This window comes from Ammodytes marinus, assembly GCF_949987685.1.
Source record: "Ammodytes marinus genome assembly, chromosome: 8".
Taxonomy (NCBI): domain Eukaryota; kingdom Metazoa; phylum Chordata; class Actinopteri; order Uranoscopiformes; family Ammodytidae; genus Ammodytes; species Ammodytes marinus.
In genome coordinates, this window is record NC_137212.1 from 17452176 (window position 1) to 17523657 (window position 71482).

General features: G+C 40.3%; 6 protein-coding genes across 8 annotated transcripts in view; 3 read left to right on the plus strand and 3 right to left on the minus strand.

The window, feature by feature from the left end:
• The window catches only part of loxl5a (lysyl oxidase-like 5a), a gene marked incomplete at both ends in the record, with an annotated part of 3692 nt that extends 162 nt beyond the window's left edge, over positions 1–3530 (minus strand). The window contains 5 exons of the mRNA XM_080032819.1: positions 91–186; positions 337–493; positions 1058–1195; positions 1845–1953; positions 2543–3530. Coding sequence (XP_079888945.1) covers positions 91–186; positions 337–493; positions 1058–1195; positions 1845–1953; positions 2543–3530 — 1488 coding nt within the window. The remainder of the gene's footprint in view (positions 1–90; positions 187–336; positions 494–1057; positions 1196–1844; positions 1954–2542) is intronic.
• A 4072-nt stretch (positions 3531–7602) lies between these two features.
• Positions 7603–11385, minus strand: mibp (muscle-specific beta 1 integrin binding protein). 2 transcript variants are annotated; one of them, XM_080032477.1, is made up of 8 exons: positions 11224–11385; positions 10378–10468; positions 9753–9801; positions 9324–9498; positions 8678–8749; positions 8460–8566; positions 8224–8309; positions 7603–7965 (listed from the first exon to the last, which is right to left on the minus strand). In XM_080032477.1, the coding sequence occupies exons 1-7, from the start codon at positions 11247–11249 to the stop codon at positions 8224–8226; spliced, it is 606 nt and encodes a 201-aa protein (XP_079888603.1). In that variant the 5' UTR covers positions 11250–11385; the 3' UTR covers positions 7603–7965. The 2 variants fall into 2 exon arrangements, with proteins under 2 accessions (XP_079888603.1, XP_079888604.1); XM_080032478.1 differs by lacking the exon at positions 9753–9801 and having other exon boundaries at positions 11224–11274.
• A 6301-nt stretch (positions 11386–17686) lies between these two features.
• Positions 17687–23260, minus strand: atcaya (ATCAY kinesin light chain interacting caytaxin a; the record flags this gene model as incomplete). Its single annotated transcript, XM_080033414.1, has 9 exons — positions 17687–17726; positions 17921–18019; positions 18216–18302; positions 18672–18803; positions 19054–19156; positions 19309–19482; positions 20305–20556; positions 20666–20724; positions 23184–23260. The coding sequence occupies 9 exons, from the start codon at positions 23258–23260 to the stop codon at positions 17687–17689; spliced, it is 1023 nt and encodes a 340-aa protein (XP_079889540.1).
• A 3393-nt stretch (positions 23261–26653) lies between these two features.
• zfr2 (zinc finger RNA binding protein 2) lies at positions 26654–44615 on the plus strand. Of its 2 annotated transcripts, none has more exons than XM_080032211.1 (19): positions 26654–26739; positions 28854–29112; positions 29353–29467; positions 30112–30333; positions 30604–30932; positions 31245–31433; positions 32579–32813; positions 33196–33392; positions 33475–33594; positions 33759–33904; positions 34854–34980; positions 35110–35318; positions 35567–35735; positions 38575–38749; positions 41387–41475; positions 41787–41882; positions 42011–42140; positions 42349–42446; positions 42991–44615. In XM_080032211.1, exons 1-19 carry the CDS (start codon positions 26687–26689, stop codon positions 43162–43164), a joined length of 3132 nt encoding a protein of 1043 aa, XP_079888337.1. In that variant the 5' UTR covers positions 26654–26686; the 3' UTR covers positions 43165–44615. The 2 variants fall into 2 exon arrangements, with proteins under 2 accessions (XP_079888337.1, XP_079888338.1); XM_080032212.1 differs by having other exon boundaries at positions 42011–42122.
• A 692-nt stretch (positions 44616–45307) lies between these two features.
• On the plus strand, positions 45308–53719 carry matk (megakaryocyte-associated tyrosine kinase; the record flags this gene model as incomplete). The annotated part of the gene is made up of 12 exons (XM_080033345.1): positions 45308–45347; positions 46028–46141; positions 46239–46354; positions 46733–46952; positions 48188–48281; positions 48436–48501; positions 48633–48732; positions 48902–48986; positions 49820–49893; positions 50032–50227; positions 52026–52112; positions 53492–53719. The coding sequence occupies exons 1-12, from the start codon at positions 45339–45341 to the stop codon at positions 53717–53719; spliced, it is 1389 nt and encodes a 462-aa protein (XP_079889471.1). The 5' UTR covers positions 45308–45338.
• A 10490-nt stretch (positions 53720–64209) lies between these two features.
• rx1 (retinal homeobox gene 1) lies at positions 64210–68383 on the plus strand (the record flags this gene model as incomplete). Its single annotated transcript, XM_080031983.1, has 3 exons — positions 64210–64522; positions 66643–66884; positions 67871–68383. 3 exons carry the CDS (start codon positions 64210–64212, stop codon positions 68381–68383), a joined length of 1068 nt encoding a protein of 355 aa, XP_079888109.1.
• Between the last annotated feature and the right edge of the window lie 3099 nt (positions 68384–71482).

Below are 71482 nucleotides of genomic sequence, written 5' to 3' on the forward strand. Positions count from 1 at the left end.
TTCCAGTCTCATTGAAACACTGCTCTTGCATCTCAATTTAATGTTTTTTTGTCTTGTCTTTTCTTTCGTAAAGCATTTCTACATTCCCACCTTGAGTATGTAGTTTCCAGGTGGTACATCGGTGATGTCAATCCACTGGCAGTCGATGTTGGCGTGATATGTATCATAGCAACCAGGACCGAGACCCTTTTGGAAAAATTAAAAACGTATATGACTTTACTATTGGCTTAAGGAAAGAGTTTATCTATATTTAAAACATCAGAAATACAGTAGTGATTCAAACAAATACAAATGTTTTGAACTATGGAAAAATAAATGAATCTGTAAATGACCGACCTGTGTGTGAGCAGTGCAGGCGAAGCGTCGTCGCACTCCCGGGTCACAGGAAGTGTCCTCCAGACAGAAACTGGCCTTGTGTCCCTCTGCCACCTTTTGTCCAGTGGAGACGTCTAGCAGGTCATAATTACTGAAGGCCTCCATGCTGTGGTAATGCCTGGAGGAAACACACATAGAGAAAGACATGCAGACAATTGTGTTGTGAAAATCACATATAGTGTCCAACACATGACAAGTTATTCTCATGGAAATATATTGCATCCCACCAGACCACCATCACTTTCTATTCCTATAAAAAAAAGCTGTGAAGTCACTTATTTTCTACTTTGTAAAAAATTTAAAAAATGTAATGGGTCTGGATCAACTGTAACTACAGTTTACAAGGGCTGCTTGGGACGATCAAAAAGAGCATCTGTTCCTTTTTTCAGTAAAGAATTGGCCTATATAAATGTTTTATTATTTGCTGATCAGGCTGGGTTTATGAGGCAGTTTTGTTTTGCTAAAATGGTTAATTACTGCATTTATTTATACACTGTACATAAAGCCCTTTTTAGTCGTAATAGATGATGCATTATGCTTGTCATATTTCTCATGGTGGTGTTATAAATGTTTGATTTCTTTGCACTTCTTGTTATTCCAACACTCCTATTTTCTTAATGTTGTGCACATTCAGAATTGCCTGTTCTATTGCACTGGTCTTGTATAATAGAACAGGACTTACTGGTGACAGCTGTGCCATTCCCACTCATGTCTGGGCTTCATCGGGAGGAAGTCTGCTGTCCCTTGGTTCTTCACTCGCTGTGGGAAGCGCAGCAGGACTCTGTAGTCCAGGTCCCTCACACTCGGATGATATGCAGACCTGAAGGAAGGCAGGGAAGAGAATGAGCCAAGTTTACCTTCACAATGAGCAGCAATGACAGAAGTAATTCTGTTTATTTTTCTTTAGTTTGTGATCACATCATCCTCCACAATTACTCTTCCTTACTGACCAGTTTATAGTGATTTTACTGTTGTGACACAAGTTTTTTCTTTTGGGCTGGCCTCTGTAGGTTTTTGTGGTAACCTCAGGAATCCTTTGCCTTTCATTTCAGAGCCTCTTTTGACTTGGCAAAGAAAGTGGCTGCTCAGATCAGAGGAGAGAATCTCAGGCTGTTGCCAGGTGTGTGTCCAGCAGCCTCATAACTTCCAAATGGGACTGAGGCCAACCACACATCCCTCTGTGGCAGCCTCAAAGGAATCTGAAATCACCCTCATTATTTCTTTATTTATTCAGATGTGTATGCCCCATTGATTTTTCTGTCTGAAGGTATAACATTTTATCATGCAGCAGCGAGCATGTGAATAACAAAGAGTCAGTCATGGACAAAGGGCATGTCAAGAATCATAAAAAGGTTAATTTAGACTGACACAGGAACTTATTTTATATTCAAAACTGAACTCATTTAGTCAGTTGGTTTTGACTTGACTGACCAGTTTAATATTGTGTGATGTCAAACAAACAAGTGCACCTGGAAAGACAGTTTTCTTCAGCAGCACAGCGAAGTGCATACATCTGCACTCTCTGGATGTAAGAAGCAGCCTGGATGTAGTAAGGGTCAGGAACCAAGTCTGGGAGACCTGCAGGAATAAAATCAATCCGCAGCATTTAGTTAATGCCAATATGCATTAGCTTATCCAGAAATGCAGGGCCATTTACTTTTCGTTTGAGAGTTGGAGAAGTCAGGATTTTGGTGTCTTTAGTCTCTCTTCTACAAAAGAGGTCAAATCTTTTAACTAATGTTGTGGCCAAAGCTAAATTAATGTGGTGATTTGAATATGCATGCATACACCAAAGATTATCTTCATTATGTCACTTGTTTCTGTACAACAACTACATCTTCTATTTTTCTTAAAGATATACAATATATATGATGCTGGACACATTTGAATTAATTGGCTATGAATTGATGTTATCAACTATGAAAGCATCATGATAAACATGTATTTCCCTCTAGAGTCATGGTATTTAATGTCTCATAATGGAGACATTCGTTTTTGCACAAGGGGGCATTCATTCACACTCAATAAAAATGCATTGAAATGGGATCTAGAAAAAAGGGGGTTTAAGTAAAATGTAAAAATGAGCTCTGGGCATCCATGCTTCAGCATTGTTCCGCTCATTGTTTAACCAAAAACGAGCTGTGACTGTAAGGTCTGCCAGCCTCACCATTGTGGAAGAACCTGGTGCCATAGCCTGGTGGGGGACGCACAGTGATCCTGTTTCTGCGGTCTGCGTGGTAAACATCATAGAAAACTGAGTTCCTGTGATGAATACTGTGCGGGTCCTGCGGGTCACTCGTTTCAACAGTCCGTGTTTCCTCCGTCCTTGGAGCAGGAACGTTTATTTCTACGGCGTTACTGGACAAGGCGGTGGGATTCTGTGTGGGGTGCGTGATTCTGGTCAGTGCGTGCGCTCTGTGTGCACTGCGAGACTCTCCTAAACTTGTGTGTTGCGGGATGCGACGTGCATTCTCTCTTTCTCCTGCTACGGTGAGCCTTCTAGATGGGCCAGGTGGCCCGGCAACCGACTCTGAGCTCTCAGATCTTAATCTGCCTGCCCGGCTCAGCGTAAAGCCCGGTGGTCTTGTAGGCGACGCAGTTGCCTGTTGAGCACCAGCGTCATCCCCAGGTGTACTCCGTCCTCCTCGTGGGACTCCGTTGCCCGAGAACTCCTGTATGGAAGCGGTAGTGCTGCCGTTAGACGGCGCCTGTTGTAAACGATATCCAGCTGCCACAGCATCCCCTGTGGTTGCAAGACGCGGTGGGGACTGACTGTGTGTCCCGGGTCGTCGCGAGGCAAGTAAATATTGGCCCGCGTCAGCACCTAAAACATGATTTATGTCGTTTTGTTCATAATGCACCAAGGCTGCGCCCTGGAGATCTCCAGACCTGGTTCTGGCGGGTCTACTAAGCGCAGCAGGAGGGTGAATTCGGTTAAAACTGTTTTTAGTAGTCAACAAGAGCTGAGTGCGTCTTCTCTGCACAGGTGAGCGATATTTAGTCCCCGTACTCAGTAAACTGTAGACCTGGCCGTTGTTCTCCCACTGGAACCGGTTTCTCCACGGTCCGACACTTGCGCGTAAATGTTGCTGGCCGGCACTAAAACACACCAGCAAGTCTAGAAGGCAAAATAATACCAGCTCGAAGTTAATCATGGCTCAGAGTGATGGTGCATCTATCTGAAGCGCTCCAATGCTGAGACATTAAGGACGAACTTATGAGTTTCACAAGGATGATGAGGGGCTGGTGTTATACTCTCGACTCTGTCACGCAGTTGCGCACAGCATCACCGCAAAGAGAGAAAGTTTGGGTTGAGATGTCTTCGAGAGTTTGTAAAGTGAGTTAATCTCATAGAATTTTTTTTTATCCAACCAGGTCTCAGTTTAACCATTTCAGCGCCGTTAACTGAGGGAGCCAAATAATCAAAACAATGGTCTGGGTTTCACCTGAAACGTATTGAGTTCAATATCATAATTCCAGTTATAATATACCTTATAGGCCTACATTTGATCTGTGCAAGTTATAATTGCATTAAGATTAAACTGACTCTAGGTTATCCTATAACAGACTGAAAGTGCATCACTGACCACATGTGAAACAGTGAGCAGTGAGGGTATTTAAACTGTTGACCGAGGCTAAGTACACTTATTCACCACATGATGGCAGTCGACCCCACTGTCATTTCAGGATTTGTAATTTCAAAACAGACATGAAACTGGTCTCAGTTGTACTGTAGAAAAGATATTGTTGATAAAACAAAAACATTAACAAATTATAAGGATGCTGTTCCATCGGTTGTTCATACTTACAGTTGGATGTCAGAGTCATGGGCTGTTCAATGTCTTTCAAGCTTCTGATTTTTGAAATTTAAAGACTCATTATTTGCAGGTTTTGGAAAGAGAATTTAATTCTATTGAGTATCAAAAGTCTTATAATATTATTTTCTGCTGCTTGATTCTACAAACCTTCAAGGATAGTTGTGGTATGGATTCCTGCATAACACCAGACAAAAGCAATACAAACTACATGTTTGTGGTGAACACATCATGATGAGGTGGTGGTGTGGCAGGAAGTAGGTGAGAGGACTTTATTGTTTCCCATTCATCCCCACCCACAGCTATTCTGGCTGCTGGGACGTGTGGACAGACTGGTAGCCAGTCCCGAGTGCATGGTGACAAAGACAGCCAGCACACACACACACACACACGGATAAGAGGCTGTCTGAGTGTATAAAACATACCCATATCTGCCCCCTTCCCCAAAACTACAAGGACCTCCCTCTAAAAATACCCACACACCCTGCCAAGCACTCGGAGCCTTTTAACAATCTGTGCCAGTATAATTCAATGAGTGATTGTGAGAAACAGGGTGTGTGTGTGTGTGTGTGTGCGTTTTGTGGAGCATAATCACAGGGTCGAGGTCTAGTTGGTTCAGGCAGGCTGTAACCGGATGGGTGTCATTCCTCCAGCATGTAGGGTGACCTCTCAGTGTAAGCAACAGCAAACCTGTTGACATGTATGATTTAAAACCTTCCTTTTTCCTCCTGGGACTTATGTCTCTCATGCGATATCTGACACCATCAATGAACTCTGGCAGTGGTTAGTAGTAGAACGATTTTATTAGATGTGTTCAAAATGTCAATATATAACCTTGATCCCGATTTACTGTATATTATGAATATCCATTGTTATAAATGAAATAACCCAGCAGTATATTTACTGTATGTTATATGTAAGTATGTACGTGCATATACAGTATATTGTATATAGTTATATAACTACAGACATGGGGTTACATTTGATACTCAAAGAACTTAATGTATGTAACAAATACTTATGTTTGTGTACCTTCTAATTGAGTATACAGGCACTTTATTACACCTTAAAATGATCAGCAATATAGCAATGCTATTATTAGGGGGACCCCAAATAGTCGAATATTCGACCATTCGATCAAAGGAGCTTGATTTGACTGCCAATCTTAGTCGAATAGTCACAAGGATCGTTCTAAAAAATATTGTGTTGGAAGTCAAAATACTGCATTCAAAAGTTTACTTAAGTAAAAGTACAAACGTATTAGCAACACAACTGTCAGGATGTTATTGTAATATACAGGATATTATTTACGATGAGGTTCAAAGCAGTGTAGAAGTATAAAGTATAACATAAAATGGAATAACTTAAAGTTTTACTTGAGTAAATGTATGTTGTTGTTCTCCACTAAGTCTGAATGTTAACATGTGGATAGTAAGAAGCATATATTTGAAATCTCAATTAACACTTAGTTAACTTAGTATGTTAGTTTCACAATTTCTTCGGGCAGCTCTGATATTTCTCCTGCATGTTAACCTTATGGGATGAACATCATCCAACTTAGGCCTCTATTCTACAAAACGGCATTAAAGATGTGACCCCCATCACATGCAACTGCACAACGCTGCACTGCATTCTACTGTATGTGCGTACGTGTGCTTACACTTTTAGTCTCCTCTGTGATCATGAGATCATGTACACAGAAAATAGCCCGCATCCTGGTACCCGTGTGTACCTGATTGGATATAACTGACTTTAGGCTGTTGATGGATGTGTGTCGGTCACATGAGTCACCTGAGCTGTGAGTAATGAGGTCAGGTTTGTCCAGGAGAAATGTCTAGACTGGATTTGTTTTCACTGTAAAGTAGCTCGGGACAATACTGCCACTGTTTCAGTTCAAATGTGCATTGGTTGACTTGACATGCATGTCCTCGTAAACACCACATAGAAAAAAACTTTTTTGAGTATTATTTTCTGTCTATCATAAGAATGTCTTTAGATCTAAAACACAACATGAAATATTATCCTTTTTGTTCCTCTATAGTGTTTCCTTGTCTGTCATCACACACACTGTTGTCATTTTTAGCACCGGGAGTCCAGGCCAGTGTGCTTTACACCACGTCCACCTGCTACAGCGTCACAACAATCACAAGACACGCACATGACAAGTAACATACCTACAGCTGATTTCAGTAGGAACTGAAATAAGCTCCAAATGGTACGTCTAATGCAAGAAATATTTGTTGTCATTGTGATTTGTAAATGAGGAGCCCTAAAACACAATTCCCTACTGGACCTGATATTTTAAGGCTATGGCACAACAGGCTGAAAGCTCACACTCGTCGACCAGTGACAAGAAAAGGTATTCCCTTAAGGGGAAAATATCTTGCCTATTTATATGTTTGGAAACATATTGATATCAGCACGTGCCTGGGGCCCCATGAGGTGTAAATCTAGTGCTAATGGCCTAAATCTTGTGGTTAGTCTATGACCTACTCAGGCATCTACTAGAAGCAAGTGAGGGCAGCTATTTCAAACTAGTGTTAGAAAAGCAAACCCAGAGGGGCAGATATAGGAGCCTTGTCTGTTTTCTAAAATAGATGCTAGCAATTGGCTCAAACAGGATGTAGCTAATAAGATAATATCAATTAAATTCTAATTCAGGAATTGAGATAATGACCTTAAAGTAATTAAACAGTATTGCCCGTAAGATAATGTTGAGTAGGACCAGTTGAAACTGAGCTAAATGAAATCTAGGGTGGCCCAGTTTCTTAGTCTTTAGTCCTTAATAAAACAGGCTTGTACCCATTTAACATTAGAAATGTCTAAAGATCACTCCTCAGAAGTTGAATATGTTGAGTATGATTTCTTTATGAACAAGTGTATGGCAAAATTTCATCATAGAAACCACACAATACAGGTAAAAACACACTGCCAAAGAGTGTTATAAAATGTGTATTTACTGTACATGTAAAATGTATCAGATCAGGAGTACCTAAACTCTAAATTGGAGAATGGTTGGTTTCTTTTTTTAATAACTTTTAGTTATATCCATGTACATGGCCTGCAGCTTCTCTGAGGGAGTTTTAGGGAGAACCTATAACCGCACAGTAAATAGAATATTTGTACTAAGAAAATATTTCAACCCGTCAATGTACAGTAAGTGAACTGTAGTGCTAAACCTGAATCCGAATTCATGATGCTATTTTCGACACCTGGAACACAATGAACATGTAGCAAGGACAGTGCGATAAGGCATTGAAAGCCTTGGCTGGGTCAATAAAGCCGGTGTCTACAGATATTCAACCAATACCAATCATGGTTGTTGGGTTATCCACATTACCAATACAGAAAAATAATTTTTTTAGTAATTAAGATCAGGTAAAGGAGTCATGTAGCGCCTTACTGTACATTAATAAACTACTTGAATTAATGTATATTCAAAATATAAAAAACATTCATAAGAAAAAATGCAAAGAGATTCCCGATGTGCTGTTTTTCAACAGCAACCAATGGATTTATTTGTAGGAGGATGCCACATAAGGTCCAGTGCAAGTCAGTGGTTTGGCATAAAAGTAACGTACTAATGGATCCATTCCAACAATCAATTCACAAAAGCAAAAGCAAAAATATAAATAAAAATAAAAATAAAAAGACATTGGTAAGTTACAATTACTTTCATTTACAAACAAAGAATAAAATAAGAAAAATCTTCGTAAAAAAAGAATCCATGGGACTATTTACAAAATCTGTACAGGGCTGGTGAGGAATCCTCCTGCTGCAAGAATGACAAAAACCTACTGTTAGAGACTGTACACTGACTTCAGCATCCTTTTACATTTTAAGAATTGTGCCAACGGGGTTCTAACACATTTTTGAAAGTATGCATTTTGTTTAAAAGAAAAAAGAAAAAAGCAGGACATTTTAGCTGCAGATTTATTAAACAAAGGATATACTATTCCTTAATTGTGTAGAAACAACTAAATGTATTTTTTGTCATAACGGCACATTTAAGAAATATCTTGGGTCTTCTTACCTATAAACGATTGAGGAGGGTGTTCTGAATGTCCTCATACACCTGGTTGTAGATCTCTGCTTTAGATTTCAAACCATCAAGGTATGCTGCAACACACAGAGTTGACCAGTTAACCAGATGTTAAGAAATAAAACCACATGATATTCCCATAATAAACATGAACAATTATTAAACATTCTTTAATGTGACATATTCCCAGGCATAAAACTGGATAAAGTATCCCAGCTGCGACATACCAATATCCAAGCCGCAGTCCTCCATTGCGCTCCTGTGCTTCAGGTACATTGGCCAAACATGGCCATCAAAAAGGCCTGGGGGGTCTGGGACCGTGTACTGCCTTGTACTGAAAATAAAAACACACTGTTAGAGAACATGCAATTGACATCAAATGATTTGGAGGGGGGGACTTATGCTCAAAAAAGTTAAACAATATAAAAGTAATATTTTTCCTCACCTCCTCCGTCTCTTGCACTCTTCATAGGGAACAGAGATGTAATAGCTCTTGTCGAAAACATCCAGGAGAGGCCTAAAGGGGGACACACATGGGCATGAATAATGATACACGGCTTCAACCAAACATACATATAGGACCATCGTTATGCAACACCTAATATGCCCCCTTATCTACATCCATGCAGCGTGCTTGACATTAATCCCTAGCACACAGAGTACTGTACACGTGGCAGTCAACTTTAAGGACAAGTCAGAGAGCCCACTTCTGCGGAAACCCTTATCTCTATCAGCAGGACCCGCCCAGTTAAGGACTGTGTGACCCTACTGAAATAGCACCGCCCCATCCAATGTTTGTTGTCATCGATTTCTTAGAATTTGCAAGAAACAATATGGCGCCTTTCTGTTCACTGTAGATTTTGCGCTACATTTGTAGCCCGACTAAAAAATAAAACATACAGTATAACCTTCCACAGAAGGAAATTGTAGTTTGAACAAATGGACACAAACGCTTATTACAAAATGAACCACATTTCGTAGAACAGGTTTATATGTCAGACAACATGACACACAGATCAGTTGTTTGAGACATTGGCATAGAAAAGGTAGAAACTTCCACACAAGTAGGTTTTCAAGGAAAATCAACTCACGGGTAGTTGTAGAGCAGGAAGCCCTCCACAATCAGGATGTGGATCTGCTCTTCCGGATTAGACACTTCAGATGCAGAAGACAGAGTAACGCCGTGGGACCGGGCAAACTTCACTGGGTTCTCCATCCAGCCTTTTACTGTGTTGGTCATGGCCTCCATGTCCATGGCTGTGATCACTGTAGAGCAAGATTGAAAGAAAGAAAGGAAGGAAGACGAAGGAAAGGGTAGACAATTGAATTAGAATAGATATAAATCCGGGATATGAATAACTGGAAATGTGTATTGTTCTCCGTGTTACTGGAGGTGATTATCAGCTCTATGTGTGCATGTTTAATGGCTATAGATGTGTGGATTTTACATTTTGGAGGATGGGGGTGTATGAAACTAAAAAAGGTTAACAATGAGTCATTGGCAGTCTGTGAAGTCTTACCATCCCATTGTCTAAAGCCGTCATCCCCGACTTCTATCTGATCAGGTTTCTGAAATAACAGTCACCAATAAAACATTGCTGCAACCTCACCGCTCTGAACACTTGCACTTCCCACTAACATGCCAGACTAGTTATGCCATACGAGTAAACACAGAAGAATGAGTGAAAGGCGCACACAGCAAAAGGTATACACAAAAGAAAGCAAGTGTTTTCAAAACTAAACAGCTTATTGAAATAAGGGGTGTTGGTGTCAAACTATACAACTATAAAGTGTGAAGGGGTTAATAGAGATAAAGGAGCAATGGACGCATGTGGCCATGTTAAGTTCAGGAGGAAGTAATATCAATCTTGTCTATCAATACATAGAGAAGATTAAGAAAATTAAGCAATACAAGGGAGAAAGTCATGACTGGAGCAGTAAGAAGATACAGTCAAGTAAATAAACTATGCTGCATAGACATTTACACCATTTTCATATCTACTATGTAGAAAAGTGTATGGGGCGGGGTTAATGCTAGCAGACACTAGTTTGCTTACAATGCAATGCTCAGGCAGTGTTCATAGGTTGGGAAAGTAGACAAAATGATAATAACTAAATCTAATTTGTACATTAGCTAAAACTCACCTTGAAAAAGTCATCTTGGTGCACAACACAGCAGTTGGGCAAGGTCTTGATCAGTTTATTTGTCAGGGTGGTTTTGCCACCATTAGTAACTCTATTTAAAAGGAAAGAAGAAATAAAATTCATATTAATAATGTATTGCCAGCTACTATTATGGTTTGCAACAACTGATTTATATAATAAAAAAAGCTTTCCTCCAGAGGATATAAGGCACAATTTGTTTACATTTGTCGCCGTTTGAAAGTAACTTATAGTAAAGTGGAGCTCAACAACAAGCACATGGCTGGCTCTGTTTTCATAAAAGCAGCAGAAAAAGGAAGCAATGACATCGTGCTATCCTAATTTAAAAGTGTTTATAGAAAAAGTGACTGTAACATTAAACCGGTTTTGGTTTGGGACAACACAATTGTTAAATCTCCCTCCACTTTTGAGGTCAGTTTGCCGGTGAATTTTCAAATGTCCCGCTCGATTTTATGACAACAAACCAGCCGCCCACACAGGACAAAACCAGTCCAGCAGCAGACACGGCTGTACAACTTTCTGGCGGGCAGCTGATAAAGCCATACAGTCTATGGATAAAACAAGTGGCCAAAATGATAATGTTTACGACGTAACGTCAGTCAACATTACAAAAATATGACTTCATCCGAACCACTTGTTTATATCTTATGATACCTTCGCAAACAATATGATAACAAACCGGATACTTATTGTCAAAGGTATTATGTAGCCTAAATCTCTTCATTACACTTACCTATCGGTCAGTTTAGCTCAGATAAATACATGTATCGCTACTTGTAAAAAATTAAAACAATCAACTATGCGTTTGATAAAGATAAATTCACTTACCCGCCAATTCCTATAATGTACTTCATCTTTTCTCGACAGTCCTGCTCAACGTCAGCCGAAGAAATAGTCAAGAGTATTTTTGACAAAAGCCGGCGATTAAATCACAAGAAATTAAACGTTTCATAAAGTAGAAAATATGTAAGTTGAGATCTGTTGGCTCTTTTCGCTACTGCTCCATTGACAAGGATGCGCGAGGCACAGCAATTTATACCAGCTCCGTTGTTTTGCGTCATCATCCACGTGGGCCTGGAGCGTTCTCGTGGTCGGGCGTGCTCGTGCTCTGACGGTTACGTGCCTCCTTACGGCAGCCAATCAGCTCCCGCGAACTTTCACACATTTACATATTCCACAACACATGCTGGTGTCCATCTCAGCGGCGGATATGTCATTCAGCAGCTAATCCACCAGGTGACCCGACTCACTGTGGAAAACTACCATTGATGGTGTTTTATAGATAGGCCCTACATTATAACAACAGATGCATCTGTTTTGTAGGCTACTTGCAACACTACTGTAATAGGCCTAATTAAATAGGAAAATATTGAAGTAGGCTATGTTTTGTAAAGCAAGAAGCCACACTTAATAACTCTATTCACTTGATTTTAAGCTAGTTTACAAATGTTTTTTAAGCTAGTTTAAATGTTGGCCTATGTATGAATACATGTTACAAGTGGGCTAGCTCCTGCATTCAAATGTAGGCCTAAACCATATCAACAACTAGACTACAATCAATCATCAATTTTATGAACAAAATGTAGGCCCTAGGATACTTCAACTAGACCTACAGTATAGGCCTACTAGCACCATTTACAGTGTAGGCCTAAGACCTACAGGCTACTAGAACATAGGCCTATAGCCTATGCTTATGCAAGGCCTACAAAACATCCAGTTCAACATACAATAGACACAATTCTCCTTCAGTGGAATTAGCATATAGCATATTTGTATAAAACTACACTATAGGATACGTGTAGAGATATAGGCCTATACTGTAGATAGAAACCTAACATAAGCTGAACTGCAATATCATAAAACAATAACATCTCTGTTTTTAAATCAGTCTTTGTTGGCTTTGCCAAGATATTTTAGTCCTCCCTAGCATGCTCTATTTGAATATACCCAATCTCTGGCAATACTTCAATGTGTTACGTAAAGTGTGTCTGGAGTGTGAGGTCTGAGGTGTGAGCAGTGCAGGGGCTTAAATTAAAGGGAAGCCTTCTAACTGGAACAAGTGTTGCTGGTTCAACTGCGAGTCAGAGCAATGTACAGCATGCCTGATGTTTTTATTCCCTGTCAATTGTTACAACTGGGAAAGTATTCACAGCGGAGGTTGACATTGAAGAAAATCTTCTGAGAAAACTGAGTAACAATGTTACTCCGCGGGTTATATAACTCACTGCCTAGAGGCATCACTTTGAGTGTAGTGTCTTGCTCTCTTTCCCTGACAGTGTGTGTGACATTCATTTCTATTTGGGCATGTGTGTGTGTGTGTGTGTGTGTGTGTGTGTGTGTGTGTGTGTGTGTGTGTGTGTGTGTGTGTGTGTGTGTGTGTGTGTTGTGTGCAATCTGAATCCTGTCAGAGCCATCGGAGGTCAGGGGTCCACAGCCAGGGTCCCTCTGTCCATATTGTTGTGTAAAAGGAGAAGGGTGCCTCACGTGATGATCTTAAGGTTATGGGGACATCACAAGACTCCCTTATTAAGCTAAGACAGAAACTTTTCTTTGGAGTCTTGTCCCCTACATGCTGAGTCTAAAGTCAAACGTGATGACAGCCCTGTCCAGGAATGTGGGGCAACCCCCAGAGGAAGTGGGGGCTTTTCACTCAAAAGGCATCATGTGTTTTCGGAAGCATGCACCTCATGTCTGTCTGCCATCTGCTTAACATGCAATTCAGTCAGAATGAGCTGAACAGGTTACTTCAAGATATTCTGTAGAATGTATAATACATTAAAAGAGACATTGGGAAAATTTAACATACCATGACAGAATTTAAAGAGACCAAATCTACTTGAAAATAGCTTTGTGCTTTTGATGTGGGGGAACAAAATGTATTTGATTACAGACAGCTAATTTGCAATTTTTCCTTTTCCTTCCTGTTGAAAGTCTGTCGTTTGTCTGGGTCGAGGGATAAAGGGTGTTGCATGTATCCAGTAGCCTGCAGGGATCAAAGCCCTTCGAAGCAAATTTGTGATTTGGAGCTATTGTACATTAAAGGAATCTTTTGATGTAATTTAGCTGTCAGAATAAATTTGCTTCCATTCTTTCCTTAATTGCCTACAAATGAATCAACAAAACATTTTTCACAACAGACACTTCGACTTGTCATGGCAAGCAAGTGAAATTAACTGAAGTTGCTCCCATCATGCAATTATAATTGGTCATTAAAGGGGCACTGTGTAACATTTTAAGTAATTTATTAGCTAAAATCAATATCCTCATTCATAAATATGTCCTTATTGGTGTAAAATCACCTCTGCCAATAATCTGAATTATCCTCCTGAGCGGAGAATTACAAATATTAATATACATTTTGTACATTGAGAGGGGGTAAGTCTTATGGAGGCATCCATGTTGGTTTGAATGTCATCAGGTGCATTGTTTAGAATTTAGAATTGTTCTTGTCCTTGAAGGCCACTGTATAGCTTATTCAAAAGGGGTGGGTTACCCAGGGAGCGTTGCATTCTAGAACTTTCTAGAACTTTCTTCATGATGTCATATTACACAGTGCAGTGTGTAATATGACATCATCAAGAAAGTGGCTGCTAAGATGCAAATGATGAATGTCATCTCAAGAGTACTGTACGTCTGAAAGTCCTTTGTTTCTTACAGCCCATCTTTGTAAAGACTAATGATCACCACTGTATGAGTCCACAGAGATATGAAAACAAAACACAGCTTTAACATAGTTTATTCAGTTATATTTACAAGGCAGAACTGAGCTAATCAATCTAATCTAACCACAAATGATCATCTTTCCCATTGAGATCCAAGCATTGTTACAGCAGACAACATGTTACAGCAGCCACATGGTAGGCAATGAATGTGATGATATAAACATTGTGCTTTTTACTGGAGATTTAGATTTTTGGAAAAGACATATCAGTAATTTCAATGCAAACCTTTCTTATGATGTGTGATAAAGTTAACCTACATATTGATATAACAAAAAATCGAAAGGCTACACCTTACATTTCCTCCGAAATCTGGATTTCTTTTCAGCATTTGGTTGAATAGGCACTCAGGACAGACAACACACCTTAAATGAACTGTCTCAAAAAAATATTAGCTGCAGTAACAGAGCTAGGATTGTTTCAAAAGGGAGGATAAATATGTGATGGAACTGCTCAGGTTTGGTTTATTGGTCTGAAGACATTCCTATACCAGACAGGCAAAAAGAAAAAAGAGGAAAACTATAGCATTGAGATGGCACTTTATAGGAACAGACTTAATTTCTGTCCCAAACAATATATTCATGCTTTACTAAAAGCTACACAACTACATGACATCAGTCATCCAATGTAAAAATAAAGCAAAAATACATTTGAGGTAAAACTTTCACCTCATGAACATAAATCAATAACATTATAAGCTGAAATCATTCAAGGTTAATGTGACAGCCAATTACAATAGTGCAAAATAAGGCAGGCAATACAAGTCTGCAGCTCTTTACAAAAATAAAAAGTTCTGCCCTCCTGCTACTAGATGGAAGACATTAGAGGACATACATGTTAACCCAGAATATGTACAATCCATGATGCATTGGAGAAAATGTTCATACTTGATTTAAACATGAGAATGTGCTGACGTTGTGCCGTTCATCAAGAACAAGGGCACGTCATTCTTCTAAAATAAACGAAGATTTGAAAAATCACAAACCAAATGTCCACACAAGCTACAAAAATGTTATCATTCTGAAATAGGATCCAAATGTCTTCCTTCCTGAGGCCACTTTATCAAGTTAATGATCAGAACATGTTTTCACAATCTGAGCTGGCGACAAAATTTCCCATATGAAACAGAGCTGTAAGAATTATAGGAATGTGCAATTTCTAAAATGAATATGCAAACATAAAGTGTATACAATGCTTGCGTATTTTTTCTTCATTATGGCCACCTTGTTACAGGTTTCATGTTATGTTTTGTTGGATTAGCGTGACAAGTATGTATGTATTGACTAAATTTGATTCCGTAAATAAAGCATGTTTACTTAACATTGAAGAACATTTCTTTATGTGGCCATGATGTTGTTACACAAAATAAACAAGGATATACTGTGTGTGTATGTATATGTACTGTATATGTGTATATATATATACGTATATATATACATATATACACACACACACACACCGTATATATAATGTTTAATATAGATTTTTCTCATATGGCGTTTTCCAGGCCACAAAATGCAGATATCGATCATACACATCAGCCCACATCTTCAAAGCACAATACGACTGAGGCACATCATAAGACGAGGTACAGAACAAATGTTACACTTTTCAAAATATCAGTACAGCAAAAATAATAAGATAATGCTTGAAAAGGCCTGATGATACAGCAAAAAAAGGAGAGAAAGGGCATCTGATGCATTGCAAAACCATTGTGATTTACACATTGTATTCACACATATCAGCATAAATTCAAGTGTGTGAAACCAGTGGTGGGTCACACACCGGCCCAAGCTCAGCATCTGCTACATACATAATGTTGCTGTTAGACTTCTCTGGTTCACAAGGTTGAATGTTTTGCAACATAAAATGTAACACACATTGCTATCGTCAGCAAATACTATATGTCAAACTTTTTCAGGAATTCAGAAAAATAACATGAATTTTGAATAGAAACATTCCAGTATTTAAATTTAGTTAATTTAGATACAGTAAATGTAATTTATTTACGTTTATTAAGCAGAACTTAGAGTTTAAAGTAGAATTGTGAGTTTTTATTTGCCAATAGTGAAACCTATGATCCTTCAAATTAAGTTAGAACACGAGGTGAACAATTGAAGTTACAATTGTTACATCTCGCATTGCCAAAATCAATGTTGTTCTCCTAAATTTTTATGTTGCGTTATATAGCCCAAACTTTCTGTGTCCATGTCCTTCCAGAGCGACACAATGATGTAATATTTCAGTATGAGCCTACTGCACAGCAGGTTGATAAATCCATGAACAGTAGCCACGGTGAAACGCCTCTTTAACAGAGCCGCGACTCCCTTCATACATTTTCATGTTGTGATATGAAACCCCTCTGGCAGAGAGGAAGAAGGGGTTTCTGGACGGAGGAAAAATTAGACAGAGCGCTCACCGTCTCCATTGAAAAAATGACAGCCAAAGCGTCAGCTGGATGCTGGTAAAACATAGTTGATGGAGCTCCGTGTATAACTCGATGGGGTTCATGCTCCATATGTCCGCCACACACTGTGTAAAGAGAAGAACATGTCTGTGATGATTGCATGACAAAAATATTGCTGATCTTGTATCAGGAGGATCAAATTAAAACTCAGAAATTTAAATAAATGTTTATGTGTGGCCGAGTATCTGCCTGTTTATCTTAAGGGATACTATCTTTATTTAAAAAACAAAATCAAATTCAAATTTGTTTATTTAATTCAGGGTCAGGGTGCTGGTCGTATGACTCACTTACTTACGGAGGTAGGATATTCTCTGATAAAAATTTCTTTGTTTCTTGTTCTGTGTTTCTCACCAGAGTTTGATGTACAAAGTAATTTTACAAGAACTTTTTGTAAGTAATGTGTTTTCCTCAAGGACATGCAACTGAACTCTATCAAATATAGCTACAAAGGTTTGTACAAAGATGAAGTCTAAACTTAAATGGACAGGACCTTGTGTAATCAGGAAAAAAGGAGACCTAAAGAGACAAGGATGTAAGTGGTTAAACAACAGTGCTTTGCATTACCTTCACCTGCAAAGCTCAGGCCTTCTCATACACCTTGATCTACAAGCATTGACTTAGGCCTGAAAATAAAAGAAGAAAAAAATATATAGTGACAACAACTTTTAAAAAGTTGGAGGGATAACAATAAGCATACAAACTGATGAATGTCCTTAACTGGAAAATATGACAATGTGACATTTTAAAAATCCAGAGTGGACCACTACCTCTCAGACTTTTTAATTGGCTCCTGTGGGACCGACTGCTGCTGTTCCTGCTGTCTGTGCTCCTGCTCCATCCTGCTCCACACACACACACACACACACACACACACACACACACACACACACACACGCACGCACGCACGCACACACACACACACACACACACACACACACACACACACACACACACACACACACACACACACACACACAAAGCAAATCAATGCAGCTTAAGTGCTTGCAACTCAGTTAATTTTTAGCACAATTCTGTATGAGCAATTTATTATGTATGAGTAGTCATGTCATCATATCAAGACTACACAAGAAATGACAAATGTGTTTTACCTCTCCCTCCGTGCTTTGATCTTCTCCTCGTCAAATCTGGAAATAATATCAAAACACTGTTAAATCCTCAGTCAAAGGTCCTTTTGAAGAAACGGAGCACTAATCTTATTTCACATTACACATTATATGTCACATGTTTTCAGCCAGATTTACATGATTAATCATTTTTAAAGAAGCGCTGCAGGCTGCAGGCTGTTTGTTTACTCCATCTAGTGGTCAGAGACACTTACTGCACCACACACTCAGGAACATGGACGTGCTCCATGGGAACGATCTCTGCCAGCTCATCCAGACTGTGGACATACTGGATCTTATTCATGAACTTCACACTGCAGTGGGGGGGATGGGGAAACAATGACACCACCACAGTTACAGCTCATGCATCACTGATGTTGCGGTTACAAAATCCACATGATTTGTTCAATATGAGAATATGCATCTCTGTCAAAATTGACACCATGGGCGGGCGCCCCAGATTTCCCACTTTAAATCAGAATTGTTCGGTTGTTGGCTTTTGTGCATTACCTGATAAAGGGTCTGGAAATAGCCAGGACAGTGCGTATGAACCAGGTGGGATGAGCGATGACCAAAGACTTCAGGTTCTTCCTCAATCTGTCATGGCAACACACATGATAAGTCCATTCAGTGAACACAGTTAGGTTAGTGTATGAGCTTAAAGGATTCTGCTAAAACTAACACATTGTCTTAGAGTAGCATTAGACATTATTAAACTGAGTTTTCTCTAACAGAGTCACGCTGTAAATGTAGCCTGTGTGAGTCATTCTGAGTCTCCTACTAACTGACAGCCAGTGACAACTTCCATTATTCTCCCCTTTGTGTCACACAATGTTGATGGGCAACCACACTCAGCAGCTAAAAATAGCAGGGTGGGCCTAATTCATATGTCAGTTCAGAAAATCAGTTTTCTACACAGCGTGTAAATGCTGGTTTGGTTCCTCCACATTTTTTTCCTTTTCCTACCTCCTGTCAATCATTTGGTAGCATTTCTTGAGCCAGCTGATCCCAGGCATCTTACTCCGAGGAGTGCCCCCGTTCATGTAGATGATCAGGTAATCTTCAGCCACAAGCATCTCCAGACTGCTCACCACATATCTATATGAAAGGGCACAACAAGGACGACAGGGGGGCACACACACACACACACACACACACACACACACACACACACACACACACACACACACAAGCAAACATGTGAAATCAAGTGAAATCTGTGATTTTCCTACGAGACATGATGATAACAGTTAGGTCTGATTTAGGGGTCCCTGTGCACGTTCAGTAATCCATCTATGTACAGCATCAAATAATCATAATAAATAACAGTTGGCCATGGCATACTCACAGGAATAGGTTTTCCATGATGTAGTGGTACTCCGGACAGCTGCTGTCAGGCAGGTAACAGGCAGAAAAAACAATGATGGCGTTAAGACCCTCGCCATAATACCCTGATGAGAGAGAGAGATTCAGTTAATAGGGAATAATGCTTCAGGCCATGTACTAAAACAACCATGTAATATTATGGGGGTTAAAGGTTGCAAATGTTTGATATAACCAAAGACAATCTTCCAAAGTTATGAGTTGGTGTCTTTTCACTGACCTCCATGAGTGATGACCCGGAGGTAGGGTCTGATGACTTGCATGTCAATACGATGTTCCTGTTCTCCGATGATCACCGATCTCCAGAGGCGTCCGTTGTTGGCATTCCCCTCCTCGTCCGCGTCTCCCGAACCGTCAACAGGACACGCTTTGGCAGAGGCCACCGGTGTGTCATCTGGACACACACACACACACACACACACACACACACACACACACAGAAATATTTAATAGTTCTTAATTCTGTGCTAAAACGTGTACCATGCAGGAATTAAAATGTATTGTGTATAATGTGTAATTGAGGTTGGACATTTGAATTAGGATTACTTTAAATCACAGTTTTACGGATTAAGATTAACATTCATTTAGGATTTGGTGAAATTTCGAATTAAATCGATCAAATAAAAGTACAGAAAATGAGAAATACCAACAACAACCAAAAATTAGATTTGAAAATAGAGCGAATAAAACAAATACATATTTTATAAGTATGCCTACTTATAATAAATACAAAAGATAAAACGTGTAAAAACTGAAAAAAGTGTATTTCTTCTACAGTATTGTTATTATCATTTTCCCCACATTTCTAAAGGATTTGTTTGAAAGACTCAAAAATAAATTAGTTACTGATTCTATGTGAGCTTCAGTTAATATCGCCTCATACATACATTTAAACAAATATTTTGTCACATTTCACATTCATAACAAATAAGATTCAGATTGAAACTGACAAACTCATTTTAAAGCTACAGTTTTGGAAGCTAAGGGCCGGTTTCACAGACATGGATTAAGCCTAGTTCTGGACTAAATTGCACTTTCAATGGACAATCTCCATTCAAAACTGCATTTAGTCCAGGACTAGGCTTAATCCATGTCTGTGAAACTGGCCCTAAAAGTCAGTGTTTAGGCCTAGACTTATAACCTGGAAAACGAAAAAAAGGGGTTCAAACTGTGTCTATTCAACCCTCACTCATTGGTATTTTTAATAACCGCTCACCTTCCCACTCCAGCTCGTTGCCATTGGTGATGAACTCCAGCGAGTCCGTCTCATCGGGCGTATCGATGTCGTCCACGTTGATGTCCAGGTCATCCGGTGTATCCAGGAAGTCGTCTGACAGCAGAGAGCCCTCGCTTTGGTCCAGTGAAAGGTTCATGTCCGGGGCCACCAACGTACGCCGCTTACGGTGGGAGGACACTCCGCCACTGCTGCCTCCTCCGGGTGGGCTCACATTCAGGGAGTGAGGGGGAGCTGCAGCCAAACCAGCAGAGGAATAGATGGATCAGGCGATGTCATTAATATTATATGGTCTTTGCTTTATTGACCGATCAGTGACCTTTCGCTCCACAGTGTAACTTACAGGTTCTGTCGTCTGTGAGACCACAAGAGGAATCCATGTCTCCGTAAACTGGTAGCGGTCTGGAGGAAAACACACACACACACACACACACACACACACACACACACACACACACACACACACACACACACACACACACACACACACACACACACACACACACACACACACACACACACACACACACACACACACACACACACACACACACACACGTAAGCAACCAGTGCTGTGCATATCAGTATAATATGTAATATAACTAGAGTCATATATACTGCATATAGGAGATGCAAATGATGGCAAAAAGATTTGTTTCATGTTTGTTTTTTCCTGATCTCTGTTCACTAATCTGTCACTATGGCCTCACAATAAAATGTAAGATTGTGGGCGCTCTGGTGGCGTAGTGGATAGAGCGCGTACCATATTGGCTCCGGCCTTCGTTGCAGTGGTCACGGGTTCGAGTCCGACCCGTGGACCTTTACTGCAGGTCATCCCCCCTCTCTCTCTGTCTCCCCATTTCAACTCTGTACTGTCAAATAAAGCATAAAAATGCCAAAAAAAAAAAAAAACGTAAAAAATGTAAGATTGTGATTAGGATGGCGTTCAATGGACCAGTCAAGGCGTGGGTGCTGTCAATGATCCGGCTAAGCCTTGTAAAGGGGAGCGAGCAAAAAAGTATCGAGATTGTAATTAACTTCTCTCTGGGGAGAAATGAAAATTACAGGGCTGCCAGGCAGGGCGTGATGAAGGAGAAAAGGGGGAAAGGGGGACAAAAGACAGAAGAATGAACAGAGAAGAGGAGGTGTGTGTCTGCACACAGACAAAGAGGTGAAGCCCTCTCTGCCTTTACGCAGCCTCTTATTATTAACTTCTGATGTATTGTTTGTGTTTTTGTGTAGCATGTGCCCCAGCTACGCACATTAGAACAGACGTGCACGGCAGCAACATCACCCCAGTGCAACCAGGGAACTGGAAACAGAGCTGAATGGTTAAACAAGCGCAGTGTTGCTCAGCAGAGAGGGTCTTTGCTGCAGTCCTATGAAAGCAGACTGCCTCAGCATCCCATCTAGAGGAAGACAGTGTGTAACAGTGTGTGCTCCCCCTGAGCCAACTGGCTTTAGCCCAGAGAAACGGGCACTATTCCCCCAAGAAACCCCTGCAGTGATTACTGGTCCTTTGACAACATTGGAGCCCTTTCGATAAACATATCACAGATTTCTTCTTTCAACAAAGCCATGATAATCTCATTTGTTCCTGTTTTATGGCTGCATTGTCCTTCAGCTATACGAACACCAATATCAGGATGAACCGATGATGCTTACCTTCAGGAAATTGGAGCTGGAGCCAATTCAAACTAGCTTTTTATCCTCACTCACCCACACCTGTGTATTTGGTTTGCTTACACATTCCCTGTCCTTTCAACTGACAATAGACTGTCCGAACCGAAAGCAGAGCCCTTTCTCTCTCAATAATCCGTTTGCTGCTGGCTATTCCTGAGTCTGTGTCTGTCTTGAACCAAAAACCTGCCACCATTTCCTGGCGATGCTGTGTTGTTGATCTGCGACTGCTGTTGCGTCATGTGACGCAGCCTGAGACCATTTACAGACGGAGCTGCACCTGCTCCCTGGCTGACAGAGGGAGGAGGGAAGAGGGAAGACGAGGAGGAGGAGGGAGCCCACTGCTGACTGTCATTAAACTTATACACTGCTCATTCTCTGCCCATTCAGCTCTGAACACCCTCTGTATCCATATTTGTGGTGCACTGACAATAACTTGTCTTACTACTTCTTCTCCTTTATTGGCAAATCACCGCTCAGCTGTCTTAACTCAGAGTCAAGTCAAATGTCATGCAGACCTGGCTGTAAAAATTATTTCACGTCAACACAATACGTAAGAAAACCTTCAGTTCCATCATTAGCTCAACTGAAGCTTAAAAAGCAGAAAGATACCAAATATGGCTATCATAAAGATAAATAAGAGTGTATAAAATAAAATAAATTAAAAAAAAGCTAACTCCTCCCAGACTAAACCTTACTAGAGGTCACAGTGTAGCTTACCTAGAAGGAAGCCCGGTTTGGCAATTCATTCATGACTGACTGCACAATGAATCCTACATTTTGAGATTCATCCACAAACACACGCACATTCATCGAAACACTCAAACACAAGGATATGCCATAAGACTATCAGCTCACACACGGTAACAAAAAGCAGCTTTTTCTACAACTTTCGACACCAATCGGCTTTATGTTTGACGTTGAAAGGACAGATTCGGGGCGCCCTTAGCTCAGTTGGTAGGGCGTCCACCCCGGGCCGGGCCCAGCAGCAGACCCGGGTTCGATTCCCGCCCGCGGTCGTGCTCTGCATGTCACTCCCCTCTCTGCCCCATTTCACCTCTGTCTCTCTGCACTATCAAATAAAGCATAAAAATGCCCAAAAATTATATAAAAAAATAAATAAAAAATAAAGAAAGGACAGATTCATAGATCATGGCAAGTAAAAAGTAAAATGATTTAACCTGGGGAAGTCTTCATCCTGCCACTCGTCTTTCACTTCCATGTTCTCCATTCTTAGAGTTGCCTCTGTGGTGCCCATCCCTCAGAGAGGAGAGGGGCCTGGAGGAGTAGAGAGAACTGTTTATCAATGACCACCATTCAAAGCAACAGAGGAGAAACCCGTCATATAAATTGAGCGCACCAACTAGACGGTCGGCTTCATGGCTGCACGGCAGGAACACGTGTTTGACTTTGACGACAAAGGGGGAAAAGTCAGTATTGTAGGAGGATTTCATCCAATTAATATTTCATTACAGTTCAGGGGCTGGAACCAGTGTTGATCACATGGTTCTTAAACCACCCGCCAGGAGGAGCACATGTGAAAGGCATGTGACTTTCTGAGCTCAGCTCTCCTCAAAGTCAAATATCATGTTCAAATTTCTTCCGGGGGGCTTCAAAGGGCTAACGAGGAGCATTGTGTGCAGACGAGGTGGCTGGTGTGCAGACCTGATCCTTCCACACCGATGTGACTGCTGCCTGTTTCATCTCTACTCACACTGATGCTTCATGTCACCAAATGCATTAATACTAAAAACTTCGGATCCAAGATTAATTTTTTTTTTGCTCAAGAGTTTGAGAATAATTTAGTTACTGATGGACAGCTACACAGCAGAGACCACACACTGTGTAATCCACACCTTATAATTAATAGGATTTATTTTACTAATTGGTTTATTATCATCGCAGCACAATAGTGACTCAAACAGTCTGTTTTGGCTGGTAGACTGCATGAGAGGAGCCCTGCCTTGCGGCCAACAAATTGACCATAAACCCCTGTTTTCTTTGTAGTTCTCCACTCATGTATTAAATCCACCATGTCAGAATGAAGATTCTTCTGACTGACAGAGGAGTTTGTGTTGGACGTTATAATAAAGATATACGCTTATTGCAAGTGCTTGTCCAGGAGCAGAAAAGCAGTTCAGAGCCTGTTAAGTACTTAGTGCAAAACAAAATACTGTTGTGGGCAAATTAATACAACAAAAACCCAGTGTAAGCCTGAGGTGTTGATTACAATGAAAAAGAATGCAACATGGATTCCTGTGATACGATTACTAGGAGGGGCAGAGTGGTTTTGGCGGTATAGGAAGGGACACCTGAGTCTAAGTTTAAACTGGAAAACCGCCAGGCTTTTTTTTTGTACAGGCCTGACATTGAACGTGAGCAACAAGAGATTGTATCATGGCATGTACACTAACACATCACACACTTGTTTGTTGCAGGTCCTATATGATCCAATGTTACACCCCGCATAAGAATGTGTCAGTGTCAGCAAGAGGGAAGAGCATAAAAACAGAATGAATGATTTATCATCATTTATCCAAGGCAAGGAGGTTTCTAAACCTGTCAATCTGGATAAATCATGATGTACTATATTTGTAAAATAACCCAATTAAATATTAAGATTTATATAACAAACAAATGCCCCCTGTGCATGTATAGCTTTGTGCTGATTATGTTCATTCATTCAGCTTGAAAATATCAATGTTGCCATGAACATGAATTCAACATAAATCACCCTCAGCACGTTACCGTCAAGGAGTCACATTATCCCACAGCCTTTTCTAGGTCATCCTGAACCAAAACATTTCATAGGCATAAAAAGAAAATCCTAAATGGATTTCCTGTGTTTGTGGAAAACCGAATGTGCATGCAGCCAGGTTAAGGTCTGTGCCTGCATCGTGCAGCCATTCTAAAATAGAAATGCAAGGACGTTAAGTCGGTACTCACATGAGCGGAGCGAGATCTCCACAAAACCCTCTGGCTGGTCCGTGTCTGTGTGTCCTCCCTCCTCCTCAGTCACACATGCAAAGATTTGAGGGTAGCAAGTGCCCAATCCCTCTCATCCACAGAAAAAGCAGGGGTCAGGCTGAGATTCCTCCTCTCATGCTCCCTGTCTTTCACTAATTCACATGCACACACACACACACACACATACACTCGCGCACAGACACAGTCATACAGTGTCCTCGATGTCAGAAGCCAGCCAGCAGCAGGTGTCTGAAGACAGGGGGCACCTCTGTGCTGCACTCCCCCTCCCACACCTCCTCCGTCTCCTCCGCCTCTGACAATCTTTTGTCGGGGAAAGACTGGCCGTGAAAAGCGAGCCGACAGCCCGCCTATCAGCTCCCACTTTCACACCATCAAGACACAAAATTCCTTTAATCAGAATACATCTGCTCTGGCATCATGATTTCCCTCTCCTTGTCTCCCCCCTTTCTCTGCTTGCAGCTCTGAACACCTTTTGAGTATCTTCTTCCACTCCACAAAATTCCATTCAAACCCCTTCTCAAGTTGCCTGTCTATCCAAATGTCTTTTTGGAAGCAGCTTATCTATCCCTATAGAAACTTGGGAAAAATTAGCACCACTGTCTGTGTTCATTTACTCCATTAGATAATCCCGCTGTTGTTTTCAGTGGTCCTCTATATGGCTGCTGTTCCCTGGCAACAGCATCTCTCTCTCTCCATCCACTGCCTCTCCCCTCCCTCTAAGTCTACTAGCCCCAGTCTCTTTCATACTATACCCCAACTCTCCCCACACTCATTAATCATTCAGTCTCTTACATCCCTTGCATCCAACGAATCAGATCAACCCTGCTCAGTTTTCCAATGCAGCAAGCTGAAAAACCCCACTCCATTTTTATCCACCTTTACATTTATAGCATAATTATTTGCGCTGTCCTACAGTCTAAGGTGGTGCCTTTAAAACCCAAGGTCATTTTTACCTTATTAAATAGCCTATTTGAAAGATTCTTATTCCCATGCAGTTTAAAGTCTCGCAGACAGAGTACCCGAATAATTCGATTGTATTTGTTTGTTAGGTTCTATTATTTTCTATCACTGCCCAGTTGTTGTATTGACAATAAACTGTATCTTAATCATCGTTGCAAGCCATGCAAGCATGACTGACAGACACGCGTTTCATAAGTCTCACCGCAGAGAGCGAGAGGATTCACTTCAATGTACTTCCGTTTTCATCTAAACAGTTTTTATTTTATTTTCGAAGAAAAAAAGATAATTAAAGCATTTTGGTATCGCAAGCTGAATTTCTAAACTAAATTCAATTGTTTGAATTGTACAATTATTTGTATACTTCAATGTATTCCCAACAGTTGTGTTAATCATGAAAAGAAACACCGACTTCCAGAGATCATTTTCGAAACTTGTAGCGCGTGTGCGTAAAGTAGTAGTAGTAGTTAGTATAGTAATGCAATAATGAAAGTCAATTACATTTGAAAAATGCTACGAAAAATTAACAAATATGCTTTATTTCTTGCTGAGTGTTAGTTAATAGCATACTTACCGTGTTTATAAGATATTTTCTGTCTGCGCAGTTCCGGTGTAGCAGAGAATCGTTAACCATTGGCTGCAGAGGAGTAGGTGAACTATCTTGACAGTCCGTTTCGGGTTTCTCTGCACTCTGTCGGCACAGTGCTGGAGTCCTGTGTACTGTACTGGAGATGCAAAGATGGCTGCAAGCAATTATTTCGGCTTCACACATGGTGCCGGTCCGCAATACAGGTAATTCAAGAATGCAGGTTGGTGACAGCGAGTGTTTCGAGTCGTGTTGTGTCAACCGTAGGTGTTTATCTGTGGAGACGTGGTCATTTGTGGGATTTCACTGCGTGGCGGTGCAGAGAGAGGCTACACAGCTAGCATGACCCGCTAATGTTAGCTGAGCTGAGCTCGGAGGCCGACGCTTCCCAACCACACACTGCCTGACATTAGGTGAACCCCAGTGCGGTCAGAGTTGCTTTGTAAGCTGCCACTGATGTTTCAACACTTTGACACTCCGTTTACAATAAAGACACACTAACAGTCCGTTGAAACAGGTGTCACGCGGCTGGTTTGTTGGCTCGAGCTGCAGCTGTGACTAGAGAGATCCTGGATTAAGACCTGGTCAAGGTTTACTGAAGCTGTTCACCAACGGGAATTAGTTGTAGTTTTATGCACAAAAGGACATTTGAATAGCTCGTGTGACGGTAGAACATCGAGTAGGCCCAGTAAAAGTAGCAGAATTGGACGGGTGTTTTTAAGCCATTGTGTATGTGTATGACCAATACATCATTTAATTTGCCACTTGACAGATATAATTGCATGCAACGTAGGATAGTGGTTCTCACTCACTGTGATTAGTGAACCTGTAAAGGTGTCCTGTTTACTCAACTGTTTTTGACATGTTGGCGCTGGACCCAACAATCCTGATGAACGGGACATTTTTTCTGTGGATTAAAGATCATGTATTTGCACAACAATTACAGGAGCAGTAAAGGGCAATGACATTCTTGAGCCTCAGGCTCCCTCTCACAATGCAATAAGTGATTCAATAATCTGATACCTTCATACACTTTTAAACAGTACTAAGAGACAACATTAAAAGTATATCAAATGTAGACTGTGTGAAAAAAATCCAAATATGTACAAATTAGAATAGATTGTAAATAAAAAAGAATACTTTTAAAATGGAAATATGTTTTTAGGAATATGTACAAACAACAAGTGTATCATTTGAATAAACAGCAGTAAACATTAGACATATGTAAACGTTCTGAAGTAACATACAGTGAGAATAGCTTGAGGAAGGCTGTGTAGCCTGGAAGTCAGTACAGTAAGTAGATGATTTGATGAGACAGGAACGGTCAATCCAACTGATCAAATACCTCTGAAATCAAGGTACTAATTGATGACTTTGATTAAAAAATCCTTCAAAAAATTACAGCATTTCAGTGAAACAGTTTTGCCCATTGATTTTCAGACTTTCTTTCAATATAGCTGATGAATTAAAAATACTCTATTGTCTCTGTCGTCTTGATTGAAGGTAAATATTACATTTCAGTAACTTTTGTATCACAAGAGAAAATTGGACAGTTAACAATGTTTAGTGTCTCAAGATTTATATAGTATGTATACCGCCTGGCCCTGTCTGTATTTAACTCTGAGAAATGTGATAATGATGGAAAATCAAGGTTTGTTCTCTTTTTAGTGTTATGAAAGCACAGTAATTTCTTGTCCAAAACTCACATCATTTAACACTGAGTCCTTTTGATGTCAGTTTTAGTTGCAGCGATGGTTCAACTCAGAGCAGACAAATAGGTCAGCAGCTGAGTGTTCAACAAAACTTATTGATTTGTTTTCCATTTGTTGAACTGAAGTGCATACAATCAAACTGAGGAATGTATAATGTTTGATCTGGGAAATTCTTGCAAAGAGATTTCTATAGAGGAAGTATTAAGCTACTCAATCAATGGACAATGCACATGGACAAGTCAACATTGGAAAATCCCAAACCCTTCTTGGCTCTCTCTGTTTGTTAAATATTGGTCCAACAGTTTCCTATATAGTTAATTGTGCAACTGTTCTATATTTGCTCTGGGACTAGTATATTTTGGTCAGATAAATATTGTATGCTCTTTATGACACAGTAGGGGGTGTTATTGGATTTTAGCTCCCTAATGTTCTTGTCCATCCAGACACTGAAAGCTTTAAAAAGATAATTGATAGCATCGGGTTAGGTATAGATGAGTTAAAGATCAGTGTTTAACTAAAGGTCAATGCAGAGCTGCTCAGTAAGCCCATACAATGTTGTTCATGATGAAGACACCCCTTAATTTCCCTTCATCTCTCCTCTCCTCCAGTGCCCAGCCTCCCCCGGCCTACTCCCACCCCTCTACAGCCAGTTATAGTGTCCAGCAGGCTCCAGCTGTGGCTCATGCGGTGACAGCATCCTACTCTCCTGCTCCCGTTCAGGCTGCCCGGCCTGTGGTCTCTGCCTCTTACCCGGCCTATCAGAGCCACCAGGCCCTCCCTGACTACGCATACAGGCAGCCAGACCCCCCAGCACCTCCGCAGCCTACCACCACCCCACAGACCTACCAGGTGTACTCCACTGACGCGGTTTGTCACTTTCTGCTTCCCTTTACTATATCTGCCTCTTTAATTTCTGACAGTGTGTGTTGTGATTTTTATTTTTTCAACAAAATGTATGCCATCAGAATGTAAAGGATGACATCATTAGATTTGTTTATCAAGTCTACAATGACTTGATAAAAAATTTAATAACAAAAAACTTCCTGCTGTTGTGTAATAAATGTGCTGCTTTACCATTGGATTTTATACCATTATAAACATCAACAGGACAACTACAGCTACGGGCGCCCAGCAGCTGTGACTACCTATGACAATAAACAGTACTACCAGACGAGTATAGCTCCGGCGCAGAGGACGCCCGCAGAGAACTACTACCAGACCAGTGAGTCGGTTTATTTTTTACTCTAATGTTGTGGCCAAAGATTTTCATTAGGCGCTTCTAGCATTACACCCAAACCTCGGACCAAACTGTGGATTGGCCAAATTGTATTGTTGGTAATGTCGGCAGTGGCCCTTTGAAGTAGAAGAAGAATGTGTGGAAATAAAAAAAACACGATATCTTTGACTATCCTGCATCAATTTTGATGCTTTGTTTTTAGGTGTGTCTGTGTGCTTGCCTGGATTTTAAATACTTTTAACAACTTACCAATTATACAAAATATTTTTTTAATTGACTGTCAAATACCTAATGTTTCATATCTTATTAATGTAACAATATAACACCAACACAGATAGACTGTGTGGCTGGGGGATTTGTGGGTCATCACTCCTAGTTATATTTACTTTGCACTTTTGAAGGGAAACATAATATAAATGGAATGTATCGGCTGCTCATTTGCTCGTGAAATGAAGATCCTTCCCTGCCAAAAAGCTATATGACAGGAAGTCCAAGAGGAATGGATGGACGTTTCAGATCTTGTTCGCTCTCCGCTGTCCTCACTCTTATGCCCATCCCCTCTACCTCTATTCCGCTCTCTCTCTCTCTACTTGGTTCCCCTTTCCCTAACTCCCTTTTGTCTGTTTCAGTTGGAGTGAAGACTGCTTACAGTCCAGCCCCCACCACTGTGTACAGCCAGCCCCCTCCTCCCCAGAGGCAGGTGACGGCCCTTAAACCTCTGGCCCCCACCGTGTCCACCAGCTACAACATCTACCCAGTGTCCACCAGTGTCCAGCAGCCGCCCACACCCATTACATCCTACACCCTAGGCTCCTCCTTCGGCTCCACTGTTGCAGCCACCACCTACTCAGGTAACATAAGTCAAGAGAGAAGATGGAAACTCTTAACTTTTCTTCAAAGGAAATATTTATGCCCAACATGCTCGATATACATATTCAAGTCATTATACACAGGGTTGTTGATATATTTTATTGTATTCATGATGGACAGAGGACTGATTGAGTGAACGATTGTGGGATTGCTTTTGTCATCCTTGGTCTTTAAGTGAAGCTTGTTGCATGAACACTGGCTGTGTATAACTCTCTGTCCTCACACTCTTCCTTCTGCTCGCTCACCCTCAGGCATCAACTACTCCAGCTATGATACAACTGGCTACACCTCCACATCCACCCCCTCCTATTACCAGCCGGCCCAGCAGACTCTAACCCAGCCGCAGCCTCCACCTCAGCAGCCCCAGCAGCAGCCCCAGCCCCCCATCCAGCCCCCACCCAAGCAGCTGACCAGCTCCTCTTGGAGCAATTCAGGCAGCAACATGGTGACTGCTCCGACTGTGAACACCTATAAAAAACCCATGTTTCATCAGAACAAACTGCAGAAGCCCAAAGGGCCTCCCAAGCCGCCCCAGCTCCATTACTGTGACATTTGCAAGATCAGCTGTGCAGGCCCCCAGGTAGGAGTTTATAAGGGGTTGAATGAACAGGAGTTTATTTTTAATACAATAGCTTTATTGTGACATGCATGACAGAGCTTTGAAAGCCACAAATTCTGAATCTAGCTTAATGGCTGTTTAACATCAAGTTGCAGCAGTTGTCGGATTTTATTATATTGAGTTTATCATCTGAATACAAAACAATGAAAAGTAAGTGTAGTAGTGTGTGTATATATATAACTATAGTGTACTGTATTATAGTAAAGTAAGAATTACTTTCTGTTTGTGCATTTGGAAGCTACATTTTCTAACATGTTTGATTTACTGTGTCAGACATACCGGGAGCACCTTGAGGGCCAAAAGCATAAGAAAAAGGAGGCAGCCCTTAAGTCTGGGGGTCAAACGGGGGCCAGCAATGGACCCAGAGGGGTCCAGACCCAGTTACGCTGTGAGTTATGTGACGTCTCCTGCACCGGAGTGGACGCCTACGCCGCTCATATCCGTGGGTCCAAACACCAGAAGGTGAGCACAGCCGCGATGCTTCTGTCTTTTATCTTCCTGTGTTTCAACATTTGTTGTTATATAAGAAGCTATAGGCAGCTGTAGAAGATATTGACGTTGTAACGTCCTTTTATAATTGGACATGACTGTTGTGAAATGTTCCCTCTGCCAAGTCTGGGAAAGAAAAACCTGCCCCAGGGATTTTGAGAAGGGTTAACCTATTGATACCGGATGCTGCGCGACGCAACATTGTATCTCCTGTCGGCTGCTGCGTGGCGCAGCATTGTTGTTTTGTGATTTTTTTTTTCATGCCGCGTGCAGCATAGAATGCACTATAATTGGTTAAATTCACATGAGGTGGGTCTTGTTGATTTTTTTAAAACCACATGACCGACCAAATGTTGTGTGGTTTGCCAAAAATCACGTCAACCAGAAGAGAAAAAAAAGATGCCGGCTGTGTGTTTGTTCACGTGTTCGGCGATACAGAACAGTTAGTGTTGTTTGGAGCGCAGAATGTAGGTTTACTGTAGGCTACTGACAAAAATCACACAACACATTACTTCTGTTTAGTAACAATATTTATTAATTTAGGCTATATTTGGCTGCTCCACCTCAAGTTAGCCCAGACAGGCGATAGCTTAGTTTCAGTTTCGTTTTCATCTCGGTGTTATACAGCTGTTTGGACCAGCTGATCGGCTCCCGACAGCGGGAGTCAGAACTCAGCTAAATTATAAAATAAAGCTATCTCTTCCTCCCTCTATCAGTCTCTTTCTCTCTCCACTGCACAGTCAGTCACTACTATCCATGCTTAAAGGAAGCAGGATTATAACCTCATTTAGCACATTATTTTTAAATATTTTATATAATTTATTCATTTTTTTCCCCTTCTAATTTTGATGATTTTTAGAAAAATGTGTTGGTTTGTAAGTGCTAAGGGAGCACTTTCTAATAACCTGTGAACCGTACCTTTTTAAATGTCTTTTATTTCATGTTTCTATGTGCTACAAAGGCTTAGATATTAAGATTTTGGTAGACGTTGACAATTCGTAGTATTTTTTCAGAAAACCCTCAGGAGATAAGGATATGTATCCTAGTGACGGGTTAAGTATCAGTTGCTTTAAATGGTTGTGTCTGTCTCTGTGTGTCTTTTTTTCAACCATGGAAAGGTGGTAAAACTTCACACCAAGCTTGGCAAACCTATACCTTCCACTGAGCCAGTGCTAGTGAATTCTGCTGCGGTAATCACCACCACGACAGCAGGGAAACCTCCAGTCTCCACTCATCCCTCCGTCTCAACCACTTCAACACCCATCTCCACTCCCAGACAGGCGCCTGTTAACACCACAGCCAAAGCAACAGCACTAGTCAGGAAACCAGCCCCTTCCAAGATATCCTTCATTAGTAAGTTTCTTAAATTGTAATGTAGGAATTTTCCCCCTAATCTGACACATTAATATTAAGTAACTACTGCTCCACTACCAACCTGATATTACTGTTTGACTCCTTAATACATCTACACAGTGCAAACATGGCCTAATGTACACCTTTATTACAATTTTATAAAAAGAAAAACATATAATTCTCATAGAGAGAAGAGTCTAAGTGCCAGGGGGATATACTTGATCAGAACTTGTTTTCACAAGAAAAAACTCTGTAATGATAAAAACTCAAATGGTTATTTACCAACCTCTTAGGAATAGAAGTAGAGATAGAAATTAGAGATGGACATATAGCATTCTTGGATGAACCCTCTTAATCTTTCATATATTGCTTTCCCTCGTAGCCAATAAGCCTGCCAGCACTCAAGCGGCCTCAGTGAACGCAGCAGCAGTGGCGACTCCACTGGTGGCAGTGTCTGCTAAGGTGGAGGAGCCCATGCAACAGTCGGCTCAGAAGATGGACTCTCTGAGTGATGATGAGGACGGGGACAGAGCCGGGGGTCAGGACATCCAGCCAGTGGGACACGACTACGTAGAAGAGGTTAAGCAGGAAACGAGAAGGAAAATGTATCATCGCCTTTGTCCTTCATGACGTGTATTAACCTGAAGTGTGTGTCTATCAGGTTCGGAACGAGGACGGAAAGGTGATCCGATTCCACTGTAAACTATGCGAGTGCAGCTTCAACGACCCCAACGCCAAAGACATGCACCTGAAAGGAAGACGCCACAGGCTCCAGTACAAGGTGGGAGAGTTGTCTGCCTGTTGATATCCAGGGAGACATAATGCACAGGCGCAGAGATACTTCCAAAGTTCCATTCCACCCCCACCCCCCCCCACACACACACACACACACCCAACCCCAACCCCCCTGACATCGGTTGTGTCCTCGCTCTTGTCTCTCTGCAGAAGAAGGTGAACCCAGAGCTTCCTGTGGAGATCAAGCCCAGCAACAGAGCCAGGAAGCTGCAGGAGAGCAAGTTGAAGAAGCAGAAGCAGAAGCTGGTGCTGAAGAGACAGAGAGACGATGAGCAGCGCTGGCACATGGAGATGAGGTCAGACCCCTGGCCAAAGTTAGTCTCCTATTTAGTCTAGGGCTGCAACTAACGATTATTTTGATAATCGATTAAAAGTGTCGATTATTTTCTCGATTAATCGATTATTAATCGATAAGTGTTTTGGGCCGTAAAATGTTGATACATTTTCCAAAGCCCATGTTGACGTCCTCAAATGTATTGTTATGTCCAAAACACACAGATATTTCAGTTTACTGTCATAATAGGATTAAAGAAACCAGAAAATATTCACATTTGAGAAGCTGAAATCAGAGAATTTGGAAATTTTTTATTAAAAAATTACTCGAAACGATTAATCGATTATCAAAATAGTTGGCGATTATTTTAGTAATCGATTAATAATCGATTCGTCGATTAATCGTTGCAGCTCTAATTTAGTCCAACTCTCAGGTGGAGTTTGCAGGTTCCCTTTAGCTGGCACAGAGCAGACATCTTTAATGTCTTTAAAGGGGAAGTCCAAAAGCTTTTTTTTCTTACAAACAATAGATTGTTCTTTTGAGTGTTTTCACAGCCTTCAACAAGGTATCAGACTGAGAATGCACTTCTCCTCTGTTCTGGCAACTATTTATACAAGATCAGGGATGGCATTTATAATAAAATACAGCTTCACAACATCCAGAGGAAAGTCCCATTAATCAAATCAGAGGTGAGGATAAAACTGTAGAGCCATGGTGCAATTCAATAAGTTTGCTATCTGTGAGGAATGACGCTTTTGTAGTACCAGGCCTGCACTTTTATTATATCATACATTTTGTAAGATTAACTAACACAGTGCAGAATGCAACACACAATGGTAGACTAGAGTAAATGTTTTGGTAAAGTGCTTTTTCCTAGACCACTGTGTACTTTGAATGGCAGCCATAACTTTCCCCCGTGGGAACAAATTACTTTTGATAAATGATATTCAAAACCTCCCCCTCTCCTGCAGGCGATATGAGGAGGACATGTACTGGAGGAGGATGGAGGAGGAGCAGATGTACTGGGGGGAGCAGAGACGCAGGATGGCTCCTCCGCCGCTGATGAGCCGCCCTGGCATGCCAGTACCCCCTCTACTGGTGAGTGTCGCAATTGCGGTTCTATTTAAAAAGAAAAAAAATATACAGTACAAAAACTAAGAACATTCACTCAGGCTTAATCCCCAAGTGTGATCCATGACTTAACCCCCCTCCCCCCTCCCTTAAAAGACGTGTGTGCGTCGGCCAGACTCTCCTGATGACCGTCACATCATGGCCAAACACTCCACCATCTACCCGGTAGAGGAGGAGCTGCAGGCTGTTCAGAGGATTGTCTCCCACTCTGAGAGAGCCCTGAAGCTGGTGTCAGACTCCCTGCTGGAAGAGACAGACACACCGGCTGTTGCTACCGCTGCTACTGAAGGAGGAGAGGAAAAGGGGTAAAGAGTGATATCGGATTAAGTTTGATCAGTCTTGAAAGCACTTCTAATGTTTTGGAAAAAAACTGAAGAATTACACTAGGTCTGTGATGACGACGAAATGTGGATTAAGAAAATTCAAGGAATTTGTATTGCTGCGCAGGTTTTAGATGGATACAGATTTACATAAATACATAGAGATACAGATGAGTGGACAGGCAAATCAAATAGAAATGTAAAATCTTATCTGGGCCTGTGTCTCTCGACAGTACTGAGACCGCAGCACGCATGCTGAAAGGTGTGATGAGGGTGGGCATCCTGGCCAAAGGCCTGCTGCTACGTGGGGACAGAAACGTCGAGCTCATCCTGCTAGCTGCTAAGAAACCCACTGTCTCTCTACTGAAGAACATCGCCAAGCAACTGCCAAAAGAGATGGAGGTAAGACTAACTTCACCCGTTAACTGACTGTTAACTCTGGACATTGGTGGAGGTTTAGGGAGGGAAGAATTGTGGTAAACTTGGAATTCACAACGTTGACATTGTTGCCGATTGAACCTGTATCTTAAACCAGTACAGGATTTTGTATAGGGTCATATATATGATCTGTAAACAAAATACTGAGAAGAAATGTCTGGACAAAGAAAATTATAGGAGCTTTCTTTTTTTAAATAAAAGTTTTTTTTAAATAATAGTTGTCAGATGCAGTAGATTTAAAAAAAGAGGAAATGGTTATTGGTTCTCCACTGCCTTATGACCTGTGTCATAATAGCTGGATACCAAAGGAAGAAAATATTTTATAGTTGTGTAACAAATAGAATGGGAAAGAAGTATTCACTTTCAGTACAAGAACAGGAAAATTCCCCTGCCAGTCACCCGATGTTTTTCTTGTATGCTAGTGCAGTTTATTGACCATTGGTGAACATGCCAACTGTCCCCCAACAGACAGAAACAACACTGTATTGTCCTCGCTAACAAACATCTTACCTGTGAAAAGGGAAATCACGAGGGTGGACTCTGTTGATGTAAAGTATTCTAGTAGTATACAGTTGTGTTCAAAATAATAGCAGTGTGTTTAAAAAATTGAGTAAAGATCAAAATCCTTATCATAGCTTTTATTTCCATACACACAAATGCATTGGGGACATTGCACATTCAATTCCAACTCCAAATATGAAGAAACTTGTCAAATGTTTCTTAATCTTTACAGAAAGTGAAGAAAAAGGAATATTAGACTGTTCAAAAAAATAGCAGCGTCTGCATTTTTCTTTACAACTCAAACATTTACTGTATCAACTGAAAAATGCATGAAGATTTAGCTTTCCTATGAATCACTGAACTAATATTTAGTTGTATAACCTCTGTTTCTGAGAACTGCTTCAAATCTGTGTTGCAGGGAGCCGACCAATTTATGACACCTGTGAACAGGTGTTTCAGCCCAGGATGATTGAACTACAGTCTACAATTCCTCTGGATTTCTTGGTTTTGCCTCAAAAACAGCATTTTTGATGTCACCACATAGGTTTTCTATTGGATTAAGGTCCAGGGATTGGGCTGGCCATTCCATAACGTTAATCTTGTCGGTCTGGAACCAAGATCTTTTTCGCTTACTGGTGTGTTTGGGGTCGTTGACTTGTTGGAACACCCATTTCAAGGGCATTTCCTCTTCAGCATAAGGCAACATGACCTCTTCAAGTATTGTAATGTATCCAAACTGATCCATGATCCATGGTATGCAATAAATAGATCCGACACCATAGTATGAGAAACATCCCCATAATATGATGTCTGTGCCACCATGCTTTAATGTCTTCAAAGTGTACTGTGGCTTGAATAGGGGCCGCAGACAGTTTGTCAGACGACCCCCAAACACTGAATTCAAGCCACGGTACACTTTGAAGACAGTGAAGCATGGTGGCCCAAGCATCATATTATGGGGATGTTTCTCATACTATGGTGTCGGATCTATTTATCGCATACCATGGATCATGGATCAGTTTGGATACATTACAATACTTGAAGAGGTCATGTTGCTTTATGCTGAAGAGGAATTGCCCTTGAAATGGGTGTTCCAACAAGTCAACGACCCCAAACACACCAGTGAGCGAACAAGATCTTGGTTCCAGACCGACAAGATTAACGTTATGGAGTGACTAGCCCAATCCCTGGACATTAATCCAATAGAAAACCTATGTGGTGACATCAAAAATGCTGTTTTTGAGGCAAAACCAAGAAATCCAGAGGAATTGTAGACTGTAGTCCAATCGTCCTGGGCTGAAACACCTGTTCACAGGTGCCATAAATTGGTCAGCTCCTTGCAACACAGATGTGAAGCAGTTCTCAGAAACAGAGGTTATACAACTAAATATTAGTTCAGTGATTCATAGGAAAGCTAAATCTTCATGCATTTTTCAGTTGATACAGTAAAGGTTTGAGTTGTAAAGATAAATGCAGACGCTGCTATTTTTTTGAACATTCTAATATTCCTTTTTCTTCACTTTCTGTAAAGATGAAGAAACATTTGACAAGTTTCTTCATATGTGGAGTTGGAATTGAATGTGCAATGTCCCCAATGCATTTGCGTGTTTGGAAATAAAAGCTATGATAAGGATTTTGATCTTGCTTCACTTTTTTAAACACACTGCTATTATTTTGAACACAACTGTACATGTTTGGTGGTTCTGAACTGACTGCCCTGCCACCCTGTAAAGAAATGAGTCTTAGTTACTCAGGCTGTGTTCTAACCGTGTGGTAGGAACACTATGTGGTTTATAGCTTTGGGAGAGATTTTTCCATGTTCACAAATGACTGCTCCTAGCCTACAGACAAAAGCTCATGTGACATTTTGAATATACTGGCATTTCCATGAAAAGCCTCCATGACAGGGGGTTGGCACCAAATACAAGGTTGTGATGTTTTGTAATTCCTCACTCTTCCTCCCTCCTCCTTTAAGCTGTAATGAGTGTTTGATTGAAGGTGCTTTTGACTGATCTTTAGATTCACTGCCTGGTTATGACACCTGAATCCTACAGAGTGAGATGGGGCTTTATTTTTCTTAGATTGCCCTGTTGCTTTCCTAAACGCAATTCAAAGAATAGTTGGGAAATATACTAATGGTAATGTTTCCGGCCCTGTTAAAATAAGGGAACTGCCAAATTGCACAACCCAGGGTTAAAAACAGTACAGTGCCCTGTGACCTTTGCCGAAAAAGGCTATTATTTGCCCCTACACCCCATCCTCCTCTGTAGTGAGTAATCCCAAGTGTCCTTTTAACCGGCAGACATTTTCTGAAGATCAGTATGAGGTGCAGGCTCACCCCGAGGAGGCCAACATCGTGATATTTTCAAGCAAGGAGCCCAAAATGCAGGTGACCATTTCTCTCACCTCGCCGCTGATGAGGGAGGACACTGCTGCTGAGAAGGACAAGCAGGCAGGAGGAAAAGCGGCTGAGAAAGGTTAGAGAAGCCAAAGCTTTCAGTACCAGGCAACCAAATGTAAACCATGTGTCTAATACACTTAAATATATATTTATATAAAGCCCTGCTCCACCCTCCCACCCAGTAACAGCCTATATTTTTTTGGCTGAAAAAGCTCTTTAAATTACACAAAAACGAGAGGTGGGACTTTAAACCAAGCCCACAGTCAATAGTTTTTCTTTAACCCCGAAAAAAAAGGAAATTAACTCACGCATTCATTCGTCGCACTTTGTCCCACTCTTTTTCATTTCCCCCATTTTTTTGCAGTTACACTAGTCCCCCAATGTCTTTATTTATTTTCCGCAACATGGGAATCAAAAGCCGGGCTCTCCGACCTTTCTGTGCCACTAGGGTGTGTGTTTATCTGGTGAACACATGCTCAGATAAAACCTTTGGGGAAACTTTAATGATAGACGGAAGGGATGATCAGTGTCCAGATAATGCCATGGCATGAAAACGGTGATACTGTTTTTACAAATATCCTTATTTTTACACTGCATCTTCTTACATTTTAGCCGTGACAGTTTGTGAGGGGGTTTTGAGGTCCAGTGACTTCCCATTCCCTCGTCTCTCATCCCTGCATCATAATGTGGCATTATCAGTGACAAGGTGCTGGAGTTTCCTTTTATTGCCTCACAATGATCACTGTTTAAGTAAATGATAAGGCATTAGTGGCATTAGTAAATCCATTGTCATTACTTTCCCCATCATTCAACAATAGTTATTTTCCAGGATCATTGTGTTGCAAACACTCCTCCCTCCGTCTGCTCCAATAACTGTCAGTATTTGAATGTGTTCTTTTCCCCATTTGGAAACATGGTAGAAATGTTTTCTGTGGCTGTTGTCTTTTATTTTTTCAACTTTTGTTTGGGTTTGTTGATCAGTGGCCCTATTTCTGAATCAACAGACCTAGACAAGCCAGTGGCTAATCTGAAGACCACACTTGTGCACATACCACTAAGAATAGAATAATTAAAGGATGTAACCAGGTTGCTCATGTTTATTAATCTTTTCAGAGGAGGAGAACCCTCTCATTCACTATCATTGTTGGGGGCACAGCTGCTGCTAAATAAAAATTCCTAACTCCAAGAGGCATGATAAATATGGGTATTTGATTCTACGTGGTATGGTAGTGTAGACTTCAAAACAGTGGCTTTTTGGGTTTGTTATGCATTTCCTTTGTAAGGTAGTTAATGTTCTTTATTGTTCATCCAGTTCTAGTGAACATAGAAGTGTGGAAAGTCCCAAGGCTTGTGAAATATTACTTCATCGCAGTCCTCATTAACCACGTTGAATGTTTTGGGCAAACATGTCATTTGTCATTTTTGTAACTGTCTTAAATTTGTCCTCAAACTCTGTCCACACACTTTTTACTCTTTCATAAACATCTAAATCCAACACAGACGAAAGCATTATCCTTTTAAACCCCTTTGTATTCTCCCACTTTTAACTCTGTCATATTGGTAACAATATTTGATTTTACTTGTTTTTTGTTGTTGTTTTTTTAAGTTGATATTGTCATAAAATGTGGGGGCAGGAAGGGAAGGAAGTAAATTTGCTCTTCTGCATTTTTCCTTATTTCAGAAATTCCTTTTTAATTGCAGAGGACGGATGGAAACCATTTTTTAAAATCGGCCCTGCTATCTCTACTGTAGATAGTAGGGCTGATATAAAAAAAAAATAGAACATTTCCAAAGTGAAATGGTCCATATTTCATCTCAGTCAAATGCAAAATAAGAAAAGAAGAGGAAATCCACAACACTCAGAGTTTGGGTTTATTAAAGGAAGATTTCAAAAGTCTTAATATGAATAGCCTAAAATGTTTTACGTACTAATTAATAGCTAATGTCCATTATGAAATACATGATAGCTCTAAGGAGTGGTGACTGTGAAGGAAACCAAATTAGATTTTTTTTATAGATAAAAGTTGTGTGGAAATTTCCCTCCTCCATTTTAGTAAGAAGAAAATGTGTGCAGTGAGAAGGAAACTGGCTTAGATAAGCTTTATGACATATAATAGGAATGTCTTTAAAACCCCTTTTAATTATTTCATTGAACGATTAACGTTTCCTCTGTTGCACTTTAAGTGTCACACAAGTCAAGCAGCATGCTCATAACCGCGGCTTTGATACTCACCCACCTAAATGTGACATAGACATTATTAATTATTGTTTTCAGTTAAACCAGTCTCTGACAAGCCAATAGATAGATGTACTCTGGATGGGTGATAATGGGGTCAAAATAGGAGGTTAATCAATAGGTCGAGCAGCAAATTTAGTCCCCTTCAACTTCTCTGAATGCCTTGGATTTCCCTCTTTTTTTTGCCTTCCGCTCTAAAAAACACACTGCTACATCTGTAAAACATACTAACACTGTAGTCTTCCTGATGATAATGGTCAAATGCTTTGCTTTTTGTCTCATATCTTCCCCGTGCTCTTTTTCTGCCAAAGACTTTGAGAATTTGAGTATTCATGTGTAAAAATATATATAATTCCACCCCTGATTAGCAGCCCCAACAGTAACAACACTTTCTATGTAACCCATTCATCATTTGGGTTTTGCATCAGTTTAACTGTAGTAACTAGTCGTGAGCTATTACCTGTTATGTCCTCCCAGATGTGGCTGAGAAGGACCCTCCTGATCTTCTGAATAAGGGGAAGTGTCTGGAGAACCTGGCTTCTCTCCGTCACGCCAAGTGGTTTCAGGTATCTGCATCACATCTGTCCCATCTTTAGAGAACATACTTGTACAAAATGGTTGCTAGCATTGTTTTCATATTTGGAAAAGTTACTGTGGCTTTTCAATGAATGACCTGTTCCTGGTAGGACTGATTTTCTTAAATCTTAAATCTTGATCAAAATCAGAGTGTACACACTGTGCAGCCATCTTTTCTTTAATAATTAGGAATTCAACTCACAAAAATTATGTTTTGTGGTTTTGAGTAGAATCATACATCTTTCATTTTTTTTTTTTTTTTTTTTTTTCCTTCAAATGAATAAATTCTTCCTCTTTAAAGGCTCGGGCCAACGGGCTACAGTCCTGTGTGATCATCATCCGGGTGCTGAGGGATTTATGTCAGCGGGTTCCCACCTGGGGGAAGATGCCCGGCTGGGTAAAAGACCTTCAACTATCTTTTATGTTTTAGACTCTTGTTGGACATTCAAATTCACCTTTTATTCACTTATGTTTGTTGTGTGGAGTTTTTTTTTTTTCAGTGTGTCTGTTTGTTTTTCCCTGCAGGCGATGGAGCTGCTGGTGGAGAAAGTGATCAGCAGTGCTACGGGTCCACTCAGCCCAGGAGAGGCCATGCGCAGAGTCCTGGAGTGCATCTCCACAGGCATCTTGCTACCAGGTTACGTGTCAATGAGAAGTGAATAAGAATATTATTTAACAGGAGCAAACATTGTATCCAGTTGATGAATCCCACATGCCCACACAGTCATTTTTATGCTGGTGCTACTAAATCAACTCAGGCCAACTTTGTGATTTTCTTTTTCAAAGTGACTACTTACTAGTTTTGATTCATTAACTTTTTCTATCACATTGACATTTTTTAACTTGATCCTCTTCTGACGCAGATGGACCAGGTCTGACAGACCCCTGTGAGAAAGAGCCAACGGATTCTTTGGGGAGCATGACGCTTCAAGCCAGAGAGGACGTCACTGCCAGTGCACAGGTACAGAATACAGAGTATGAATGCAGCTGCAACCACCAAGCACAACACAAAACTATCCTACATAACTAGCCATGCCAGCAAATGATTGATTCACCCCAAACACTCCTATTTGAACTCTACTTCCGGTCAGTAATCAGGAAAATCCAATTTGATCACGCAGGACCCCTCTCATCCCCCTTAACCAATCCTTCCAGTTACTGCCATCAAGTCAACTGTACCAGGTTTCACATACCTGGAAAACCTTCTACATAAATGCTTTATTCCCTCTGAACAAACCAAAAAGGGCACTATACTCTAACCTGAGTACACGGATTATGTGTGTGGGTTTCTGTTAACTTTAGTTAAATTATTTTGACCTTTCACTTGACTGAAGGTGTCGTTTCGATTTGAGTAACCATACTATATATAGGGATACTAATGTGTCTCCCCCTGGTTTCCTGTGTGCCTCTTAAGACAGTCAATTGTCAAAGCAGTGATATAAAAGATGCTTTCAGCTCCACAAAACTACAAACTAAACATCTATCTGCCTCCTGCTTTCCCCCAGCATGCACTGCGGCTGCTGGCGTTCCGTCAGATCCACAAGGTGTTGGGCATGGAGTCTCTGCCGGCGTCCAAGGCCAGCGCTCGCAACCGCAAACGCAGACGGGACGGCAGCGAGGCGGGCGAAGGAGAAGGGGAGGGAAAGAAAGACAAGAAGGAAGAAGTGGAGAGTGCTTGACCTCTGCTTCCCAGAGCAGAGCTGCTTGCTAGTTTAGAGACTGGTAGAATGTCAGAACTTCAAACTTTTCTTATCATGAAACCAATGTTAACACGCAGATATACACATATATAACTGACTGTAAATGTTACATGCCCTTGGATTAGGAGCAATTATGTGTCAGAGGAGAAGTGTGAGAATCTGTACCGCAGTTCCTTTCTCCCGTATAGTCCTCTCCCACAGATATAGTGTCTTGTAAAGTGTGCAGAGGAAATTGGCTCAGTAAAACATCTTTAAAAATGACTCTCATTTCAGTCATCATCCCATTTCAGTGTAATTGCACACCAGCTAATGACCATCACCGGTTTATTCACAATAGTTAAACCTCCACTATAAAGTTTTATTGTTTTGTAGGATATTAAAGCCTCCAGTTAAATCATCAGCACCTTACGCTTAATTTCCAGCTCTTGTCTTTGGGGTAAGAGTCTGTACTCTACCCCCACTTCAGGCCAGTTCAATATAACTATCAGTACTCACTGACGTCACATTGGTCATGACATTTGTACACTGAAATGTGTTTTTAGTTGGAGTTCAAAAAAAGAAAAGAAAAAAAAAAGTTGGCGTTTTAACGTTTTTGAAACCTAGAAAGCAGAGAGATCGGAGAAGACGGCCTGTGTTTAGGATCGACATAGATGCAGTACTGTAATGTTCATTGAGCCTGATATGACACATTAGTGCGGAAAAAGTGTGACGCTGTAGAGCTAACCTCACAGTCCCCTCACAAGTTTGGAAAATTTGAGGCTAAAGTAAAATATTTATCCCCTAGAAAGTACTTAAGGTTTCTGTGATTAAACCCCCCCCCCCCCCCACACCCCTCCATGAGGTTTTCCTGTGGAGGTCACACTGGAAAGTCTCCCAAGAGAGATAAGTCTTATGTTGCACAATCTGTAGCATGCTGAGGGAATGAAGCACTTAAAGAAATGACAATGTTACTGTATGTAGCCATACTTTTATCATGAAATTAATATGCCTAGTTATCTTTTTTCTTCTTCCAGAGTATTAACCGAAGAGAAAAGCTTTTAGTGAGAAAACAACGACTCAATATCTACTGTAACGATCAATTACTTCTTTGACTTTTCTTCCTTGTGCCTGCATTATGTTGTGTGCATTACAAAACATTGAAGTAAGGGAGAAGCTTTTGAGTTGTAATGATCTTAATTGACAAAGATGTGGGACGGGGAAGGGGCGGTAGCACAATTTTATGGTTTAAAAGTTGACGGGACAGGATTGTTGTGCAGTTTTTCTTTTCATTCACAGATGGAATCATGTATTGCTTATTTTATTTACTTAAGGATGTTGCAATCTATTTTGTATCGTTTAAACGGAAAGTGTGCGCGTTTGCTGTCCTTTTTATTTGAATGTCTTTGTAGTGTTGCCTAAAGTGAAGGTCGGAGATAATAATAATAAAAAAAAAAAACACACTTTTAAGCCATTTTGTCTCCTCGGTTGTGTTGTTACCTGTCTGCATCACTGCACAATTCCACGCGCCTCTCTGCTGATCAAACACATGGGGAGGAAGTCGTGCAAGTCCCCTACAGCGTCACGGCTCACGTCGCCTCATGCAATAAATGAGCAACATTTGACTTATCATTGAGGAAGTGCTCTGACAGACTGATATCAAGGCTCACACACAACAGCGGTGGTGCGTGTCTGGGATAAATATAATAAAAGCAATCTACAGGATCGGCTACTGCAATAACGGAGAGAGGCAGATTTGATATAGAAATGTCTAATGACGACAGCCGCTAGTGGCATGTGGGGTGGTGATGGTGCTGTACTGACTCGTCGGTCCAGATAGGGGGAGGGCTGTTCTGGAGAGCCGCGCCAGGTAGGTTACATTGACATTCATTCATATGCATCTTGACACCAGACTGAAACATGTAAATCATCATTTGGCTCTGACAATTGTAGGCTTCTTTATGCGACAGGATCAGCCTCTCACAAAGCAGTTAACATCCTCACTCGCTAACGTCTCCATTTCATTTTTTGCTCTATTCGTTTCCTCGAGGGCAGCCTAGAGGACAATAGAATGTATCTGTAGTATTATAGATGCACAGTGTGGCCATTATTCTCTGACATTTTTTCTCATCGACAGGTGTCATCACACCGAATTATCTCACCCTCCAGCCGTGCTCATGGCAAAGGTTTGTAGCCTATTGTGATTCAGAGCCATGTTAATTCATATAGAAGCGGAATCAGTTTTGGCTTATAGAAAATTTGGAGGCTGTTAAAAATGCCAAAGAAAAAATATGAGATTAGGCTGTGAATAAATGAATAAACAATCTAAAGCCTGAAGGTAATCAACAGAGTGAATTACAATTTATCAAACTAAGATCTGTGTAAACTCCAAGCAACCGAGTTAGTGTTTCAAAATAATTTTATTGTTCATTCTTTCTTCTTTTTTTAATGCAGAAAAATAATAAACATCAGACACAAGACACTGATGACGGGACAAATAAATAAAATAAGCTGAGGTTAAAAGGATCCCTTAAGTAGGTAAATTATTTAAAAAAAAATAACAGTACTACATTTTAGAAATTAAAATATAGCCTACATGATAGGTAGCCTAGGTTATTCGCAGTTTTTTTTTGTCTTGAAAACCTTAATTCCCGAGGAAGTTTCCTAGAAATAATTGGTGTAATTTGCCACTGATCATACAGTATATCAGTCAAGTTGCTGCACCTCCAACATATTGATGACTTTAATAATTTTTATTTTATACAAATGTATACAGTATGTGGTGTGTGGCTATCCACATTTTTATGTAATACTATTTCAGCATTGTTAGTTACCTCTCTTATTATTATTCCTCTGCTTGCTGCAGATGAGCTGGGCTGCGGGTACACAGTGTGTAGCCAAAGGGGACCAAAGGAACCCAAAACCTAGAGAGCTGGCCTACCTCAAAGGGGACATCCTCACTATTGTCGACAAAAGCATGGTACAGTCATGATTAAACAGAGCTACAGACGCTGTTTGCTCACAGTCACTATGTAGTGTAGCTTTTTGACACAAGACTTTAATTGATTGTTTTCTAGAGAAAGGGACATTGCAACGCCAGACACAACGCCACGGGAGAGGAAGGACTCATAAACTGCACCAATGTGCGTGAAAGAGAGGCTCTACGCGTAGACCCCAGCCTCAGCCTCATGCCGTACGTCTCCTCTCTCTGAATCGTTGTTGTGACAGGGACTCTGATCTTTTCTAACCATAGCCGTTGCTTTGGTCAACCTTTTAAAGCACATCTTGTGACCAAACAATGTGAGCTGATGTGTGACATGAACACAAACATTGTCTCAGGGTTAATCAGTCCTTTACTTCCTGTTTTGGTGTGTAAACTATTCATGTGTAATCACCTCTTCTCTGTTCAATAATAATAATAATAATAATAATAATAATAATAATAATAATAATAATAAAAAGTGCTTTACAAGAATAAGCATGTATGAGACATTGGGGATCAGAAATGGATACACAGTGTATCAGTATGATTTTCTGACAACGTGTTCACCCTGTGCTTTTGTCCAACTAGTTGGTTTCATGGGAAGATCTCTGGTCCAGAGGCGGTGTGTAAGCTGCAGCCGGCAGAGGAAGGCCTGTTCCTGGTTCGGGAGTCCATCCGCCATCCCGGCGACTATGTCCTGTGTGTGTGTGCCTCCAGAGAGGTCATCCACTACAGGGTGATATATCAGGACAACAAGCTGACCATGGACAATGCACAGTATTTCTACAACCTCATTGACATGATAGAGGTAAGAGTCCATTGGTTATATTCAATCTAAGTTGTGTAATGCTATGTAGCCAGTGCAAGTTTTGAAGTGTTGACCTCTTAACCATATAGTAATATGTTCATGTCAAGATAAAGGTGAACATAATTTGAGGTGGATAAAAAAGTCTGAACCAAATTTCATAGTAATCCATTCATATTTGTTGAGAGATTTCACTCAAAACTACAAACCTTATGCGGGTGCTGCACTAAAAGAAAAATCAAGGAAACACCAAAAGTCAGTAGGACTCATCCTTTGGCGCCCATGGAGAATATCTGGTCTAAATTTAAATGGCGATCAATCCAATAGTTGGTGCGACATTTTAGTCTGAACCATCATCTGAAGACGTTGTCATATTGTACATAGAACTAACCTGTGATGGGTGATCACAAGCCAAAAACATTGGTCACTGATGCCTGCTGTATTTCCGGTCAAAGGGGGTTTGTCAGCTTAACTGACACCAGTGTAAAAATATACACTTCATGTGTCAAAGTGAAGCCAGAACAGGAAAATCAAGCACAGACCTTTTATGGTTTATCTATGTTCAGCCCGACTCTGTTTGAGAGAGCATTGAAAGCTTGGCTGCTGCGATGCTTGGACACAGAGACAGGTCTCCTACAGCACCATCTTATCAGCAAGCCACACATGGCTTCAGGCTTGAGTCACACCAGCTGACTTACTCCCTGCCAGGAAACAGATGAATATTTGGGCTGAATCATGTTATACTGTCTCTCTGTAGACAATATTTAACCAGGCCCTGGTGTGTCAATGTTAATGATCTTATAATATACTGGTATAGTTCTAATCCAGCTGCCCTCCTTTGATGCTTTGCATTTTGTTGTTAGGAAACTGTAACTTTACACCTCACATTGCAGAGCTTCTATACATAGATACATAGTGGGCTGCAGTTTTGCGAATGATATAGGTTTACTTTATGCCCTCATAGTTTATTTTATTTTTTTGGCAAACCACAGTGTGCAAATGGTTTCCCGTGTACTGTGGAAGTGTCGCTATTGTTAGTGAGAATTATAACATGTACTTTACAAAACAAATGACAAGACCATTTATTGTGCAGAAAAGGGAGAAACGCAGACAAAGAAGAAGGAAGACAATTAAGGAAATTACAGATCTTACCGATTATAAAAAACAAAAAAACATCTGCTATGAATAATTGAACGTGTTTGCTGAATATCTGTTGTTGCCTGTTTCCATCTTTGCAGTTTTACTCAAAGAACAAAGGCTCCATTGCAACGACTCTTCTGAAGCCCAAACAGAAACAAGGAACAAAGTCAGCTGAGTTGGAGCTGTCAAAATGTGAGTCTAATGTCAAGATGTCAGCCCCGAGAAAACAAAGTTTTTTTCAATAAATCGTTTGTCATCCTTTTTTAGTTTATCGACAAATACAATAATATAAATAATAATAATAATGAAAGCATGTTCACACTTTCCATGTCTCTCTCCTCTCCAGCTGGATGGCTGCTGGACATTACCAAGCTCACGCTGGGAGAGAATATTGGAGAGGGGGAGTTTGGCGGTGAGATTCCTTTTGATTTGATCTCTGTACCCTCACAACAATTATAATGATTTTTGTTTAGTTTTTTTAAATATGGAATTAAGTCTTTGTTATTAAGTATATATATTTTATTGTGTGGCTCTCTACCCCAGCTGTTTTTGATGGAGACTATATGGGCCAGAGGGTGGCAGTAAAGATCATTAAATGTGATGTCACGGCTCAGGCCTTCCTACAGGAGACCATGGTTATGACGTAAGTCTCAGGTTATCTCCAGTTGCAATGTTTTCCCAGTTATGCAGCTTCGGTCAACTCTTTGATTGACCTTTTTATTAATTACCTATACAGCTACTTTTATCTGCATTTGTGAAAAGTGATCTTTTATTCTGTGTGTTTGGTTTTCACATGGATTCACTCCTTCTAGGAAGCTACAGCACAAAAACCTGGTGCGACTGTTGGGTGTCATTCTTCACAAAGGGCTTCACATCGTCACAGAGCTCATGACTAAGGTACGGTAAAATTATTACAATAACACCCGACAAATTAAAGATGAAGCGGAAAATCCTAGTCAACTTGTCCCTTTTTGACCAAAGAAAAATCACATGTCGACATGAATGATCTTGAGGCAGCCCTCTGTTTAAAGGTGAAGTAAGCGGTTTATTTATGTTAATATAAGTGTTAAATCGCTCTTTATTCATACAGTGATCACTTACATAATGTGCGCGTTTCATAAAGCCGATCTCTCAGTCAGCTGCTCTCCATGTAATCGGCAAATAAACTTTTCGGGGTATCTCGAAATTAATATCCAATCACAAGAGAGAACGCTACAAACCTGAACCCGTGTCACTCATGGTCTCGCTGCCGGTGCACGCCAGAGCGACACATGGGTGAATGTTTATGTGCCTACAATGGCAGAGCAGGTAAAAATCCTTCCCAATGTCTGTTTTGATGGTTTTTATCATGTTTTATCACACTTATGGATCTGAGATGATGCTAGATAACTCGCAGTGCATTATTGTGGTGACGTAGGGACGAGCGAGGGGACTGCTAACTGCAGTAACTGACAGGAAGTTAGCTAAAATAACCATTCTGCTTACAGCACCTTTAAAGGCTCATTCTCCAGCTTTGGTGGTGATTTTATTTCTGCAAAATCACCACCACCTCCTGCCACATGGTGACGCCACTGACACAATGAAATGCCAGTGATGGCAATGCAGTTCTAAGAAGTCAGAGTCTCTTATTTAGTGGTATTAGGCTGACATTAATATACATTAAATTTAAATTTAAATAAAACCCCATTCAATTGGTTCATGATATATTCATGCATGTGATTCTGTTGCAGGGAAACCTCGTCAACTTTCTCAGGACGAGGGGGCGTTCAGTTGTGAGCTCAGTTCAGCTGCTTCGCTTTGCTCTGTGAGTTCAAACTCCAAAAAAAAAAAGTTTAATGATGTCCTATGTTCTGTGCAGCAGAAATTGTAGCATACAGTATGCAGAGTAGTGCAATGTGTTGAAACGAGGAGTGTTGACGTGTGTTGACGTGTGTGGTGTCAGCGACGTGTGCGAGGGGATGGAGTACCTGGAGTCAAAGAAGTTGATTCACAGAGATTTGGCGGCTCGTAACGTCCTGGTGTCCGACGACAGCGTGGCCAAGGTCAGCGACTTCGGCCTCACCAAGGTGGACTCCAAGGCCACGGATAACGCCAAGCTACCGGTCAAATGGACAGCCCCCGAAGCTCTGAAGAAAGAGGTCGATTTGAAGGGCTTCTTTTCTTTTACCTGGAATTTGTTCCCATATTTTTTACATCGGTTTCTGACTGTGATACTCTCCGCAGCCTTCCCTCTGCTTCCTGATAAGAGAGAGACAAAGTTATTAGTATTTGAGGGTAACTTCAAGTCAGTCAAGTATCCAGCCTTATTTTAAAGGTTAATGTGTTTTGAAAAATCATTTTATGAATACATATCAGTGATTCTTGAGAAGCGGGACAAAAGGCCGTCTTCCAATATTAACTGCTGTTATGTTTAAAAGTAAAAATATTTAAAATTGTAGATGTTATTAGGGATTAAGAATAGGATGTCTGGAGCACAATTATCCCCTTAAATTCAATTTTATCATTATTATGTCAAATATATGACACTTGTTATCTTCTCACGACGTCCAAAACAGTGTGTCCTCAGAGAAGGGTTCAATCATTCATATGCAATAAAACCTATTAAAATGTACTTTAATGATTAAAAAGAGCTTTTTACATCAAAATAAACACTAAATAATCTCTCATATCAATAAAAACATTGTTTTCTACAACATATTCATGTTTTATAAGGTTTCTAAGTGGTGGGACACTTTTTGTCACCACCGTCAGGCAATCCATTAAAATGTAATAAAATCAGGCAAAATAAGGGGCAGCTGTCACTATGAAGGACCTCTTCACATTCTACCTCTGCAGAGTACATTAGAGTCAGACAGGCTCTGATAAGTGTTGTAGTTTTAGAATATTTTACATTCCCAATCTTGAAAGTCCTGCATCACAACCATGATATGTCAACTCCGACTTACACTTTCTGAAGAAGTTATTTGAAATGTTTAGATCATTTTATTTTCCTGAAGCAGTTCATACTAGCACCTATCATCAACAGAAAAACCAAATGGTGGGGCGCCCTTAGCTCAGTTGGTAGGGCGTCCCCCCCCGGGCCGGGCCCAGCAGCAGACCCAGGTTCGATTCCCGCCCGCGGTCGTTCTCTGCATGTCATTCCCCTCTCTGCCCCATTTCACCTCTGTCTCTTTGCTCTGTCAAATAAAGCATGAAAAATGCCAAAAAATATCTTTAAAAAAACAAAAAAACAAAAACAAATGGCTAGTATATAAACTCCATTTGTTTTTAAGAACAATTAAATATGTCAACTCCGTCAGATTTCCTGTCTGACGGAGGTGACCGGCCAATGACGGAGTTGACATTCAATGTGAAGGCATCATATTTGGGTGGTTTTCAAGTTATTATAATTATATTGAATATAGAAATAGGGTTTAGTTTTTCTAATACTGTATTTATGGAAACTGTCACAATCTTCTTTTGTCATGGATGATTCTTAAAAAAGTACAGGATGATATACAAAATGAGGCGATTTGGTGTGAGTCTGTTAAAGCAAGTCTGATTGAAAGACTGTAATGTGAATCTTGAATTAACGCTCAACCAATAATATGCCGTTATAAAATCACTGTTTTTTATTATTGATGGTTAAAATGTGTCAACTCCGTCAGATTTACATTATTTTGATAATATTGCATAACAATGCACCCTGTTTTGTCCCACTTCTCAATAATCACTGATATCTTAATCTATCTTTTGAATAATGCAGATAAATGTAAGGACCCAATTAATTTTTTTTATATCTCCATCAGAATTACCCTGGATTATTCATTTAATTAATAAGGATGTCAGAGTTTACAACAACCTTTAAACCCCTTACAAAGTATGCTCTATTAGAAAGAAGTAAAAAAAAAAATTGTATTTTGTGTTACTACTTATACTTTCCCTCCCATTACGCAGAAATTCTCGACAAAGTCAGATGTTTGGAGCTATGGTGTTCTCCTGTGGGAGATCTTCTGCTATGGTCGTCAGCCTTACCCTAAAATGGTATGTAGCACCGGCACCTATGTTTGTGTCTGTCTGTGTTTGTTTTTGTTATTTGTCACAGGCAAGTCAGTTACAGCAAAAACTGAGTTAACCCATTGCAATCAAGGATACGTGTCCTTATCTCCTGAGGGTTTTCTGAAAAAATACTACGAATTGTCAACGTCTACCAAAATCTTAATATCTAAGCCTCTGTAGCACATAGAAACATTAATTAAAATACTTTTAAAAGGTAAGGTTCACAGGTTCTATTACAACATGCTCGCTTAGCACTTACAAACCAACACATTTTTCTAAAAATCGTCAAAATTAGATGAAGAAAAAAATTATAAAGAAATTATATAAAATATTTAATATTTGTTTTTTTTAATCTACAAGTTAAGGACCGGAAACAGTATCAAGCTCATGTAAATCTGAATTCTAATTCGGGTGTTATCTATCAATTAGTAAGTGTGCCAATCTGAAAGTTGCCTGTCCTACTGAGCTAATATGTATCGAGAGTCGGCTTACCTTGTCTGAGATGGAAGCCTCTACCGGTCACTCGGATCACAACGGTGCGTCAGTGAGGATACAGATTTAGCAGAGAGGAGGAGCTCAGGAACTTCGAACAGCTACTTACTTCGAACATGAACTTGTACAATGCCGTGGGACAGCACAAGTTCATGTTCGAAGTAAGTAGTTAATCTACTTTATAAACTTGACGCACATGTGGACATTAAAGCGAGCGGATAAGGATGGTAATCCGCCAAAACGGAAGGAGCAAAGAGCTCAAACTATGCTTCTCACACACAAATCTATTTGTCAAACACAGTATCTATAAGGTAACCTTTGCCCCCTGAGGTGACTTGCGTGTTGTCTGGCGTCAGAGCAAAGATAGAAGGATAAAGGGCCGCCATTAATCACTGTGACAATTAGCCCGGAACGGCCTCAATGCACCTTTCACCTGACATCTGTCCTTTTAAATACAGATGATTACCTCTTAAATACAGCCTGTTTAACATACATACACACTGATTATTCAGGAGGAAGTTCACATTAGCGTCAATTAACCTCTGTACCCTGTCAATAATCTGCTGGCACTGAATTAATTAATTAACTAGTACGCAATGGAAAAAGTACAGAGAGAGATAGAGAGTGACGATCATTTAAACAGTTCAAGTCGTAGCACAAGCTTACTCATATAGGTGAACAATGCTTGAGGAGGTAAGTTGATCATTGAAGTTGGAAAAAAATTCAGAATTTCATATTGGAGCAAAGCCAGGCTTCTAACATTTGTTCGAAGTGTTTTGTTTTTTTCACTTATGTATACATTATGTAAAGTGTATTCACAATCCATCGATTGTCTTCTGATCCTGCCTCCTTACTCTCCCGTCTCCATGTAGTCTTTGAAAGAGGTGAAGGAGAGAGTGGAAGGGGGCTATCGCATGGAGGCCCCAGAGGACTGTCCCCCTGGTGTTTACACTCTGATGAGGATCTGCTGGGAGCAGGAGCCCCGCAGAAGACCTGCTTTCCACAAACTGAGGGAGAAACTAGAACGAGAGATGTGTAAACACAGCCCAGGCCTTGGGTCGGAGCATAGGAAGGGGATCAGGTCTGGATCTGGATGCTGATCTTGACCTCACAGTGATGGGGAATAGACTGCCGGCTGGTGGACAGCTAATCCACCCTTTTTATTGAGGCCCTCCTGTGTTGGCGTTCATCACACAAGAGCTATGAATATACAAAACTTTTCTTATCAGATTGTCAGCCGTGCTGGCATTATGGCACTATGGAGTGGAAGGTCGGTAGTTTGATCCACCACTTTGGTCCAGACTAAAAACAGCTATAGTATGGATCTCCCTGAAATGTTCTACAGGCACTCATGGTCCACAGAGGATGAACCCTAATGACTTTTTACATTTAGAAAACACATTTATGACTGCAAAAATGAATGACTTAAATGGGATTTCCCTTGTATCACAACCTTTTTGCATTTCAATCACTTCCAAAGGACAATACAAAGCCACTATTTGTGGAAGATGTAGACACTTTGCTTGTAGTAGGAACGTGCTATATATTTAAATGTCAGGTAAGAGCAACTGGGATTAAGTGTACAATGTTTAATTTGGATTTAATCACATAACACCACATATGTTTGTATACCAGCATTAGTGCTCAGCACTACATGAGATGCCATGGATTTGGGTTTAATAAGTTTTTGATGTTATTGCCGGTATACGGTTCCTTTGGAAAAAAAGAAAAACAGACAGATTGTTGCTTGTGTGCATGTAAGATCGGAGGGATTCCGGCCCGCATTGTCTCTTTTCAAACTAGTGTCCCTAATGTATTCATTCAAAAAGGGCACAGACACAGTCTCACTTTACCCCACAGCATTTGTCTCACTTTACCCCACTGCTAGATTTGAGAAAAAACTACCTCTCTTAGCAATTCAGGCTAATCTTCAGTTAGCATCATCGCATGGTTTCATATGTTGGTAGTTCTTCAACATGTATGATAGAAGTTTTTCTACCTGAATCAATTTGCTGTGGCACAATAGTTGATAAATAGCCTGGTCCAACCAGACCATCGTACTTTATTTAATTTGTACAGAAGGTCTGGAACTGCTCTATTGGCAAACGTTCACTCACTTGGAGGCGGGTTTCTGTTGAAGTTTAAAACTATTGGATCTGCCCAGTGCCACTCTGGATCAGCCAATCAATCGCATAACGTTTGGTTGTGATGTATGTCATGAGCCGGCTTCTGACGGTGCATTCCAGTTGTACTGGGAACTCGGAAATTTTCCGACTTCACTACATATTGTAGTGTATGGATCTACCGGTACCTGGCAACGGTAACTTGCTAGAGCCTATTGTTTAGTTATTTGGATGAGAAAGGTTGTAGGAGTCCATACTTTCCCGAGCAGATGCACTGGAACACAAACAGGTCGGAACTCGGAACTACCAAGTCGGAAATTTCCGAGTTCCAATTATAAAGGAACGCAGCATTCAACTGAAACTGGCACGCGACATCAGCGTCATCATGAGCCACTTGCTCTGTTCACTGATTGGACATCCAAAAATCTGGACGAGCAGGAACAAATGAATGCACCGCAGCCCCAGACTGACTACTGAAGTGAAATGAAAATTGAGCGGAAGTAGGTAGGCGGGCGGTGCCAGGCTAGTTGATTAAGTTGACAGAAAGAAAATTTACTTTTACATGCAAAAAAAATATTTTTGTGAAAAAAACATGCTTACAACAGCACAATGAGGTTCTATCCTTCATGGTCAAGTGGAAATGAGAGGGGCTTGAAAACATAATGCTCACATGACCAAAAATGTGTTCCGTTGCCTAGATACAGGGGGTGTCTCACATTACCCGATGTCTTACATTACCTTGTTCTCCCCTACCATTAATATAAAGTGTTACCAATTGTATTTCTTTTGCTAGAGTAAATCAATGCAGATGTATGTTATTACTGCTCTCTTCCCTCTTTTTTTTTTTTTTTTTTTAGTGACTGTTATATACTGGATTTTTGCAGGTACACAATGTTTTCTGCTTTCCTAAATTTGAGGGGGGAAAAGAGGTTAAATCTGCAGATTATTTTACAAACTAGAGTTACAGGATGGGAATGTCATCTGCTTTTTGATAAGACTGCTACACAAAACTTACCACAAAATGAAGCCCTTTTTCAGATTGTTGTCACAGCTAGACCAAATTAAAGATGTAATTTGCTTTAAGCCTACGTAAACCTGGCATTTGTCACTGCCCCAGGAGACCGACCCCCAGATTGAGGCTTGATCCTCTCTCTTTTTATCATACAGCAAAAGTGAGGGTCCTCCATGAATTGTCCAATCTGCTCTGTGTGTTCCTCTAATGGGATGAGCTGCAATTTTATGCGCAGGGATTTATACAGGAACCAAATCTGAAGAAAAAAACATTTCATCTGTCTCTCCAAACTGTCTAATAAAAGCATAAAAATGCCACACACAAAAAAACGTCATAGCTGTCTGTCTGTGTTTATGGTGTAGCACTTCATTCAGGGATATTAGGATGAAAGTTTTCTCCTTCAACACATACGTCAAGGGATAAGCTCTAAAGGTATTTTCTCTCAGGGGCTCTAATGCCCTCCAAGGTGAGGGTTTACCTTAGGTTTCTGAGAAAAATATAGCTATAAGATGCTTGTGCTAGAACACTTTGGTCAGTTTTTGAACAAATGTATTTAGTTACTTTACGCAACTGATCTTACTTACTCTTTAGAAATGAATTAATTTTGTTTCCTTAATAGAACAGTAACTTCACTTAGGCAAATGATAATCACATTTAGCCCATGTGTAAATGATGCACCTTAAACTGTAAACCTTTTAAGATGAACAGCAGGGCAGCAGCACCAACTAGTCCTCCAAACCTCTTTTCTGCAGTCTTTGTAAATATCTGGGTGTTAGTTTCAGTAGAAATACAGTCAGTTGGTAGGTCAGGGTCAGCACAGTACCATGGATTGGCTAGAGTTTGAACCCTCAACAGTTAACAACGCTGGCCATGTTTGTCCCGGCTTTTCAATGTATTGAAATAGCGCTCCACACAGGGAAAGTAAATGCGCTTTTCACTCAACCATCTCAGTCTGCTTTTATTGACATTTGTTTTTGGATGACATCATGACATTTGTGGACACAATGGTGCAAATTTAAAATAATTTTAACTTAACATTTAAATAGGAAACTATGATTTTGGGGGAATAATGATAAAGAAAACCACACTGTGCTGTCCACTTTTTTTTTAAAGTAAAGTTGCATTTGTCACCACACAGAAACAGATGTAAAACAGCTAACAGACACTGAAACACAGGGGTCAGTGTTAGGGCCAATTCTTTTTATTCTCTACATAAATGACATATGTAAAATATCAAATATTTTACAATTTGTGTTATTTGCAGATGACACAAATATTTTTTGTACGGGAGAGGACTTGCAGCAGCTTCTGGAGTCAATTACATCTGAAATGAGCAAATTAAAAAGGTGGTTTGACAATAATAAATTATCATTGAATTTAAGCAAAACAAAAATCATGTTGTTTGGAAATTGTAATTTAAATAGTGATGTAAATGTTAAGATAGATGGTGTTAATATTGAAAGAGTGTATGTAAATAAATTCCTGGGTGTGACAATAGACCACAAGCTATGCTGGAAACCTCACATAAAACATGTTAAATCTAAACTGTCACGAAGCATCTCAGTCCTGGGTAAAGCAAAGCATATATTGGATCACAAATCATTACATATTCTTTACTGCTCAATGATCTTACCTTATTTAAATTACTGTGTGGAGGTCTGGGGGACCACTTACAAAAGCTCACTGCAACCACTAGTCACGCTTCAAAAACGAGCCATAAGAATAATCAATAAAGCTGGATATTATGATCACACCAACCTCCTCTTTTTACATTCCCGCATCATAAAGTTCAAGGACCTGGTTGAATATCAAGTTACACAAATCATGTTCAAAGCTAGAAACAAACTGCTACCAGGTAACATTCAAAAACTTTTTTTTGACAGAGAGGGGGGTTATAATTTGAGGGAACAGTTAAACTTTAAGACACTGGCTGCACGCATGACTTTAAAATGTCATTGCATCTCAATTGGTGGTGTGAAACTGTGGAATGGTATGAGCACGGAGCTAAAGCAATGTCCAAACATGATTCAGTTAAAAAAAAAATTCAAAGCAATGATTTTTAACAGGGATGAGGGAGAGATTTAAGAAGGAAAGTATATTAAAAGATATTGATTGTGTGGATTTGTGGATGCATGTATGTGTGGATATGGATATGTGTGAGTTGCACAAATATGGAGATATGGATGTATGAATTGTGTGGATGCATATGGTGGATGTATTTTTGTATGGATGTATGTGGTGGATATTTCATTTCATTTTTCGTTTGATTTTTGTTTATCCTCGGGAGACCAATTGAGGGGTGGCCCTCATTTGCAATGGCGTCGAGTGTATATGGATATATGGATTGTATAAATATAAATATAAAAAAAATAAAAATAAAAATAATTATAAAGTTATTGAGCTGTGGAAAAGGGGTAGGATCAAATAAGTTTATACTTCTTCCTACTCCTTTTCAGGCATATCAATTCAATATGTTATTTGTTTATTTTTTGTTTATTTTTATTTGCGAAATCATTTGAATATATTTTTTTATTGTATTTTCATGCTTTTAAATTTTCTTTTTTTGATATGTCTGAAATAAAATTTAATCAATCAATCAATCAATCAATCAATAAGCTCAGGATGAGTTTAAACATGAAGTCACGGTGTGAGAGCTGCGATTCAATTGAATTTTAAACAAGGTTAAAAGCAGCCGTCTTTTGGCCGCATTAGAGATGCTTGCCAATGGTGAATGACAAACTGGCTGACTAGTCAAAATGTATGCAAACCAATTTTGGAATAAGAATTCCATAAGAAATGTATGGTTTTTCGGTAGTTAGTTATTTTATCAACAAAAGAGAAAAATTAATGTTGAATTAGTAAGTCAAAGGCCTTGAGTTTTAAATCAAGGAATTGTATTTTTCTGTGCGCTTTTAGTGTTTTCAGGTCACCAAATGCAGATAACACTGCATGAATAAATATTATGAAAAGTTTACTGTGCATACTGTGTTGCTTTAATCATGCTAGTGCATCCAATTGTCTAGGCAATTATTTATTTAATGCAACATGTTATCTGGTGATGATAAGTCAAATAGCTTGTGATCCTGAGAAAACAAAAGGTTGTTTCCACCTATTTTCTAAAATGTTATTGCAAGATCCCAAGTTTATTTTAAACAAATCAACACCCCAAAAGTAGCTGATTTAGGCTGATAGCAGTGTAAACATTCCCTAGTCAGAATAAGTATATACTGTATGTGCCGCTATTGCGTGAACCAGCGCTACTGCCAGTGTTAGCAGGGAAGGAACTGACAATGAAACAAGATTGACTGTCTTGTGAAATTATCAAAAGTTCTAACCCAACAGAAGAGCCAATCTCAAAAGAGTGTGCTGTGTGTGTGTGTGTGTGTGTGTGTGTGTGTGTATACTCTATATGTATTTGTGTGATTATGCAGAGATCACATGAATTCTCCCTACCTGTGACACTGCCATGCATTGTCTCCCCCTTTCTTTCTCTTTCTTCCCTCCCCCTCCCTTCCCATGTCTTTCTCTACCTCCCTCAGTAAGCTGACACTGCATTTACACGTTAGCTGCTTTTACCTAATAGGATCAGAGAGTCTTACATTGTCATCTGATGAAACTAAGCAGCTTGATAACTACACTGCTCCTTCTTAACCAATCTACGTTCAATTAGGATAACCGAGAACAGTGGAAGGACATAAATGAATTAACAAATGATTGAGGGGATAACCAAGCACCTTAGATTATCATTACTTTGCATCGAGAGTCATTTGTGAGCAGACTCCAATGGGATAGTTGATGTTGAGTTATACTGAAACCTGAAACCTCTTTGGCATAAACCAGACATAACTAATAACATCAAAGTTGAGGTTGTTATGTACTTAAGTACCCACCTGTTGGCTCAGATTTTAAGATGATGAAGTATGCACGAAACCAGAGGTTTTACTGGTTTGTTTAGCTTGGATGCCTAAACTGTAATACAACTAATCTAGGTAATACTGATATTATTAGAATATCATAGAAAGTGAATTGGAATTGAGGCAATAATTCATGCAAGTACTAAGTACATATGGATGATTATTCTTTATATAGTGTTGATATTTCTGTATTTAAAATCCCTTTTTTATTGATTTCATATAATATTCAAATTTTCTGAGATTTTGAATTTGGGTTTTTCATAAACTGTAAGCCATAATAATCAAAATGATAACAAATAAAGGCTTGAAACATCTCACTTTGCATGTAATGAGTCTATATAATATATTATTTGCACCTTTTAAGTTGAATTACTGAAATAAATGAACTTTTGCACAACATTTTAATTTTTCGAGTTTCACCTGTAAACTCTAAGGTATGCATGCTGTAAATTAAGCCAATTCATTTAATTGAACAGATGGATGATTTCTGAGCATTTCTTATTTATATCTCAAATTTCCCCATGTCTCTGCTGCAGACTTTGTTTTACATACAGTATTTTTGTCATGTGCACATTCTTCCAGAAGGGAAGACTGAAGCCCACTGCCTGTTTTTAAATCGATCTGTCTCTACCTTCAGTTTTAGACATGTTTGAGGTCACAGGAAATCTCTTTAGCGTCTTGAGAGTCATGGCTGATTTCTGTGACACTAAGCTTCTTCGAACACCGTGCCCTTAACCTTTTTTTAAAGCTGCCAGCAGATGCTATGGTGCTCCAGTCCACCAAGAAGCAACGTCCACATATTAATTGCCAAAAACTGACCTTGTGATTTGCTTTCTTTTATTGACCCCCCCCCCCCTTTATGTCAAGCATCACAATCTTAAGGAGTTTGTTTACCATCATCATACCATAGTGTCATCTCATTTTCTGAAGCAGTTAGGAGGGAAACAGCTTTAAATCTAAGGGCAATCCCATTAAAGGCTGTGGGAAATTACTGCACCACCAGGGGACTTAGAATGTACTTTACAATTGTTTTCAGTTTAGCCCACTTTTCTCTGACTGGGCTGCTGCCCAGTATTGCCAGCCATAGATCTGAATGTGTCTAATTTCCTGTAACATCACTCTTCTCCTCTGCCAGGCCAGTAACTGGACAAACAGTGTCACCTAATACAATGAGGTTTCTACAAGAACACAAACACTTGGAATCAATCTTTAAAATATGGACACATATATACAGTATATATTGACACATTGTATGTATTAAATAACTTGTCCATTTCTTTTAAATTAATTCATTTAAAGTTTAGAAGGTAAAGTGACCCCTACACATTTTCACTGAACAGGTGTGGAATGGTGCCTTTCCAGATATAAAATCATATAACTATAGACAGTTATTCTGCAATGTTTTTTTCATATCTCTGAGAAGAATTTCCAGGAAATCCTGGAAAGTTTTGGTATATTTTTCTAAATGAGGGATTTTGAAAATAATTTAAATCTGAATAATACATTATTCCTCTATAAGCAGATTTCTCTTGGTTGTGGCTTTCATAAACCCCCTGCAACGCTCTAAAGTATAGTTGTGATAAAGATTTATATTTCATTCATCTAAACTATGTGAAAATAACTAAATCTCTATGTATGTAGTGTCTCAAACACAATGTGAACAACAGAGTAATTTAATATTTAGCAAAATAACAATAAAATGGAAATCTTACTGTGATGGAAGTTCTGTTAAGGTTGGAGGTCAACTCAGGTGGAAGAATATTTCAGGAGACTTTGATGAATTATGAAGCAATATTTATTACAGACTTGGCCAAGGAGAACCGGACTGCAACTCTCGTGACTTGCACTTCAATTCTGACAAACTCATGCTTAGAGCTGTGTTTTAACCTCGCGCTATCTCTACTACCTCCCCGATTCGGGCACCAAGCGTTCCAATGTTTTGGTTCAGAGCTGAACGCAGTGAACCACAACATTCTGGAGTCTAAGGAGATGAGACTTTATCTATACAACTGACCTAAGTGTCTCCTAACAGGCTCCAAGGCTGACCTAGAGTCTGTGAGACAGACACACAAGATAGGCATATATGACCTATTAATCTTTCCCATTAATATTACAACTAAAGACCCAAAATTCCATCACACTTACCACATCCATTTACATTACATTCACAGAAATAGAACAACACGCAGAGAAAATAAACAGAATAAAAAGTAGGTTCCATGCAATAAACAAGAGCAAATTGAACTCACTGTATTATCAGTGTAAAACCTTGTTTTCTTCAAAATAAACAAATCAAAGTAATATAACTAGACATGAATTTTGTCTATCACCTTATTGCCTGCTTATAAGTTATTATTGTTGCAATTATACTTGACATTTATTCAAAAGAGTAAAAGACTATACAACTTTTAATTACTAATTACTTAATTATGTAATTACTAATGTAATGTATTTTTAAAATATTTTAAAATTACTCAGGAACAATTTGCAATGATGGATAAAAAAAATAGCTTTTTCCTATGTCTTTTTTATCACTGACACCCTCAGTGAGTGAAAAATTATAGATTGACATAGATTCACAAGAAGACAGTATTTCTGTTGATGCTAGGTTTTACCCTCATCATTTCAAAGTTCTACATAAGGGGGGGAGGCTGGGTGAGCTTAGTAAAAACATTCAGAGGGTCTTTTGTCTGTAAAACAATGCATTTATGAAAGAAAGTCTTGTCCTGGCTTCATTAGCCCAGGCCTCCTCCTGTGGGGGTGAATGGAATTACATTTGAAACAATTCGTTGAGCAGAAAAACAGCTGCCAATCACTCTTAAAGGGGAAGGATTCCAATTAATAACCCTCTCCTAATCCCCTCGTTTCACCTCCTCTGCACCCCCAGCTTTGTCCACCTCTCCCTCCCTGTCTTTCTCCTCTTCCACTCTCCTCTCTGAGCCGGAGCGAATGGGGTCTGAACTCAGTTGATTGAACTTTTTTTTTTAATATTTTATTTTTCGTTCTTTTATTCATTTGCACTTTACTATGAGTGTTTTAAGTCAGTTCGCTACATTGCAGATCTGGGAAGAGTGAAGCTGCTGAGAGGAACAGGTGGAGCACTGGCATCAGCAAGTTCTTGAACAGTTCAACATATTTACTCCCAGAAGGTAAGCGTCACCACCACTGTCTCTGATTAATGGGCTTTTCAATTACACTGAAATTCAACCATGTTACTTGCCATGCGAGTCTCTGACACTGGACTGGTGTGGGTCCAAAACTAATAATGGAGTGTTCTGTTTAGTCAAGTCTCAGGATGCACTGAACAAACTACAGTATTGCTATTGGCCAAGAATCGATCCTTTGAATTTTGATCCAGTTTCTTTACTTAACTTAACCTAACCTGCTTACATTACATAGGTTACGACTAGTGCTGTCAAACGATTAAAATATTTAATCGCGATTAATCGCATTAATGTCATAGTTAACTCGCGATTAATCGCATTTTCATTTATTCTAGCCTGAATGTCCCTTGATTTCTTTTTGTCCCATTATTTTTTCTCATTTTAATGCTCTTATCACACCCATTCTAATTATGATATTTTAGAATAAATAGGCTACACTGAATTACAATGGTGTAATTCAGTGCAAATGACAAAAAGCCCCCCAATTTGTATATAAAACAAATTAGTATTAAGGCTAAATTAAACTGGTTGTTGTAGGCCTACATGTTTTGGGAGTCTTTCATCTACGGCTTATTTCAGACTGTGTGTGGAGTGGACACACTATGCCTGCGTGCAGGTGGTTGCCATGGTGCTGCTGCAGCCAAGGCTTCGTAGCGAAAATTAAAGTGAAAATGAATGACTGGCAGCTGCCACCAACATTCATGGAGGTTTTTGGTGTGCACGCAGGGTTATAAGTAGGACTTTTGCAAATGACAGGCTTTCTTTTCTGTTATTTTCCGCGTAGTCTTTCAAGTTGCTTTCAAGTTTTTATTAACAATATAATAGGCTGATGTTTATAGGCAGGATTCGACCATGTATACTTTTGGTCGAGGACAGCCCTAGTTCACATTTGAACCTGATGAATGGTTTACACTTTAGATCAGGGGGATACAGAAATGTTTGTAAATGACTTAATAATAATTAATAATTTACCAATGATTTGTTAATGAGCATTTCATGATTTAGTTAAAGTTATAGGCTATAGAGGACTTAGGCCTACAACACATTTGTGATACGTTAACATAAGACTTATTAATCATCTACAAATATATATTACTGTTTTGTAAATCATTTGTTCATCATTATCTAAACACTTATATGCCTTGTGAATGACTTATGAATTACTTATAAATGAACATTATTATAAAGTCTTACCCTTCAGGACACTCCTCAGTCAAAGGGATATATTTGAACCCGTTTGTTCCTGCCGACATTGAGCAGGTTTACATGGAAGGAAGGATGGATCCCAGTTAACCCAATGATCTCTGACAGACTACTGTACATTCAGTTCTTCACTTAAACCCCTTTTCTCTGATGGCAGTGCCCATAGACGCTTGAATGCATTTGTCACTGGATACCATGAGCATGGTGGACGACAGCTGCCTGTCACCGAGCAACTTCCACGAGATGGGGAAAGGTGGGGGCATGGCCGTGGGGGGCCGCGTCCACAGCATCGATGTCATTCTGGGTTTCAGCAAAGACCAGGACCCCCTGCTCAGCCCTGCTGGGGCCCCGCGCACCCTTAAAGAGGACATAGATGGCCTAGCAGAGCCTGGGAAGCAGCAGGAGCCTTCAACACACCCCATCTACAACGGACCCCTCTCCTCCATGAGAAGCCCCAGCACAGAGCAGCAGGAGCAGCAATACCACGGTGAGCCATGCTGCTGATACTGGTCTCCATCTTGGCAGAGTTGGTCACTTTAGTTTCACACCACCTCCTGCCAGTTTGACTTTCTGTCAGTGCAGATCTTGCTTCAGAGTTTGAGTTTGTTGTTGAGGATCATATGAGATGGTCAGCAATATTGAGCATGCGAATATCAGAATTAACTAATGATCTAGTGAAAAGCTTCAAAGCCTAAATATGAATTTGTACCGTCAACCTTGACCAGTTAACAGCATAAACTCATATTTTGGCAGTTCATGTCAGGCACAGCATGCACTAAAAAGACATGCTTATAAAACTTAACTGACGTATAGTTTCTGACACACATAGCGACCTCAAATCACATGAAGTTATTTCTATGTTGACACATCTTTATGTTTATAAGTTAAAAAATGTAATTGATCAAACAAGGGGCCATTGTTTTGGTTTATCACATTATTTAGTCAGCAAATGAAGAGACAACTTGTTGGAACCAGTCGTAATCTTAGCAGACCTTTTTGTTTTGTTTCATTATGTGAACCATGTTTGGCCGACTAATAATAATAAATCCAATCTATGTAAATTAGGGAAAATTAATTGTAGTGTATGTGTTGGTGCAGCATATCTGTGCAGCTTTCTCATGCAGCTTCAGGATCACTGTGATAGAAACTGTTGCCATGTAGAGCCTGTTGCATTATTGGAATGACCTGAGAGATAAATCACAGAACAAGATGGTGTGCGGGGGGTTTATGTCCCCAAACCCAATCCCATCCCCTTGTGGAATTCCCCTAATCTTCTTTTCTGTGCAGATTACATTGTACAGTCCTTCATTCGGGTGATATTGTTATCGTTCCAAGACAAATTCATCACGTTTAATCTAAAGCTATTTTCACATGCAGGATCATGGCAGGTGGCTGGTTGATTCTGTTTTGTGGCAGAAAAAAAGATATTCAGAAAATGTCCCCGAAAATTGATTAGAAGGGTTTCTCCTGACCAAACGTACATCAACACTAATGGCATCATTCTTTTGTTTGTAACTATCCTGTGAAGTCAGCCCAGTTCCCCCTCAATGAGCAACATTTCTGCATTTGGTGTCATTTGCGTAACCCCCTCCGTCTCTGTGCTGAGATGTGCTGCCTGCTGGCTGATAAACAGAGGGCAGCCTTCAGACCTGCAACTGTGATGGTCTGACAGGCCAAGAGCTGGTTAGTGAACCAGACCTGACCTCTGCCTTTGTCAAAGCCTGGCCTTTTTTCGTGGCTGCTTAATGAGAGGTGGATAAATGAACCCCCGAAAAATCCTGCTCTGCCTTTGCTGGCAGTTCCTGTAACGTTTGTTTACCATTCTAAAGAGCACAGTGACCCCCTCCACCACACTCGCACTAACATTTGTATACTATCAGTTGTTTTAACTAAAGTAGTGAAAGGGAGACATCAACAGTTAAGCAAGAAGGCTCATTCTTGACTAAACAAACATTTATGCTCTAACCACTACACCATGACTGCCCCTACTTGCTGGTCACTTTAATTCAGAGTAGACAGAAGTCTTCTCTTGACAGTATTAAAGACCTCACTCCTGTTTTTTTATCTGGTGTTAAAAGTGACTTACAAAGACATTATGGGAAAAAAGACTAACGGGGAAGAAGAACAATCGACAGGAAGTGATTTTTTTTTCTTCATGTCAAGGATTATGAAGAGGGACAGTTGCTGTGAAAGCCTGGTGGTCAATAAACAGTAGTAGCTTGTCAGTAGCTGTTAAGAGTATGTGGAACATTTTGGACGTGTGCTTTAAAGTTCAGTCTATGAAAAGAGCATTAGTTACCAATTCCATCTTTTTGAGGACAGTTTACCTTTTGGATATGATAAACACTGGAAAAAAACTTCAAGTCAGATTAGTAGCCTAGTGTTTTTTATTTCATTGAAGCTCTTGGGATTGCTTGCTGGAAAGTGGGAACTATACATTCTCCTTTTCAACTTTGCCATTCAAGTTTTGCTTTTCTTCAAATTGTTGTTCATATTTGTAGCATATTCTTTTGATCATCCCAATTTTATAATACATAAAAAAAGCAAAACAATGAAAAGTTTTATAGCTTAGGTAAAATGTGTTTGCTTCTTGTGTGTGCTGAACAGATACTGGCTTATTCACAAACAAGTGTGACGAGGAGCTGAATGAACCGGAGAGTGACGAGGGCAAGTCTCCACAGTCATGCAAGGACGAAATGCCCAAGAAGAAGCACAGGCGCAACCGCACCACCTTCACCACCTACCAGCTGCACGAGCTGGAGCGTGCCTTTGAGAAGTCCCACTACCCGGACGTTTACAGCCGCGAGGAGCTCGCCATGAAGGTCAACCTCCCGGAAGTCAGAGTTCAGGTAAGAGGAACCACAACATCAGTCTGTATACTGATCACATCACAGACATGTCACATGTGCACCTTCTTTACACAAAGTACATAATCAGGTCCTGCAGTTCATGTTTATTTCAGTTTAATATTGTGTTGGCCAGTCCTTAATATGGCCTATTAAAGCACATCAATTGAATAAGCCCTTAAGAGTTCATTTGGTATGTTTCCAAATGCTGAGAACAAGGGAGACACAAAAAGCCATGGCACAAAATCACTATGCAGACAAGCCATGTGTTTCCAGCTGTTCAGGGGAAAAGGGGAGGCTTTAAAAGGGACAGAGGCTTGAGTTGAAGGGAAGTGATGACTGAATAATTAGAGGATCTAGCCTTTAAGCTCTACCTCTCTAAGGGTGTTTTATTTGTGCTGCAGATATGACGATCAACACACTGAACATGATCTCTACATGCTGTGTATGAGTCAGAAGTTGATCTAACTGAAACTTTGTTGTATGGCTTAAATGACTCAGCTTGAATGGTGTTTCAGTCAGTTTTTTGTTTTGTCGAGATGTTCATCACGCCATAATCTTAAAGGGCTGTGTTCATGGATAATTATTATTTTTTCAGATGAACCTGAAATACTGGTCTGTTTTTCTAATGTTAACAGTTTGGTCCAAAATAATGTAAACTATTATCCTCTATTGACATCAACACAAACTGCAATAATCACAAAGCTACTTTAAAGGAGTCCAATATACGCACATCTCATATTGTTGCACTAGGGGGGAAAATGAGTCAACATCTGGACACTGACCACCAAACAATCTATTAATTTCAATACTTTATCATCCCTGTCAAATAGTTGTTTTCCCAAAGCCACCACATGACAATTTTTTTATGTTTTTTTTTAGTTAAACAACAAACTCTCCAAACAAAAACGGGTGAGATAATAAAAAGGTGAATTTTGGAACTTGGGGTTAAGGTAGACTTTGTGATGATTTGATTTTTTCCCCTGCAGGTCTGGTTCCAGAACCGCAGAGCTAAATGGCGACGACAGGAGAAAATGGATGCCAGCACGATGAAGCTCCACGACTCACCCATGCTGTCGTTTAACCGCCCCGCCCCGGTTCACACCAGCATGGGTCCCATGAGCAACTCCCTTCCCTTGGACCCCTGGCTGTCCTCTCCCCTGTCCAGCGCCACACCGGTCCACAGCATCCCAGGATTCATGGGTCCAAGTCAAGGCCTCCAGCCGGGCTACTCCAGCCACAGCTTCCTCAACTCCGCTCCTCATCCTAACTCTCACTCTCACCCTCATCCCCACTCTCATCCTCATCCTCACTCTCACCCTCACCCTTCTATGGGCCAGGGGATGCAGAGTATGGCTCCTCCTCCCTACCAGTGTCCGGCACCGTACACTGACAAATACCCCATGGAGGACGTGGACCAGCGCTGCTCTAGTATTGCTGCACTGAGAATGAAAGCCAAGGAGCACATTCACGCTATGGACAAGACCTGGCAACCCATGTGACTAACAAACCTGGCGGTCCATTTGAATGACATTGGGGAAAAGGGAGCCGTTGAATACATCTCTTGGGGCTTAGGGTAGCAGACATTAAGGAAAATGTTGTTGGAAAATGACAGTGACATGTGGAAAGGAAATGGATTCTGAGCTGTGAAAGGTCAGGATGTTAGAACTTATTTTGGACTTAGTTTTTTATTTTTCCTCATCTCAAGGACATTGGCAGACAAGTGAGCTCACCACCAATTACCAGACATCTGTTTTCCCCCCAGTCTTCGTGTGTTTAGTGGTGCCTTGGTTTCTGCAAAGCGAAGGACTTCTTGGTGGCCACCAGGACTAAGGAAATGTCTTCTCTTTTTATGTACTTTTTAAAACAATTCAAAGCATCTTTACATGCATGCTTCCTCTATGGATTAATCCATATCATCTAGTGATATGGGCAGGTTTGCAGGGCAAAGCTGCGGTGGTGCTTAGGACATATGTGTAAGAGATGGACTAATGTTTTTTAATGGATAGAGCTGTTTATGTATCCCTTGTGAGAGCTTGTGTCAGAGGACAGCTGTTCATGAAAATCACTTAAATGTGGGGAATATTGTTCTCATTAATTTTCAGTTAATTCTATCAGCCATCAAAAGTTAAATCAGACAAAACAAAATCAACATTCAGCTGTTCCCTTTCCCATTTTAAGTTTGTGTTTTTGCTAATTAATCCAATTGTCACATTTTCATGGGTCAGCTGGTCCGAGTCTCTGTGAATGAAAGTTCACCCTTGGTTTAATGAGAGACCAGCTTTTAAAAATCAAGGCATTAGCACTCAAAACAATGTCTCTGACTGGGACATGCAAATGCCTGTCTAAGCAATCTGTTGATCAATAAAGGCTGTGTAACTGGTTTCCAGCTAATCGCACAACCACAGCATTGGTTTAAATTCTTACTTGCTTGCTGCCCGGTCCATATATTTAAACCCATAGCCTACATATGCCTAGTATGACTGGGAGTCGATGAGGTCTTCTGTCTGGGTTTCAATGTGCAGGGAGGGCAGAGTCTCTTAATGAAGGGGGTCACAAACTGTAAAATAACTCTTTTGAAACGCGATGGCACCTTCTTTGTGTTTCAGGGGCTGAGAATATACCAAAAATAATTCTGCACAATAATAACCTTTGTTGATTTATGCAGATATGCTTTAAAGAAGGAAGGAAAGAGGGCAACGTATGAAAGAAAGAAAGTGTGGGCTTGTGAGCAGAGTAACCCTCTTTTTGCTTGAGTGGCTTTTGGAGGAGAAAACCTGTTGGCAGCTCAGTGTTGGGTGGCTGCGTGTACGTGCAGGGCAGCAGAAAGAGCCCTGTGTGATGCGTCACCCCACATACTTTAGTCTTTGTTCGGCACAATTGATCCAAGTGTATCCTCTTTGTCTGAAATTGAAGGGGAGGGGGACGGTCTCAGGCTGCACTAAATAGGCCCTTGTAACCATTTTGTCATGGATGTTTTTTTCATTGAGTGTAGCTGCTATGGTCATTAGTGACAGAATGTAATTTTCCATCTGTTACAGAGTCAAGCTCTAATTGTTTTCAAGTTAGAGGGGATCAACCTCAACCACGTTGTATTTCATATGAGCAGCAGAGCTAAGCACATTTTGCATTTGGTGTTAAGATGTTTTAGCTAAAGCATCTACAGTTAGCATCTCACATAACTGAAGTTGTACTCGGCTAACCCCACATGCTCACCTTTTGATTTCATTATGGAAATACAGGGAGAGAAAATGTGCAATTTCAAACTGCTTTTTCTTTATTTTGTTTACTTTTTTTAAGGAGAAATTGCTGATTGTACGGATGTGATATTTCACTTTAACATGATACGAGCTAAGAGAGTAAGATATGCATTCACAGTTGCAAAAAACAAACAAGTCCAATCTGCCTCATTTCAAAACCCATTGTTGTGCTGTTCGGAGGGGGAAGAAAACACAATTATTATTTTTTAAATGTTTTTCTTTTTTTTAATTGTTGTTGGTTAGTGACGTTTAGACTCCCCATTGGGCGATACCAGGTCTCACAACCATAGAGGACACAACGCACACTAAGCCTCTTTAGGATGCTACATACATGTGATTTTGGACCAAGAAAAAGCCAAAGGTTAGATAAAGGACAAAAAAATGCACTAGAAATTTGACTGTTTAGTTGTTTTTTATGTGAAAATGTACAGGATGTGTTGTTTTCTCTTCTTATATGTCCTATTTAGATCTGTCCTAGTGAAATAATTGTTTTTCTTTCTTTTTTATTTTGTCTGGATTATCATCATTATTGATGACCATATTTTGGTCTACTGAAAATAAATATAGTTTGATAGAATATGGATCTCCACTTTCTCATTGCAGTGCTTTCATGTTGACCCTTGCACCCATTCCCACACAGTCACTGTTTTTTCTTCTTACCCCAGAGGGTCTAAAGAGCAATCCAAGATTACTACACTATAATCGTTATCATCTGACATTCATGGGCAGAGACATTTTTCCTTTCTTTCCTCTAACACTTGTGAACCCCCCCCCCCCCCCCCCCCCCAGTATGAGCTCTCGCTCTCTCTCTCTCTCTTACCCCGTCCAATCCTCTCTGCTGTTCCATGGTGGCAGGGTGCCAGCCTGTTAGGAAGATGAGACTCCAATCAATCAGGGCTTCCTAGGGGGGCCTCCGACCACAGGGCCCGACTCCCTAATTGCCCCCAGGCAGGGAGGAAGGGCGGCAGGCTCAGCCGCTGCAACACATGTTCACAGAGGGACCGGTGCCGCCATGCTAGCTGGCCTCCTCAGTGTGTAAATCACTTTCCTGGACAGATGGAGGCCTGGACGGACCTCTCTTCAAGGGCCATATGGGCAAGCCAGTGGATATAACAGAGAAATGTCTCAAAATGTCCTGTAGTGATACTACATGACAACAACAGGGATGTCATGTACTGTCGGTGTGTGTGCCTCTCATGAATTACCATTACATCTGAAGTACAAACAGAAGCATCAGATTTTCCACAAAAATAAATACTTATTGATCTTTTTAGAAACCCACTTACTTGAAGGCCAAGTGGTGCCCCTTCTTTCCTAAAGATTGGCATCTGATCGTTACAT

Excerpts from the sequence above, each read along its gene's own strand:
- mibp (XM_080032477.1), bottom strand. The coding sequence starts at position 11,249 with ATGAAGTACATTATAGGAATTGGCGG. Across the intron at positions 9,499-9,752 it reads CGGCTTTAGACAATGGGATG|TGATCACAGCCATGGACATG; the intron begins GTAAGACTTCAC and ends CTTGCTCTACAG. Across the intron at positions 8,310-8,459 it reads GGACTGCGGCTTGGATATTG|CATACCTTGATGGTTTGAAA; the intron begins GTATGTCGCAGC and ends TGTGTGTTGCAG.
- zfr2 (XM_080032211.1), top strand. The coding sequence starts at position 26,687 with ATGGCTGCAAGCAATTATTTCGGCTTCACACATGGTGCCGGTCCGCAA. Across the intron at positions 32,814-33,195 it reads TTCCAAGATATCCTTCATTA|CCAATAAGCCTGCCAGCACT; the intron begins GTAAGTTTCTTA and ends TTTCCCTCGTAG. Across the intron at positions 33,905-34,853 it reads CGCTGGCACATGGAGATGAG|GCGATATGAGGAGGACATGT; the intron begins GTCAGACCCCTG and ends CCTCTCCTGCAG.